The sequence below is a fragment of the Ascaphus truei genome, chromosome 3, assembly GCF_040206685.1.
Source record: "Ascaphus truei isolate aAscTru1 chromosome 3, aAscTru1.hap1, whole genome shotgun sequence".
NCBI lineage: Eukaryota > Metazoa > Chordata > Amphibia > Anura > Ascaphidae > Ascaphus > Ascaphus truei.
The window spans coordinates 396948512-397020600 of NC_134485.1; the positions used below are offsets into that span (position 1 = coordinate 396948512).

Consider the following 72089-nt stretch of genomic DNA (forward strand, 5'->3'; position numbering starts at 1 on the left):
ACAGCCCAAGCAAATGTCCAAATGCACTAGTAAGTAGGTGGCATGTAGTCCTTAAAGGATGATCCAATCATATGCACCTGGACTGGCTTGCGGACTTTGTGGATGGCGCCACGTGATATGTGAAATCAAACACAAAGAAAAATCATAGTGTATACTGCTAGTTAAAATTACATATAACATAAAAAACATACACACATAGAACTCCAATGACAAACATCAACAAAAAACACAAACAGAAGCTAAATGAACAATTAAACTAATTTATTAAAAATACTGAAAACATATATAATATATGGAATATATGGAATATATATATTCCACGACCACCGTCCAGCGAGTCTAGGGGACTGTGCCAGCTTCCTTAGCTGGGAAGAGATTTCTCTCTCCCCCTTCTCTAGGGAAAGCAGTCACTTTCTGACTTTTAAAACTCCATGTATAATCAGGAGTCCAGCCTGCTCAATTAGTTTGCAGCTGCTGCTATCTTCTGTAGGGGAGATTAACTCTATATATATATATATATATTGATTATACTAAAACATAAAGAGCCGAGATAAGCACTCCGGTATATCACAAAATACAAATATAATTTATTAGAAAATCAAAATAATCATAAAAACAAGCTACACTTCTATGTAATCCACCCCAAATAAATTCATGAAAAAAAGCAGGTAATTCAAGGCAGAATACGCAATGGGGAAGGGCGGAACTGTCAATATCTGTTCCCCGGTCTTTCAATGCAAAATTTGTTCCGCAGTGTAAAATCCGTCGACAGATTGTCTCAGTTTCAATCCGTACGGATTAATCCAATTGGAATGAATACAATCTGTATGGATTTTTAGCAATCCAATTCCCGGATTCCACAATCCATTGCCAGATTGTTAAAAATCTCACCACGGATTATTAATCCGCGTTGTGGATTGTCAGTGATAAAACAATTATCTGGAAAAGATGAATCACCCTTTTTGAGACTGATCCACAGAAATTCGTGGACCAAATGAACCGGACGATCTGAGACGGATCCAAATTCGCAAAAACATTTCGCCCATCTCTAAGGGCTTATATAGAGCATGCGGCCATGCTTGCCTATCCGAACACGCGTGCACGTGCTGCATGCTTTTCATAAATATAGTTAGAGGGGCAGTATACTGGGAAGGTACAGTGTTTGTGTGTGTGTGTGTGTGTGTGTGTGTGTGTGTGTGTGTGTGTGTGTGTGTGTGTGTGTGTGTGTGTGTGTGTGTGTGTGTGTGTGTGTGTGTGTGTGTGTGTGTGTGTGTGTGTAATTTATTATTTATTTAAAAAAAAAAAACAATTGGTAAAAATAAAATATTTATTAAGTTTGTGCAGACTCACAAATACATACACAAACATATACATACACACACATGCATACATATATACACACACACATATCTCATCACCTTGAGAAAGGTCCCGTGTGGAGGACCGAAACGTTGGTTTATATGTCACACTAAATACAATTTTTTTTGGAGTGCTGCCTCTGATATTCGTTCAAACGGTATCGTATTGCTTATACACACACATATACATACATTTAGCGCCGGTCGCGGCACGAAAAGATTATTTTCTCCATCTTCCCCGCTCCCTGTCGGCTCCCCTCTCCGTGCCGTGCACGCGCGCGGTCCTCGTATAGAAGGGCTGACTCACGTCAGCCAACTAAAATTGCGCGCGCGCGCCCGGCGTAGCGCGTGCCCGGCACTATAGAACGTGCCTTATAAGAACAACGCTAGATCTAATCTCTACAGACATATGGTAATAAAAAATGTATCACGACTGGTCACATATGAAAAGTCCCCTAAACTGCCTTAATATCTATGCATCCTTCTGTATGATGGAACAAGTACTGTCTGCTGGAGATAAAGGCAAAAAGAATGACAAAAAAGTAATCGCAATATATACACACAGATCAAATAAAGTTCCCCCCCCCAAATAGAGAAAATAAAGAGAATAAAGAGAAAAAAGAACAGTCCTTCACATACCGAACAAAAGAAAAATAAGTCGTGGTTGGAGACCACATGCTGGGGGAGAAATTGCCCCATTGTTCCACACTGCGGATTAAGCTGGGGCTTTACAAATAAACAATAATTATAGTCACTAACTAGAATCCAAACCGGACAAAGGAACCTCCAGGTATAAAAAAAAAAAAACTGAACATTCTGACTGCCGCGGGTTAAAAAAAGAAATTAAATATATATTACATTCAAATGTTTGAATATAAAAAATGAATAGTTGTGCACCCAGGGGAATAAAAAAAGGTATACAAAACTAGTACAATTGTAAGCAATAAAAAAGTGCTTTGGCCAAAGGGTTAAACTAAATGACCCTTTTTTCAATATATATGTGTGTGTGTGTGTGTGTGTGTGTGTGTGTGTGTGTGTGTGTGTGTTTATGTATTTCACTGTTTTTTATTTGTCATATTGGAGCTCTGGGATCCCTATGTGTTTTGATTTTTGTATTATACAGTGCCACGCTCAGTAGCACTCCTTTTGACACACACACACACACACACACACACACACACACACACACACACACACACACACACACACACACACACACACACACACACACACACACACACACACACACACACACACACACACACACACACACACACACACACACACACACACACACATATTGTGGTAATATTTGGGGTTTATATGAGCTTACTGGATATCTGTGTATTTATAAAAAAAAGTGGTACTAAGGTATCACCTTAGTGCCTAGTATGCCAAGGTCACCTGCATGACAGTCTCTCTTGGGTCTTTTCATGCCAATGAAAAAAAAACAAATAACATTTACCAACAAATAGGCATTCCAGTTAAAACCTTATACCCAGAGTATCTTACATGCAGACAGGCAAGATAATGTATGTGCTGAGATGCTGCTGGATGTTAGACTGATTGTATTTCTTGGCAGGGAATAGGAGGTGGGGAGGTAGGAATAAAGATAAAGTGTGAGTAATCAGGCACGTCAGAATGGGAAATGAGATTCAGCCCAATGAGCTAGGATTTTCCTCAGCAGCCAGTGTGGGATCAGTGCTTGCATATTACAGTATATATAAATGTGCTGTTAGGGGACCTGGAAGAAAACAGAAGAACGGTGTCTGAATGTCAGGGCTGTCTGAGCAGTGAACGTAGGTGACATCTGTTGCTCTTCTGTGAAAAAACTATCATCTCATCGGTCATTAAGAAAATGGGTGAGACATTCATGCAGTCAAGGCTCTTTCTACTTTGTTATTCTCCCCTGGAATAAACACACAGCATTTTCATGCCCCTCATAGTCACTAATGGAAGGAGCTCATTAGAAGTGATGTCTCATCTGATTTGGCTGTTTCTCCTGTGCTTGACCAGCGTGCTGAAAAGATCAGAAAGTTTGCAGTACAACACAAGTTTGAAGGAAACCTTCCAAATCCCTAACATCACCGGCTTCTTCTGGAATAATTACAGCCTGACAGACTGGCAGAGCTTTGTGGGCAGGAGGAGATATGGAGCAGAATCCCAAAACCCGATGGTGAAAGCCCTGCTGATTGTGGCGTACTCCTTTATTATAGTCTTCTCGCTTTTTGGGAATGTCTTGGTCTGTCACGTCGTCATCAAAAACAAACGGATGCATTCTGCCACCAGCCTGTTCATAGTCAACCTGGCAGTGGCTGACATTCTCATCACCCTGCTCAACACTCCATTCACATTGGTAAGGACATGACTGGAATCTCACTGCATAGCTGGGTGCACTGATTTCTTTACCAAATGTTTTACCAGGAAAAATACATTGAGAGTTACCTGTAAGCAGAGCACAGTTATATGGCAGAGAACTAAACATAGGCTGCCAACTTTATAGCCACAGTGGCACTTAGCAACTTATAAGGAAGTCGCAATAAAGTGGAAGCACTTTTCCCCTATTATTTGAATGGTTGTTTCATCATTTAAAGTCGGTGTATTGGCTTTTAGGTCTCAAAATGTAACTGTGAAAAAGCCTTATAATAAATGTTACAAAGTGTAACTGCAAAAGCCTTATCATAAATGTTACTATGTATTATAGTAATTTAGTATTTAGAACTTTAAGCAGTTGTTCTCTAATCTCTCCTCGGGGGTCACTTTCATTGGCACACAGGTAAATGTGCATATGAATAAAATACTCATGGGTTACCCCAAAAATGCAGTTTGCCCACGGGCACCCAGCGGACAGGTCTGAGAATCCCTGCATTAGGGGATACTTAAAGTTTCTAAGTGAGGATATAATGGTGCAGCATTTCACCATTTACAGTGGATAAGAGTTGAGTTTAAAACAGGGATTTATTTAGCACACCACGGTTTAATAGGAGCTGCAAAAATATTCTACTATCAAAATGTAAAGGAAACAGAAAACGGCAGGATTTCACATTGAAATATGTCATCAGTTTAGGGCGAAGGTGCGGCTCAGTGTGTAAAGACACTGACTGGCACTGAGTTTGGGCAGGGGAGCCTGGTTCAATTCCTGTGTCGGCTCCTTGTGACCTTAGGCAAGTCACTTTATCTCCCTGTGCCTCAGGAACTTAAAAAACAGAGATTGTAAGCTCCACGGGGCAGGGACCTGTGCCTGCAAAATGTCTCTGTAAAGCGCTGCGTAAAAACTTGCAGCACTATACAAGAACATGCTAAAAAAAAAAAATCCGTTTGAAAATACAGAGTAAAAGTAATATGTGCAAAAGGGTTTGAAGTAAAGGTTTATATTGGCAGCTAGACGAGGCTTTGCTGCCGAAATAGTCATCAGAATGCTGGACTTGTTTCCCCAGAATGAAAATGCAAGTTCATAGAGGGAATTTAAAACCGAATTATACAGGCTCTTTAAACAATGGCATATGTAGATATTGGGAAATCACGTTCACAATTAAACGTGCTCCTTATAGATATGCAACGAATATATACAATTTCCCCGTGCAAAAAAAATAAATGCATTAATATCTTTTCTTCTGGATCATTATGTATATCTTTATTTATATACCGCCCACAGTCTACTCAGCACTGTACAAAAGAGACAATACAATACAGGGAATTATTACAATAAGTGCAACAAACAAAATCAGTCAATAGGAAAGGAAATCCCTGCAGTTTACAATCTGAGCAGCATATTAGGAGATTTACAGAGATTATGGCTGTATATTTACTGGCTGCTGTTAAGGGATCCCCCCCCCCCCCCACCCTTCAATGTAGCTGGTTATTTGCCAGAGGAGCCTGCAATGCATAGTAAAGCAGTGGTTTGCCAGTTCTGGCAGGGAGAGGGTTAATATAAGACTTATAGACCTGAAGAAGAGAGTTAAGCTCTGGGAAGCAAGTCTTATAAATATATTCTGTTAGTCAAAACTAGAAATATGGTCCACCTTTATTATGGAAATACTCAGCTTTGCATAAATATTAAGACTGAGCTTGACACAACTTGAGTTTTCTTTCAGTGAAATATACTTATTAAGTATGAATACTGCACAATTCTATTCCAATTCTATAGCCGCAGGCTAGTTTCTTTTACAATGATCTTTACAGCTCCAAAATATCAAACTCATGCTGTACCATGTAATTCTGCATAACTTTATTACATTTTTGATGTATTTATAGAAAACCCTTCAGTGCTGAAACAGCAAAGCAGCATCACAATTATTAAAACGTTGCTTGAAGAGTGAATGCTGTATAGTTGCAAATGCAAAGTTACTGTTTTATTTAGCAATATTGTGTCATAAGACATAGCGTGTTACAGCTCATTGACTTGAAGGGATTGTAAGGTGTCTTCCTTCCAGTGCCGGAAGGTGCCTTATGGCAGAAGAGTGTTTAGTAAATAGGTTTTATAATCTACTCAAAAAATACAACCCTGTACAAAACAACATGTGATTCCTTGTCTGTGATGTTTCGGCTATCACTAGGTTCCTATCTGAACTGTATTGGGAATTGATACAAAACATAGGAAATGGGCATTGTGATAAGTTCACGCAATATCTGAGTCAATGTCCCATACCGTCAGTGTTATACTTTGCATCAACATTAAGCGATTTATAGTGTTGTCTTAGGAGCAGTTTGGGAAGCTGTGGCTCGTCACAATTGTGTTGTGGGTTGTATCTATGTTTGGATAACTGCTGCTACAGTATGTTCCTTTCTCTGTGTCATTTAAACCCACCTCTTCACCGAAATGTTAATTGTCAGATGTAAGGCTTCAAATAACGTTTCATGCAAATCGGTGCAAAAGGAAAGTCTCACACTGTTCTATGAAGCAAATTGCATCATATTGATACATATCCTCACTGTCCTTAATGTTCTGTATTTGAAAGACCACCTGTTGAACCACCCTGGTTGTTCTGCATATGCTAAAACTTGTTCTGTAGTTAAAATTCCTCTGAGCAGAGTCTTTCAAGCTTAACTGTTGAGTGTGGCATATGTTGACGACCCTAGCAGGGAGCAGAGACACATTGTACAGTATATGCACAGTCTGTTATAATGAACCTCCCCAGCAAGTGTTACACAGCAAAAACAGCCTTCCCTGAGTCCTTGAAAGGATTTGACTGTGCAGCATTGCTACTTTTTATTTCCACAAATCTGAAGGAATTGTTGTTATTGTATGTAATGCACCCTTTGTATTTCCTCTTGGACAGGGGATATACGTCAATTAATGCTGTGCTATTGAATATCTTGACTATGAAGAACATCATCCAGTAAAAATCTGTTCTCTCCCAAGACTCCTCGGGCTCTCCATTTATACATGACTTTCAATCCATTAACCCTTATTCTGTACTTTGGCAACCCCAATCTTTTATCCCTGGTAACAACCTCCCAATTCATATTGTCATGGAAGACCAGAACTTAACCAAGGGACCAAGATACCAGACAGGACAAAGCAGTTCAATAAATAATTTTTATTCCAGCCAGAGCCAGCAAGCGCAATATTAAGACAATCTCACCAAAAAAAAGGGTCATGGGGGCGGGGAGGTGGTTAATCCTAGCTGGGTAGGTGCTGAGCTTATCCAGGGCTTGCTTCTGTTCTCCGATGAGCTAGGGACAGTCCAGACCTCTCGGGTACAATTTAGGGCAGAACATTTTCAAAAGTCCAACTGAAAAGTCCCACTCTTCACTTCTCCGGCACAGCTACAGTCTCATAGCAAAAAGCACTTTTGAATTTTCCACTGGCCAGGCTCTCTGCCTCATTTTCGGATGTCTCCGGCACAGCCTCGGAGCACAACGCTTGGTTCATCTGCGTTGCAGGATCAGATGGAACTGGGGAGCGCTGATCGGGTTCCCCCTTTCTTGTTTCCCCGCTACCATACTGTAGGTAAGCATGGTAGAGGGCCTGGTAACCAATGTCAGTGCAGATGTTGCTCAGGGACCAATCAGGAGGCGAGGGCTCATCTGCATTGGCCAATCAGGGCTACGGGCAGGCTTAGAGAGTTAAAGGGCTCGTGGAGGGAAATATAAATGGCAAAATGGGATTAGTTGCTACCAGAGGGACTCGGCAACGGCTTCTCCTAGTCGATAGGATATCTCCCGCTGGGTTTCCACCACTCTGGCTGGGGAGACAACCATTTGTTCTGCTTTTGAGGTGGATGGGCCCCTAGCCCGATCTCCGCCCCTAGACACTTTCTCGTTTGTCCCCTGCCCCTCTCCACCCCTCCAGTCCCAGCAGCAGACATTTACTCTGCACAAAGGGTTTCTCAGCCCTGCATGTCCAGAGCACAAAACACATTTTTATACTTGCAATACCTTTTTACACACAGAAAATAAAGAGTACACTTTTACATGGGATGCAAGGGGATACCGGGAATGTAGCTCAGGGGTCTGGTGACAAGTTGAGCCCCAGGGAAGGATGAGCAGGGGCCAGGGACTGGATTTAGCCTTTATTTTACTGGTACCTGGGCACCTTTCCATTACACCGCCCCTCTAAGCCAGGAGCTCTGGGGCAAGACCCATCCTGGGTTGAGCCCCAAGATTGAGGCCAAGGGGGCTCCTGAGTCCTACTCAGCCCAAGATACCTGGTAGAATTGTAGAAAGTCCAAGTTCTTTTTGTTTGGGGTATCAGGCTCGGGACGATACCAGGTCCAGGTGGGATCCCTGATCTTTTGGTATTGCTGATTGCCTGGGTGAGCCACTGTCTGATCCGAGTATGGCGGTGCAGGGGATCAGCCCTTGTTGCCAGGAAGGGGATCCTGGGGAGTTGGACTCCGGTGTAACTGCAGCTCCGTGTCCATCAATCCAGAAACCCGCTGACTGTTGATGACCATGGGTCACAGGTGATGTTGGCAGGGGTACTTGTGGTGCAAGCCATCTGGACACACCCCATTGATCATGGTGCCTCACTGGGTCTTGGTGCCTGAGAATGGCTGAATCACCAGGGTGGTGGCCGAAGAGCCGGTCATCACTTAGGAGACAGGATGCCACGGTGGGGAGTGGGGTTAGCTGGCCACAGGAGCAGTGGGACAGTCCCACCTCAGGGGCCCAGTGTGATTGCAGCCATAGCACAGCATCTCATGGAGGAAGTCGGTTGGCCGGGATCGGGAACTGAGGGGCATTGTGGCCCAAGCAGGAGTGGATGCTCGTAGAGCTGGGGCTGCGGCTGGTAGAAGAACCAGTGCTCTTGAGGGTGGGGCAGCCAGGACAATTGGTGGGTCTGGCCAGCGGAGCTGGAGTTGGGCCACCATGAAGTCAGCGACCATCTTGGCAACCAGCCGGAAGGTGGTGGGCTTTTGGTATTTAACCCACTCATGGACTATAGGAGGCATTTTAGCAAGACCTGCTCTTTTATTATTAGATACAGTAAGCCCTGTAAAGCACTAACTTCACATCCAGATACCCATCACTGCAGCCGGGCAGCATAAACTGCATGGAAGTCATGGGGTGCCTTGTCCATGGCAGGAAACTGCACCTGGTAAGTCTCTGGGGTGATCGAATACCTGCACAGCAGGAGTACCTTATATACCTAACATAGTCCCCAGTGTACTCTCGGTCCAGTTCACCATGGGAAACCGCTGCCTTGCTGGGGAGCCAGAAACTTTACCCAATTCTCCTGTGGTAGTTGGTGCATAAAACACTGGTGCTCAAAGGACCGCAGGAATCTGCTGATGTCATCCTTCTCCTTATAAAAGCGGGCAAATCTGTTGTAGGAGAGCTGTGAAGATGACTGACCTCAGAACTGCAGCTGGATGTGGGGGATGAAGGTTGGGCGTGAGCAGTCACCCAGGTGGTCAGAAACTGCATTACTGCCCCCTGGAGCTCCAGTGCAGCCACATCCCCAGGGCGGCCAATGCAGTGGTGATCCGGCTGGCAAGATCAGATGTTGATCTCCCAGCATCAGCTCTCTCTTCTTTCTAGGAGCTGGTAGCAGATGATTCTGATTGCCTTGCTGGATGGATGGAAACAAAAAAACAGCGCACAACGCAAATAGTGAAGTATGCAAAGACAAGTGTATATTAAAATAGGGAAAAATATTCTGCGTACATCAAGTAAAAAGTAATGAGCATTGAGTGTATAAAACACACAGGTTACCAGTCGGCGACTGCTGGTGTGGGAGTCAGATGCTTGCTTCTCTCAGCGGGCGCCTTGAACAGCAGCTGCGATGCAGGCCTTTCCTAGGAACTCCTCTTCAAACGGTCAGCGTCTTCATAGGGGATTTCCCTTCTGATCAGCTGGGCTCCGCACTCGATAATAACACTCAGAGGGTCCCCAGATAAGTCAGCAAGGACTGGAGCAGTTAGTACAGCTCCCCGGCTGTAACAGCCACACACGGAGGTGAATCTGATGGCTGCGAGTGAACCTCCAGCGTGCCACGCTGCCGCTCCGTTACGGGACGCTTCTCTGCTCCCGGGATCACAAGCCTAGGTTTGGATCACGCATGCGCAGAAGCCTGCATGGAGGGAACCTCTCGCTTGTCCCCTCTCTCAGGGCCGCTGCTAGACAAAGTCGGTGACTTGTCCTTATTGCTTCAGGACTCAGTCTCTAAAGTCTGCTCTTCACAGAGGTCCCGGAGTTGGTCCTTGGTCCAGGCTTTGTAGTAAGACACCATGATCTGGCTTGGGTCACTCGTCCACTAGCTGGCTTCTTTGGGAGGGAGGTGGCTCTGACTGTGAATGGAATCCATGGAATTTTTTGTTTTGAAGTCTTGAGGTTCAAGACCCACTCAGTCCAGAATACCTACGAGTATTCTAACCCAGAGCCTGGCAATCCCACTGCTGTGCCACTACGAATGTCTGTCATGGAAGACCTCAACTTAACCAAGACACCAGATAGGACAAAGCAGTTCAATGAAAGCCAACATGCACAACACAAAAACACAATCAGAGCTATACTCGATAAAAATGGGGCATACTGGGGTGGAATACTTGCTACAGTAGCTAGATGCTGAACGCCACATCAAAGATTTACCCAAGTCTTGCTTCCACTCTCCAATGAGGTAGGGACTGTCCAGACCTCTCTGGTACAAATTGCGGCAGAGCACTTTCAAAATACCCACTGCTCTCCGCTTCTCCGGTACAGCTACAGTCCTGTGGCACAAAGCACCTTTTTTAATTTTCCACTGCAAGGCTCTCAGCCTCGTTTTCGGGTTTCTCTGGAAAAGCCTCTGAGCACTTTGCTTAGTTCACCTCCACGACAGAATCAGAATGAACTGTGGAGCGCAGTGTGGGTTCTTCTTTTCCTAGCTTCCCGGCTATCATAGAAAAGCATGGTAGAGGGGCTGTTGACCAATCACAGTATGGATGGTGCTCACAGACAAATCAGGAGGCGAGGGCTTACCTGCATTGGCCAATCAGGGCTGGGGCGGGATTTCAGAGTTGACGGGCTTGTGGAGGAGGCTTGTGGAGGAAAATACAAACGGTCAATGGGAGCAGCGCATACCAGAGGGACTCGGAAATGGCTTCCCCTGGTCGACAGGGTATCTCCCGCTGGGATGGTGCCGCTCCTGCTGGGGAGACAACCATTTGTACCGCTTTTCATGCGGATGCCTCCCTGGCCCGATCTCTGTTCCTAGACACTTTCTCCTTTGCCCCCTGCATCTCTCCTCCTCCAGTCCCAGCAGCAGCCATTTTCTCTGGACATGTGGGCTGCACCGAGGCTTTCTCAGCCCTGCATGTCCAGAGACTCTGGCTCTGCTTTATTGTTACACAAACACATTTTTATACTTTCAATACATTTTTGCGCTCAGGAATAAAGAGTACACTTTTATATGGTATGCAGGTGGCTACCAGGCATGTTAAGGCAGGGTAGCTCATTTGGCCAGATGAGCCCCAGGGAAGGAGGGGCAGGGACAAAGGGCTGGGCTTAACCTTAAATTTACTGGTCCCTGGGCCCCTTTCCATCACACATATTATAAAGCTGCAGCCCTATCACCTACAGGAGTTGTATTAAATTGATAGTACAGAGACATGTACCAAATGTTCCTCATTTTTTTTTTTTAACAAATAAGGCAGCGTACTGCTTGTAAGAATTGTTTTATAACTTAGGATATAATTAAAATATATATTTTTAAATACTGCCCTGCTCTAAACAGAGAAAAATGAAGGCCACGGAGTATACAGCAGGATCTGGATTTGCTTAGCGTCTTATGCCCAACACTGTGAAGAAAAACTTCCATTGATCCCAACGTCACAAGGATTATAGTTATAATAAACCCTAATACAAATTCACTGTGGTGACCATTTGGGGGGTAAGTCTATACCAACTTAGGCTACGCTTATAGTGACGGCGACGTCAGGTTACGGTCTCTGGAAAAATCAAATTGAGATGACTTCCAGCGCACGCGACTGCGGCAATGCATTTGTTTTGACGCGACGTCGCGTCGCCGGCACTATAAGCGCAGCCTAAAGAGGCAGTTCAAGGCGTTTTCGGCAGAAAAGCTTTTGATGTCAAAGGGGATTTTCAGCCAAATAGCTGCCTCGGTTGATAAAGGTAAAGCTCATTATTAATTGACATTAATTTTTCAGTAACACAACATTTCTAGATATTTCCAGAGTAAGGCGCTCTAATGCTTTCAGTACTAATAAATGTTACAGTACACTGCCAAGCAACACGGAGACCTTTGCTGTCAAGTTTTACAGCTGGAGATGTTAGCCACCAAAAAGCAACATTTTAATATGTTTAACTCTGGTAAAAACAGGAAAGACCAGTTATATAAAGTACATTAATCCCAAAAAATTATTTGAGCATATTATTATTTCTGCGGGGTAAAAACCTTCAAACAGTGTGGCCAAAACTCATGCGCGATCATATATGGAGAAAAAATAAAACACTTCATAGGGTATTTTTAAAGATTGTTTGTCAAAAAATGTATTAGAGCTCTGCTTATAATAAACTGCATGATTTGTAAGTAGAGCTCTATGAAGTTTTTGACAAATAAACTCTTGAAAGGTACCATGTACGGCAGGGGAGTGCAAACTATTTTCCCTGCGCCCCCCTGCCGGCAGTTCCCCTCTCTCCGCTCCCCTCTCTCCGCTCCCCCCTTCTTACCTTGGCTCCGGCATTGGCGTCATGAAGTCACATTGCCATGGCTAAGTGACATCACATGTCCTCGCGACGTCATTTGACGCCGCGTTGCCATGGCGACGCGTCTAAGAGTGAGGTTTACAGGGGCCTTCGTCAATTTTTCAAAGTGCCTCTTTGAAGAACGCATACTGGTCTGTGTTAGGGGCGTAGATATTAACCAGAGTGACCTGTATGAGGTTAAGGAGGTCTATGACAATTACAAACCGACCCTCTCTGTTTGCTTTAATCGTGTCAGGTTGGAAATTAAGGTTTTTGTGAAGTAGTATTGCTACTCTGCCTTTTTTGTATTCTGATGAGGCCTGGTATACACACAGGAAATGTTTGTGTGCTAGCCATTTTTGGTCCTTAGGCAACATGTTGGTTTCCTATAGCATGGCCACACCAACATCAAGTCTCATCGCCTCCGCAAGGACCAGTCTGCGTTTTTGGGGGGTGTTCAAGCTCCAGACATTCTGAGACATTATTTTTAGCCCCATTTAACAAATTGGTTCAAATGTGGATGCATTTTTTAAATTCTCTGAGATATGAGAGATTTTGCAAAGGGTGGCAAGGGTAGGAGGGGGTTGGAAGGGAGGTGTGACAGGGTGAACTCACTATTCCTGGCAGACCTATGTATAAGTCTGGAGTACAGCAGTGACCTGGTTAATCCCAGCTTCAGAAAAGGCTTGGTAAATTAACCAGGTCCCAGCTGCTTCATTAAGGGGCTTTAAGAACCCAGAGCTCCCACTTCTTCGGGGTTCCCGTCTGAATCAGAGAAGCATATCCTGAAACTCTGGAGAGAGAACAGCTTGCCAAAAAGGTCTGTTACATTGAGACACTTATCCTTATTCTGTGTTTCTATTCTGGACTTGAACCGCCCTTTCTGGGAAAAGGGCAAAGCCCTGCTCAGGACTTGCAAAATTCTGTACACATGGAATGTGTGGCAGACTCCTCAGGCAGCCAAGGGGTTTAATGAATTGCAGTCTCTGTAGCAGCTTTTGGGGTTTGTGCACTGTAATAGGAGTTAGCTCTAATTTTGCTGCATGTTAAACAAACCAGGCTTCTAAAAGCCAACAGTTTTAAATATTGATTATATAGACATTTAAGTGTCTATTTACCTTTCAGTCTGCTCTATAACCTCCTCCCTCTCCCTGATTTAGGCGGCAATTCTTTTCTACGAGATTATTAGGACTGTAAGAGTGCTTTTTAGGGCAAGGGTTAGGCTGGCATATTAGGGTAGAGTTAGGCTTAACAAGTGTTTTATTTATTATGCTGCCGGTTAGATAAGGCTGAACACGTCCTTTATTTATCTGGCTGTTGGTGAAATAAGACAGAACAAGTGCCTTATTTACCTGTCTCTCCTCTACCTATATAAATATAATGTTGTAATGTATTGACGGCACCTCTGGCTATCAGGGGGTGGAAATTCCTTTCCTCACAATATGATCGACTAATCAGCTTTGATTTCATTGCAGGCTCGTTTTGTGAACAGCACGTGGATGTTTGGTAAGGTCATGTGTCACGTCAGCCGCTTTGCACAATATTGCTCTCTTCACGTCTCTGCTTTGACCCTAACAGCGATAGCAGTGGACAGACACCAGGTAAGCGTTCATTATACATGTAGGAACATCTCATTCTGTATGCTCACAGAATGAAAGTGAATATATTGTGTCCTGAGTTACAAATCAATAACAAAGAGTGTGAAATACTGTCGTATTCAGATAACCACACACCTTTAATCTCTCTTCCTCAACTGGTCCCAGATCTTCTCTTTTTCCCTTTCCAATTTTTGCTTCTTTTTTTTTTTTTGTTCTCTCTTGAATTTGTCTCTCTACAGCAACTATTCAATATCCACTGAAGACATTTTCTCTTGGTCAGAGAATAACTGTGGCACAAAGCTTCCCTGAAAAGAAGGAACCTGCTTCACTTCAAATTGAATAGGTTCCTGTATTTTCTTAACCCCCTATTCAATGTAGGGAGAATCAGGTTAAAATACTGATAACAATGCATTGACTTCTCACCACTTGAAATGAACAAGACATTATAGAGACACAGATAAGGACCATTTGGTCCATATACTCTGCAAAATGTCTATCCAGTTCATTACATATACAGTATTTATTTCTATCTTGTCCTTGTAACCTTCAGGCTCTCTTCCCTCCTACCCATACTCCACCCCCAACATACTGACCCACATTAACACACATGGTGCAATAACCACACATTTTGGAGCTGGAAATAAAACAGACACAACTTTTATTAAACCGTAAATATACATGTAGCAGGGATCCCCCTTCTTAATTCCTGGTGTAGAGAACAACTCCCTAGTAAGGAGAAGCAACAGTATTGTGTCGGCCATGTTATGACTGGCATGGCCCTTCAGATGGTGTAATGTGTATTGCGGTGGCCATTTTGGGGTTGGCGTGGCCGGAAGAGACAGGAAGGGACCGGATTTCCTCCGCGGTACAGAGGTGATCTTGTCAGAGTATCTGGAGCTTGGGAGGAGTAAAATAGTGTTTGGGCAGCCTGTCAAGCTCCCGGACTATGCCCAAAGCCTGCCCCTAGGCCCCAGATAGTTCCCCTCACAGTAGAGACGTGTGCAGGGTTGGCTCTATGACTTGGTAGCTCCCGGTAACTAAGGAGCCCAGCGGAGCAGATCGGCATGCAAAGGGAGGCTTCCACAGCGGCCTGTGTTACTGTAACGATGCGCTCAGCACAAACAAGGCGTGACCGCGAGGCCTAGGTGCGGATTGATAAAATACCAACCCACAGCCTTGTGGGCGCGTCTGGAGTGTAGATAGGTCGAGGTAGCCGGGTCGGGGTAGGAGAGGTCTGGATGGTCAGTGATACTTGCCGAAGTCTGGATTGGAGAGGTACGGATCGTTGCAGGTACTTTAGCCAAGGTCGGAATTGGAGAGGTGCAGATCGTCGTGGGAAAGCCGAGGTCAGGAGCAGAGAGGTACGGATCATCGTTGCTAAGCCGGGGTCAGGAGCGGAGAAGTGCGGAATCCAAAAAGCAAGCGAGGTCAGGCAAAACAGGACAAGATTAGGCAAAGGTCAGACAGGAGGCTAGGACTGTAGTGAACACAGCGCACAAACAAGAGATTATGCTCAGCCAATGTGCCAGAGGGCATGCTGAGCATATGAAGCAAGGCAGTCCAATGAACATGCAGCATACTCACAAGTATGCCTGGCTGTGGTTGGCTGGAGCGTATAAACACAGGCGTACCACTTAGGTAGAGGAGCGAGGAAGCTTCTGCAAGCGTGCGTGAATGCTGCGCATAGCGGGTGCGTGCTGCGTGACGGTGACATCACTGCGCAAGCGTAATCTGGAAGAGGGACCAGCGGGGACGGCATTTAATGCCGAGTGTGATCCGTGCGCGCTCCTAGATGGACTCTGGCATTCGCCAGCCCACAAGATGTGCTGCAGGAGGCAAACGAAGCAGGACACCCAATCGTGAGTCTGGGTAGGCTGGGATCACGTCGGATGGGGTGGAGGGGGGCAAGATTCACGGATCCTCATAGTTAAGAGCCAGCGTCCGGACTTACGGCATAAGGGGCTTGTTGTTGGAGAGCCCGCCCCATGGGTCCCTGTTGCTATTCTTGTTTTCATTTGGAAGTGTGTCTCCGGGATCGCCTTTTCCAACACCCCCTAGAATGATACTGTACATTAAACAGATGCAACCCTAGGGCAGAAAGGTAAACCCCATCTCACCTATATAAACCCACATTTCAAGATGCAAATTCTGCATGCACAAACCCTCGACCTCCCAAATTGGCAATTCCTTCTGCTCAGCTCAATTGCTCCGGAATCTCAAGCACCTCGCCATACCATTCTGAAAACATTTTCAGACTAAATCAGTTTTAGTCCCTTAAACTGAACCTGCAACTGCGCAAGATCAACTGCGTGAATTAACTCCAACAATGGAACTGACTAAACTTTGTTGCCCCCCCAAATGAACTAAAATTGCACACAGAGGCTACTTATACCTCATAAAAATGAACAGCTCTGGCAACAACTGCCCCACATCATGCATCTCTTGCCCCACCAAATCAATTCTATTTGATCCATCTTCAAACCCAGATTTTTCTCACAAGGGTACACCTCAGCCCACTTTTCATTCCTGTGAACATATGATTCACACACTATCCATATATCCACCGTCAAGTGACCTAAAATAAACATAACATTATTAACAATGGCTCTCAACAATTATGAAATCGCATACAGTAACACTGGAAACAGTTGGATCCCCAATGTCTCATGGAATGGTGTACTGGTGTTAGACCGAACAGGACTAGAACCCATAACCACTGCTTTTCTGAACAGCAGCTATGGCAGTATGAGTTAAACCAGCTGCCTGCTAGCACTGCTGTCGCTGGCTAGCACCACTGTCGCTGTCTATTATCATATGTCCAAGAGATGTCTATTGTTCAGCCTTCTGAATTAGGCAGCAGGTGCTGCTGGCTACTCTAGGGGATTACCTCTCCCAGAGCTGGAAAAGCACCTAGAGGAAAGTGATGGTAACACAGTATAGAAGTATATATGTATATACAATTGGAGACACTCCACATCCACCTCTGTTCTTCGGATTTAAATTAAATCCGTCAACAAATTGTTAATCTGTTTCATGGATTTGTAGAATCTGCAATCCATGGAATGGATTTGCACTGTTAGAGAAAAAAATAATATCTGCCTTCTTGTGACTGATCCACGGATTAAAGGAATTGGCCAATCCATGGCGGATTTAAATTCTGGTGAAAATTTTGGCCATCTCTACCAATCCCACCTAATCTAACCTCCTGGATTTTTTCCATTGCAACACCAGGCATTGCTCTAACCGATTTTAGGCCCCAGGTTTCACTCCACTTTTCCTTACCACAAAGAGAATCCAAAACCTGTACCGGAACCCTGTCCCCAACAACTTAGCTCATTTCCTATTGGGATAATGGTATAGCCAGGCCACCATCCTTGCGATGCTCACCTGCATCATAATTTTTACTGCAGCATCTATTGCTGATTTACCACCTTCAAATTTACTTGGTTGCCGAATGGGAACCCCTGCAGACAATTGTGTCGAAACTGACAGCTGTTAGGGACCTTGTACCGCCCCTTATTAAATCACTAACACTGCCCTTTCTTATTAACAGTCAATGACCCAGCCGATCGTGCACTGCTGAACTTCCCCTGAAAGGGAGACGTCCTTTTGAGGGATCATTAGCTCTAGTCAAAGATATTTAAAACCAGAGACATAACATAAAACACAGACAAAGCTCAGTGCACATCCAGAAAAACTTATATACGGTACAGTGCCTAAATATACATGTATAAATAACTAATAAATAAATTGGTCTTTTAGTTTAACATTTTGGCCAAATTGTTGTAAGCCCTTGAGCCAAACTTCACGGCAGACCACGTTCAAGGGTCCCTACACTAATATAAATTCTTAATAACCTGTGCATTGCCAGGAAGAATGATTTATAATAAATCTGTCAATATGAGTTGCAAAAGTTCTAAGTCTGATTGAAGCTTTTATTAACCTGTACATACCAGGAAAAGCACTCTGTAATAGATTTGTCACAATCACACTGCATGCAGGCAAGTTCCCCTGATAGTTGGAGATGCCATGGAGTGAGCTTTTAACCATTTAAATGTGGGAGGGAGTGAGCTTCAATTGGATAGGAGGTTGCCACCCTCCAAAACAGCCAAGACTAGCTGCACAAGAATTATAAAACATACAGAACACCTACAAGCTCAAATTGAACCCCCAACGTTCAAGGGTCCCTACACTAATATAAATTCTTAATAACCTGTGCATTGCCAGGAAGAATGATTTATAATAAATCTGTCAATATGAGTTGCAAAAGTTCTAAGTAGCACTCCTCTGTGAAACTTATATGCTTATATATATGTTGTGGGTATTTTGGGGGTTCAATTTGAGCTTGTAGGTGTTCTGTATGTTTTATAATTCTTGTGCAGCTAGTCTTGGCTGTTTTGGAGGGTGGCAACCTCCTATCCAATTGAAGCTCACTCCCTCCCACATTTAAAAGCTCACTCCCTCCCTCCCTCCATGGCATCTCCAACTATCAGGGGAACTTGCCTGCATGCAGTGTGATTGTGACAAATCTATTACAGAGTGCTTTTCCTGGTAATGTACAGGTTAATAAAAGCTTCAATCAGACTTAGAACTTTTGCAACTCATATTGACAGATTTATTATAAATCATTCTTCCTGGCAATGCACAGGTTATTAAGAATTTATATTAGTGTAGGGACCCTTGAACGTGGTCTGCCGTGAAGTTTGGCTCAAGGGCTTACAACAATTTGGCCAAAATGTTAAACTAAAAGACCAATTTATTTATTAGTTATTTATACATGTATATTTAGGCACTGTACCGTATATAAGTTTTTCTGGATGTGCACTGAGCTTTGTCTGTGTTTTATGTTATGTCTCTGGTTTTAAATATAGATTGCCATGCTCAGTAGCACTCCTCTGTGAAACTTATATGCTTATATATATGTTGTGGGTATTTTGGGGGTTCAATTTGAGCTTGTAGGTGTTCTGTATGTTTTATAATTCTTGTGCAGCTAGTCTTGGCTGTTTTGGAGGGTGGCAACCTCCTATCCAATTGAAGCTCACTCCCTCCCACATTTAAATGGTTAAAAGCTCACTCCATGGCATCTCCAACTATCAGGGGAACTTGCCTGCATGCAGTGTGATTGTGACAAATCTATTACAGAGTGCTTTTCCTGGTAATGTACAGGTTAATAAAAGCTTCAATCAGACTTAGAACTTTTGCAACTTATATTGACAGATTTATTATAAATCATTCTTCCTGGCAATGCACAGGTTATTAAGAATTTATATTAGTGTAGGGACCCTTGAAACGTGGTCTGCCGTGAAGTTTGGCTCAAGGGCTTACAACAATTTGGCCAAAATGTTAAACTAAAAGGCCATTTTATTTATTAGTTACTTATACATGTATATTTAGGCACTGTACCGTATATAAGTTTTTCTGGATGTGCACTGAGCTTTGTCTGTGTTTTATGTTGTCTCTGGTTTTAAATATATATTGCCATGCTCAGTAGCACTCCTCTGTGAAACTTATATGCTTATATATATGTTGTGGGTATTTTGGGGGTTCAATTTGAGCTTGTAGGTGTTCTGTATGTTTTATAATTCTTGTGCAGCTAGTCTTGGCTGTTTTGGAGGGTGGCAACCTCCTATCCAATTGAAGCTCACTCCCTCCCACATTTAAATGGTTAAAAGCTCACTCCATGGCATCTCCAACTATCAGGGGAACTTGCCTGCATGCAGTGTGATTGTGACAAATCTAATACAGAGTGCTTTTCCTGGTAATGTACAGGTTAATAAAAGCTTCAATCAGACTTAGAACTTTTGCAACTCATATTGACAGATTTATTATAAATCATTCTTCCTGGCAATGCACAGGTTATTAAGAATTTATATTAGTGTAGGGACCCTTGAACGTGGTCTGCTGTGAAGTTTGGCTCAAGGGCTTACAACAATTTGGCCAAAATGTTAAACTAAAAGACCAATTTATTTATTAGTTATTTATACATGTATATTTAGGCACTGTACCGTATATAAGTTTTTCTGGATGTGCACTGAGCTTTGTCTGTGTTTTATGTTATGTCTCTGGTTTTAAATATAGATTGCCATGCTCAGTAGCACTCCTCTGTGAAACTTATATGCTTATATATATGTTGTGGGTATTTTGGGGGTTCAATTTGAGCTTGTAGGTGTTCTGTATGTTTTATAGCTCTAGTCAAAGATGCCTGTCTTTGGTATCCCAACTGACATTTTTTCAAACCAACATTTTCTAGCTAAAAGCCTTGTCGTACTACTACAATGTCATACCACCACACATCCTATGAGTGAACCGTACTGTATCCAAGTAGTTGAAAAGCTCTGAGTAGTGCTGCAACAGCTTTTCCCCCAATCACACTTGCCAGAATGGCAAAACCTTGAAGCCAGTTTCCGAATGTTCTATGGAACAGCCTCTTTTCTATGTCTTCGGTCCTCGCCTCCCCTTCTTACCCAGCATAATCAATGCCTCATTATAATCTGGGAGGAGCGTAAAAAATCTGTACAAAATCACCTTTCCATACAGTATCTTTTCCTTGACTTCCTTGGAAAGATGCATCCCCAATGGACTAGACAAGCATGTTTAGGCATCCTTAAAACTAGCATCTGCCGGCTTACCTCCCTTTTTGCTTATGGGATCAATGCTGGTCCCAGCACTTGCCCATCCAGCTACTGGAACATTCACCCCCTTCATTACCAGAAACTTCTCTTCTGTCCTGGTAAAACTGCAGCACCTTTCTATGCTGTCGAAACTTCACCTGGGAGGATCCCTACTCCCTCGGGCTCCTGGCCACTGCTAACCGTAGACACAACTTCTGCCCTGCTACCCCTATTACACCCCTGCTGGTAAGGCCCCCTCCTGGGAACCTCGATCTTCCCTGTGAGCAGGTGCTTCCCAACCCACCATAAATGTATTTTAAAATACCTCAAAAGCACCCCCCCCCCCCCATAAATTGTGTCCCACATTACTCCTTGACCCCCCAGGAGTACCTGCAGCCATCCGCCCAACTGACTGCACATCCACATCCTCCACTCCAGCTGCTATACGCTACTCCACTGTGCTCTGTGCTGCACCCAATGTCAAGCCTCCAGCACCATCTTACTGAAAGGCTGCTCCTTCTGCTGTTTGCCACACCTCTCTGGACTCCCTGCCCAAGGAGCCCTGCACTCTGGCCCCCTGACTCCTCAGTGGGCCACCAGCAACCACCTGGCTCCCTCCACCTTGTCCTGAACTGCCCCCAGTGCCTCTAAGGGATCTCTGTATTTTCCCAGCTGCAGCAGCTTCCCCACCTGATGGACTATCACCCCTCTGCTCCTCTCTTCTTGCTGAAGTGTATGAGGTACCTTCAGAGGGCTTGGACATAACCTCCTCTTCCCATCAGGTCTCAATGCAGAACTGGTCCTGCTCTTTAGTCCCACCTCCCATAACACTGTGAAAGCAACCTCCCTGGGGCTCAGCCGCTCGGTCAGCTGGAAGTGCCTGCACCGATATCTCTGTGCAGGGGGACGCACCGCACAGCCACATGCAGATCACTGGATCTGGCCTCTCCTGATGACTGGCACTCTGGAGAGCTCATTTCACCTCTGAAGGAGTTCTTCCTCAGTTCCTTGAGGCCCCACCATGCTTCAGGTAGGCACATCCCTGCACATGGATTTTCCCAGCATGGGTGCATGTGACTGAGCTCCCAGGTCACTTCTTCCCCCATTTATGGCCTCCACAACCCTCTCCCCTCCACCACTATCCACCCCGCCCACCTCTCCCTTATCATAGTTAACCCATCAATGCCCCCTGATGGGCTATGGAAATTTGACCAACCTAACAGTGCCCGGGATCATAGCACCAACAAGGGGAGAAGGGGTGCCATGGCTAACAAAACAGGGAGAAGAGGAAGGGAGGTTGCTCAGTACTGCGGTCATGCTACCCTTCCCTTATATGTGTGCCAGGGCATCCTTTCTCTCTGTAGAATATTTATTAAACAAATGTCACCTGTAGCTGTCCGTTGCCTAGAAGCAGTCCAACTGTATAGTAAAGTGAATTCCGTTTCATCAAGTCTATGTTGTTAGGATTTGTGTGCCACCTGTTTCCAATAGAGTGTTTATGTTTCTGACTCTGGACAATGTTTTGTAAGTAACTTGTTTTTCCAACTTTAGTGTATTGACCCCAGAGGCTACAAATTCAAATCCTGGGAAGATCCAGTTATAGTAGCTCTTCTATTTCCTAACTAGATAAAATCACTACCAATGGTGAATGGTGTAATTATATTGTGATAATAAAAACCGGATGACACGTAAATCCCTTTAAATTGAAAAAAGCCATGATGTAAGAAATATTATTATTCTCATGATTATTATTATGTATTGTTTTCCCTCCAGGTAATCATGCATCCATTGAAACCTCGAATATCTACTGCCAGAGGCGTTGCCTATATTACCATCATTTGGATCATGGCTACGTGTTTTTCCCTGCCACATGCAATCTACCAAAAACTATTCACCTTTGAATACAGGTAAATAAAAATAAAGTAATCTGAACACGGGTGAGTATTCCATATCTTCCATATGCAGAACTGGTGCTTCAGAGGGATCTTTATGCCTTAATAAATCTGGTGCTCTTGTTTATTGCACTTTTTGCTTAGTAGCAACGCGGCTTTATCTCTTCAGTGTAGGAGGAGCCGGAATAGACATGGTATGGAGGCTCCTCTAGCACAGGAGGGAGCGGAGCTTGGCATTGTATTTAAGCTATTGGTCTTCAATGTACAAGCTTGTGAGATCATGACATCATTGTGTGATCCTGCAAAAAAAACAGTGGAGCCTGGTTCAAATCCTGGTGTCAGCTCCTTTTATTTATTTATTTCTATAATACTTTACCAGGAAAACATATATTGAGAGTTATCTCTCATTTTTAAGTATGTCTTGGGTACAAAATAATAAGTTGAGAACATTATAAGTTACAATTACAACCATATTTAATGTAAGAAACAGTGGTAGTCTTGAAAAAACTTTGACGGTGGTTTTGAGAGACTCGGTAAATTGTTCCAGTAGTGGGGAGTTCGGTCAGAGTAGGAAGAGAAAACAGATTCTTTATTGAACCTTGGAACCATAAGGAGGTTTCTGGTGGTGGATCTTAGGCGATGAGTGCTATGTACAGTAGGGGTGAGAAGCCTGCTCAGATAATTGGATAACCTGTCCACCAAGTATGTGAAGGTAAGACAGGATAAATATACAGTATGTTGTGTCTGAATAGAAAACCTAGTCCAATTACCATATTGCAATGGTGGGTGTTGTAGTTACATAGTAAGAAAAAACACTATATTGAGTTGTAAGGAATGTCAAGATTGCTGAGATGAATTTGGGATGCTGCACCATACACTATATCCCAATAGTCAATAATTGGCATTAGCATCTGCTGTGCAATGCACGTTCTGACCAATGAGCGTAGGCAGGATTTATTTATATAACGTACACCCAATTTGCAATATATTTTTGATGTAATTTTGTCAATATGCAAATCAAATTTTAAATGGGACTAAAGCCACATACAAAAATACGTAAAGCTAGTAACTTAAGCAAGATTAGTTTTAGAGCTGGTTCTGACCAGTAGTTCTGTCATGTCAAGCTTTAGAAATGTAGTCATAATCCCAAGTAACATAGTTTCTATTTTGTCAGTGTTTAAAAAAAAATTTTTTTTTTTTTAATGATCCAGTTTTTAACGTTTGGAAGATCAGATTGCACTAGATTTTCAAAGTCAGAGAGGCTAGAGCTGCGTGAATATGTAGGATGGTATCATCTGCATACATGTACATAGAAGTTATCTTACAAACTGTGGACAGATCATTTATAAAGATAGAAAAAAGTAAGGGCCCCAAAACAGAGCCTTGGGGAACCCCATAGGTAGGATCCAAGTTGTTAGAATGAGAGCCTGAGATGGACAAAAAGGCGTTCATCTTATGGCCAGAGTCAGAGAAATGTTCGCCGACAGGACTGTGTCTTGTTCTGCCGCGTGATGCTGTGGCGATGCAGATTCACTCCCTTGTTTAGCCCCTGTCCAGTCTCACCTATGTAGTAGCAGCCCCCTGGGCATTTCATGCACATGATGAGGTACACGACATTGCTGGAGGAACAGGTGTATCTTCCTCTGATTTTGTACTCCAGATTCCTGTGTGGTATTTGTATTGTGCCCGCTGTGTGGACATTGCGCAGGTTTTGCATCTTGCGTCCTGGCATGGACTTGTCCGGCATTCAGTTGTACTGTTGAATACTTTACTCCTCACCATCATTTTCTTGAGATTATGAGGTTGTCTGTATGATAATAAGGGTGTTTAAGGGAATACCTGTTGCAGTCTTGTATCTTCCTGGAGAATGGTCTGTAGTTCCCAGGCGATCTTGTATAGGGCTTCTAGGTGTGGGTTATACATGACAACCAACAGTACACTATTGCTTGTCTCTTTCTGTCTGTATTCAAGGAGATCACTTCTTGGTATTCTGGTGGCTTTGTTGATTTGCTGGTCTACAATTCTGTGGTTATATCCACGGTTTATGAAGTCCAATCTCAAGGCTGTAATCTGCTGGCGTCTGTCTGCTGTGTCAGAGCATATCCGGTTGTATCATATGGCTTGATAGTTGCATGATTAGTGTGTCTGGGGTGGAAGCTGTTGTCCCTCAAATAGCTGGCTCTGTCTGTAGGTTTGCGGTATACAGAAGTCTGTAGTTGGTTGTTCTTTATAGTAATGTTGGTGTATAGGAAATATACTTCGTACAGGGAATGGGTGAGTTTGAGGTTAATTGTCGGGTGGAATGTATTGAAGTTCTCATGGAACTGTAGGAGGTCCTGTTCACCAGAGGTCCAAATCAGGAGGATGTCATTGATATTCCGAAGGTATATAAGGGGTTTGAAGAGACAGGTGGAAAGAAAGTCACTGTCCAGTTTTCCGCAGACCAGATTGGCAAACTGTTGCCCCATCCGAGTGCCCATAGTGGTCCCGGTTGTCTGGAGGTATGTGTCATTTCCAAATGTGAAGTTGTTATGGGTCAGAATAAATTTGATGCATTTAGTCACTGTCTCTGTGAGTGGCTCCTGTGGTCCCAGAAAGTATCTGCAGGCTGAAATCACATCTTTGTGGGGGATATTTGTGTAAAATAATTCTACATCCATGGTTGCTAGTAGTGTTCCTGTTGGGAAGGGGCCAATGGCATTGGCAATGTTGACACAGTTTGACAGTTACAGTACAAGCAGTTACAGGCAGTTACAGTGTATTACTGACACTTGGAAGAAGGGGAGAACAGTTGAGGTAGTGTCCACGGAGCAGTGCTCTCCTGGACTAGGACTAGGTTTGTCCCTTAGGTCCCAGCTAGGTCCTAAGTCCCCTTCTAGATTGTGGCTGCTATATGGAAGACCTGAGACAGGGACACTACCCTTTAGCTTATAGTGTCAGGTGTAGCACCAGTGAAGAGATGCCATGTGGTGAGCTGCAGCCTGCGGTTTGGGCTCAGAACACAGGCAACTCTAGACATTAAGGGACACCCTCCAGTTGGATCTCCCTCAAGAGGTGAACAGCTATGTGTACCAGAGAGAGAGGATTCAGCAGATGTTGTGGGATCAGACGGATCCTTTTTGCTCATTCAGCGGTACCTGGGTACAGGAGTGCCCAGGGAGGTTAAGTGCCCCAACAGTCGACAAGGGTAGTGCTACTCCCTACATGTGCGTGGGACTGACTCTCATTTGGGGAGGACACCAGAGATATTGGTGCCACGCACCCTAGGTACTTTGGAGGACAGTCACTCTGTGTTGTTATTATTGTATTTTGTGTGTTATATTGTATGGTACCGTGTATCTTTATTTTATTGTTAGTAAACCAATTGTTATATACTGGTGTGTATTATTTCACTGTAAGTGGTCCTGAAAGGGGTTATCCTGCTGCGCTGGGATCCCTCTCTGGTGGAGGCACTGCACCGAGGAGAACGAGAGCTCAACCTAGGCTCCCACCTGTAGAGGCTCAGGCTATATATATTATATTATTAGTAGAGTCACCTACCTTCCCTCCGGTGCAGGGGACTGATCAGCTGTTTAGCTGGTACAGCTCCGCGTGATCTGGAAGAGTGGTGGCAGCCATCTTGGCATTCCGGACTACATTTCCCTTGGGTGTGTCACATGGGCCGCTTTAACCAATCAGGAGCAAGTGGCCATTAGAGGGACACCTGATATCCTACGCGGGGCAGGAAACAAGCAGCAGTCTAGCAGGAGCCTTCAGGGATGACGGACACATCCAGGGAGCCAGTAAGCCCCTGGACTAGGCAAGAACTCTTCCCCAAGGCCACAGATGAGCCTCGATCCCTCCAAAGAAGTGGAGTGTCATAGGGCAGGCCCCAAATAGGGACATTCACATTAGAACCCCAGCTGTACAACCGCGCTGGTGGACAGACATCCACGCGGCGGACTGCGGCCTGGGACCAGGCTGCACGTGGCAGCAGAGAGTTGTACCCCTCCGGCTGCAGACTTCACCGTGGATCATGTCTGGATAAGGGGTGAGGGAATTTATGTCAGAGGGCTCGCGGCGCCGGACCTGATCCAGCATCCTCATATCATTATTCCCTGGTCAGGCCTATGACCAGGAAGGTACCCAGTGTGCACCACCACTCCACAGGGGGTAGTGCTACCTCACATTTGGGTGTGAATTGTTCTGTTTATGTGCCCAGGGCACCCTCAGTACTTTGGGGAAGACACAACGGGGTATTGTGGTATTGCATCAGTGTGTTATTGTATTGTGTTCTTACATACTGTGGGGTTAAAGTAAAACTGAGTTATTTATATATATATATATATATATATATATATATATATATATATATATATATATATATATTGGTATTGTTATTACTGTTTGTATTGGTTCCTCATCCCGCCACCGCTGGGATCCCTCATATTGGAGGCGCTGCACTAGGAGAGAGAGCTCACCCCAGGCTCCCAGAAGCGGAGGCTCGGGCCTCCTGTGAGCGTACAGGTATTAGCAGCATACGTAGTCGCCCGTGGTTTCCCTTAGGCATAGGGAAAGGGGGCTACATATATTATAAGATATTTGTGGATCTGGTAAAGTTAAAGTAAAATTAGTAACTTTTAATATGTTCTAGTTGTTCGTGTTATAACAAAAATGACACCTACCCGTGTCACAAATAAGTAATGCTAAAGTTGTTAAAGCAGCTTGTATAATTTCCAACCATCTACCCTTTACTTTTATATTTATTTTCACTATTCTCTTTAAAGCAGCGGTCCCCCACGGATGATCCCAAAGTATTCATGTTCAAGTGGGTCAAAAGAAATGTGTATTCTCTGCTTGCAAACTTTTGTATAAGGATGTATTTCTTCTACTTGAGTGATCCTGGTTTCAATGCATTAAGGGTTACAATGTCATTATTGATCAAATTATTTTTGAAAATCAATTTGTGCAGTCAGACAAACAAACAAACAAACAAACAAACAAACAGTAACCTGGAAAATAATATCAGTGGTGGGACTTTTGTATATGTACAACTATTCATTGTTGAATACCTTTACAATAACTTCAGCCCCCACTGCAAATAAAGGAAGTCAAATTCACAATTACTATGCTTTTACTAAATGTGACCGCAGTCTTTTTTACATTATAATATCATTTTGGTAACATAAGCACAAGGGGATTTAGGTCCATATTTACTAAGAGATGCTATTCCATAAGATACCTTATGGACCAATAAAGTTCAGCAGGTGCCTTATTGAATAGCAATGCTCGATGCAGTAGAGACATTGGTCATAATGAGCTGTCCAAGTTAAAACTTTGTGCTAAAAAACATGGTTCTCTTCATCACTAAGAGAAAAATACAAAATATGTACATTTCCGATTCTTGAGATCGTGTGTCTATCTACTGTTCATTAAGAACTAAAATGATACATAGTAATATTTTCATAACAAGGACTCATTGTACCTACAGAATGTTATGCAGATTGCTAAGAGAAATAGCAATACTGTTATTGCACTTAAATTATCACCTCATCCAATCTAAAATGATTTTAATTTGGGACACACTACACAATTTCAAACATTTACAACGCTAATATTAAAAGCGGCTTTGGTATTTTTCTCTAATTCCCCACTCATTTGGGAAAACTGGTAAACACAGAGTTGCTTTGGGGATAACATGTTAACATCCACTCTATTTCTAGAACGTACAAAAAAAAAGAGTCCAATTAAAGACCACCATCATGACTTCTCTGTCATAACATGGCATATAAGCTACAGGTGCGCCGACGAGTATTCTAAAACTTGCCTTATACGTGCCTTGAAAAATCTGTGGCTATCACCAACAAGATCCAGGTACATGCTGGGTACATCCTGGGTACATCCTGCAACATTTCAGTGACATTTCTGCAGAGACTAATGGCCCATCAGATTAACACAGCAGGTGTCCCTGGCAGTCCCATTCAGTTTGACCCCCGCTGTTAATCCGATGGGCCATTAGTCTTTCTGCAGAAATGTCACTGAAATGTTGCAGGATGTACCCAGGATGTACCCAGCATGTACCTGGGTCTTGTTGGTGATTGCCCCAGATTTGTTTTAGAATACTCGTCGGCACTACAGTATGCTTTGGGTGACCGCAGTGTTACTTAGTCACAAGACATTTGGGAAATAAAGACAATTAGGACATGACCAGTCAAGACATGTAGCCCAGATTTACTAATACTGTAATCGCTAATCCATAAAACACTTTGCATGATGGAAGACAAATTACGACCCCATTTCAGTGCATGCGCCATAATGGTCCATATTTAATAAATGGTGTTACTCCATAAGATACTTTTCATACCGCAAGATACCTTATACTCGCTTGCTTAGATGAATAGCACATAAAAGGCCATATTTACAAAGCCATGCAGGAGAGTGTCGTATAAAGTAACACTGCTTTGTAGATGTGACCTGACCTGTAGTGTTACCGACGTGCTGTTCCTTTTATGTGGTTTTATTTTAGAAACTCAGCTAAGTACATCTCCATGGCAATGGTCAATTGTTGCCCATGAAATGATTGCCTTGCATAGAGCAACAGGTCACAGCGGCGGATTTATTCATGAATATGTGCAATTGGCTTGAAGTTCTTTTTATAAGTGAGTCAGTGTAGCTTATTACAGATTGTCATATCGCAAATAATCATTAAAAATCATGTGGTGGTTTAAATACATTAAGAAATCATGTGGTGGTTTAAATACATTAAGAAATCAGGTGGTGGTTTAAATACATTAAGAAATCATGTGGTGGTTTAGCATAGAAACATTTCTATTCTGAAAGCATCTATAAAAACTCCCAAGAAAAAAATGAAAAACGTTGGATATTCTAATAATTAAAACTTGTTTCGTGCTGGGAGCAGAATAGATATTGTTGGTTTTGATATGAAAAAAAAAATGCAGCACTGGCTTCATTTCTTGCAATCTTTTACTTGCAGCGAGGAGAATATTCGAAGTTTGTGCATCCCAGACTTCCCAGAACCATCGGATCTCTTCTGGAAGTACCTAGATTTGGCAACATTCATCTTGCTCTATGTGCTGCCTCTGCTGATCATCTCTGTGGCATACACAACAGTGGCTAAGAAGCTGTGGCTGCGAAACGCCATAGGCGATGTGACGACAGAGCAATATTTTGCACTGCGCCGGAAGAAGAAGAAGACCATTAAGATGCTGATGCTAGTGGTGATCCTCTTTGCTGTGTGCTGGTTTCCTTTAAACTGTTATGTCGTCCTCCTATCCAGTCAAACCATTCGCTCTAACAATGCCATTTATTTTGCTTTTCACTGGTTTGCTATGAGCAGCACGTGCTATAACCCGTTTATATACTGCTGGCTCAATGACAATTTTAGATCCGAACTGAAATCCTTGCTAAACATGTGCAAGAAGCAGACAAGGCCAAGAGAGCACATGCTCCCTTCCAACGCTCCCTCCTACAGAGTGGCCTGGCCAGAAAACAGGAGCTTCAAGAGGTCTCTCGTATCCCACACCCTCCCATCAACCTCTAATATCCAATCAGGGAAGACTGACATCTCTGCAGTGGAGCCTATTGTGTCTGTTGGCTAAGTAGCAGATGTGGACTATATGTGTGCATCAAAAAGCTATCTTGCTCGTGTGAAATTACAATTAAAACATGAAGCAAGGCAAGAAAGCAGTATCAGTTTACAGTGAAGAAAAAAAACTGTTGCAGTGTTAGAGTACGCAGCTTGAAGGTAAAAAAATCTGGGGGGGGGGGGGGTGTCTCCCTTCAGAATTGCCTGTAAATAAAATACAGTATATGTATTACCCAAAAGATGACGAAGAAATAATAATATTGTGATATTTAGCAACACAGTAAAGAGTGCTGAACAAATATTCAAAATTCAATATTTTGCCCTTAAAACATTTTTTGTCATGTGCAAAAAGAAAAAAAAGAAATGCATAATATCCATTAAACACTAAAATAATTCCATCCTGAATTACATCTCTCTCTCTCTCTCTCTCTCTCTCTCTCTCTCTCTCTCTCTCTCTCTCTCTCTCTCTCTCTCTCTCTCTCTCTCTCTCTCTCTCTCTCTCTCTCTCTCTCTCTCTCTCTCTCTCTCTCTCTCTCTCTCTCTCTCTCTCTCTCTCTCTCTCTCTCTCTCTCTCTCTCTCTCTCTCTCTCTCTCTCTCTCTCTCTCTCTCGATAGATATAGATACTGTACACACACACACACACACACACACACTTACGTGATAAGACGTTGACAATTGTTACAGTTCTATGGGGTGCAACAATAATGTATTGACAGAACCATAACATAGTAATAACATATTAAATATAACATATATAACTGTTTGTTTAGAAAACGCATTTCCTTTTACCTGACAGGTTTTCTGAAATGAGGTTCAGAGGGAATTGCCTCAGTGTTTCATAAAGTCAGTATTTCCTGAAATTATACACAGTGTTACTATTTATAAGCCACTTTGACGGCAAGATATCTCAATCTCTAACATAATATTAGAAATAAGCTTGTTCTTAATGGACACAAATAATATTGCACTGCCCCAACATCCACAGCTTCCTCCATTCATGTTTAAATCCACATTTAGTATCTTCTTTTCTCTGCAACTTTGACAACTGGACAACTGTTTCCTATAACTGAACAAGTCATATGGAAACTGACAAACAGAACCGTTTTCCGCTGTGGTATATTGTTGAAGATATTAAGTGCCCCTCTTATCAAGAACAGTTTCTGTTTTACAGTGTTGTCCACTTCAAGCTATTGATCTGCCAATTTATCGTAGATTTACAGACCAGTGATAGTTCTTAAGACGCAAAATAATATCTACCTTTAACCTTTGGGATGCTATGCAGTGGTCAGATCAGTTACTTACAGTAGGAGCCCTGGCATGTGTTCCTCACATGGCCAGCGGACCGGAGCAGCCCTGATGTCAATATTGGTTAGGATCATTGGACTATGTCTAGATCACATAGACCCTACTAACCAGGGATTCAGGCCGGGCAGCGGTATGAAGGAATGCATTCGGTGTCCAACTGAACCAAAGTGAGATTTATTGAACAGGCTATCAACAGAAAACATTAGCCGAGTGAGTGCAGTCTCGGGTATGGTTGTGCAGGGGCACAGTCCTTAGGTTGTTAGGAATTTATTTTTGGGTGGCAGAGGAATGGACAAGGATGTCCCTCTTCAGTAGCGAAGGCAGGTGGAATTCTGTCCAATTCCATCTTCCTGTGTTAGTGGGAGCCCCGTGGTCCTGAGACCTAACAATCCCTATGGGGGCACTGCTGTTTCTATCACCTGGTTAACTTTACTGATTGGTTAGGAACAATCTACAACAAGCACTACAATTATTAATCTAGTCTAAACCAATCTCCTACCATGTACTAAAAATATATCTTGGAATGTTTATTATCCAGTCACTGAAAGTTTCTAAGTTCGATATGTTATGTTTTCTGGTAGGACACCAACATGTCTGAATTTAGACAATATAAAAGTTGATGTTTGAAGAATACATAACAGTAGAAAAGCTGTTTTTTTATGGACAGATGGCAGATGTTATTACAACCGTTATCATGCAGTAAAAGTGCCTGATTAGTTTGCAAACTCCCCAAATCCCTCAATTTGGCGCGTTACCACTCCATTTGTTTGCACAACTAATCACATGCAAACAATAGCAAATTGCATGATAAAGCGTTCAAACTTGTGCCAATGGCCACTCATGATTGCGCGATAACAGGTGCACTGACATCTGTCTATGTTGCATATTAGAATTCCGTTATAAATTGGAAAAGTATAGTTGTGCGGTACCAGAGATACAGATGTAGCAAGACTAAAGGTTTTCAGCACCGGGTTTAGCTGTGGTCACATGACCGCGGCTGCCCCAGTGCCGGGGGTCTAATACTGGAAGGATGGTCCCCCCACGGTGTGACCTCAGTAGACACTATCACAAGCCCCGTGGAATTTTGCTTTTTTAGCCACAGTTTATGGAGAAACTAAGTCTTGCTACATCTGTGTAGCCATTGCAAAAGTAGATAATTTAAAGTGCACCGAGAAATAGAGCGTAGAGGAAAAAGATTATTTAAATAATACTTACTACATGAACAAAGATAGGGGTGAGGAAACAGGTGCTTCAAAGGTTAATTGCATCCATATAATATTATAAACACTCCGCTGTAGGACTCCATATAGAATGTAGGAGTTATCAGCATCCCATAACAAGGAATTGGGCAACTAGTACCTAGTGCTCCCAATGGCCCAAACACAACAATAAAGGTACAATATATGTCCCCACACTGACCAATAAATCATGAATAAGAAAGCAGGGCTGAGGTAACTCACTCAGTGGGTATCCATATGTCCTGTCCATCCATGGAGTCCATATCGCAGGTCAAGCGGCGTGCAGAATCTGCCACAGCAAGGGTAAGCAAACAAAAATAGGAACAAGGCAGAGCACTGCCAAATATTATTAGGAGGAGGCTCACATATATAAAAATAGAAAAGTTGATCGGATCATATTAGACCCTCGATACACAAGCAACGCACCTACGCGTTTTAGGCCATACGCCCTTTTTCAAGGTGTCTTGATAAACCTGGCTACTTTTTTCTGTCTAATTCTGCTGGAGCTAAATTTCAATGTGAAAGATGTATTATTGCTAAACAAGTGCTACGTATTGGAACCCACTGTCCTGCTTTTATTTCATATACTGTATGTATTGTAATTGTGTATCTTGTCAATTATGGACATAATCTATCACAATAATCCATGCCATTTTTAAATCTATAATAAATTATGTTTTTCGGCATTAAAAGTAAATACTTGCTTCCTGTATTGGTCTTGGTTTGTATAACTAAATATTGGGTTCTAATTGCTTAGAAGCAACATCAATTACTGCTTGGTAATGTCAAGGACGGCATCTTCAGTAACCCTCATTGTATATACTGTACAAAACATAAGTGAAGACCATTGATTATACATCAGCAGAAAGCAGTTTTTTTTCAACACAGTAGCAAGCTATGGTATACAGTATATACTCAAAGAAAAGCTAGAGCACTATTTTGTATGTTTTGAGGATGCTACCTAACCTTGATGATAATGTCTAGAAACAGTGGCTATGAAGTGAAGAATACGCAGGGCATATCCATTAACTGTCAAACTTATTTTCTGGGTAAAATTCATGACAGCTAAGCAAGATAGACAAGCAGTGTTTTTTTTTAATGGGTTCCCAGATTTGGCCATGAACTGAGCTCAAATGAAAAACAGCGTTACTGCAGCAAAATAGGCAAAACAATGAAAAATACTGTACCATATACAAGATCACGGATTTAGGATAACAAGGAACTCTGTATCCTGTCTGTTAGCTTCACAGTTTTTACTTCCAGGACTTACATAATATAAAGCAGCAGCACGGCTGCAAGGTCCTTTAGATGAACGCAATTCAACAGGAAAGTAGGCAGTTCAGTCGCCTTAAACTCTTAGGCCTGGATAGATCACATTCTAGTAAAAGTGTGTTAATTGTATTCCGGTAACCCCCCCCCTGCACGCCTATCCTATGTAGCAGATTATACTGCATAATCTTGGCCGCCAATAGAAATCGTTGGGTCAAGGACCAATATAAAAAGCGTTTCCCCCCCCCTGTCGCATGGGGGGGGGGGGGGGCTAATGGGTGGAGGTGAAGAGAAAGCCTGGGCCGGGGAGGAGGGGAAGAAAAAGCAGGTCTGAGCTGAATGGGGCAGGAGGTGATAGCGGGCATAAGGGAGTAATGGTATTGGGGAGAGGGATGAGGATTTAATGGGCATGGGATGGGGGGTATAAGGAGGTAATGGGGCTATAAGGGGGTAATTCATCTGGAGGAGGTTCAAAGGGGTATTCTGGCCTATTGGCCAGAGGGAGTATAAAAGGGTAATGAGACAGGTGGGTATAAGGAGTTAATGGGCCTTGGGGGGGATTACAAGGCCCTGTAGAAGATATAAGGGGTAATGTGCTTGAGGGATATATATGGAGGCCCTGGAGTGGGTAAAAGAGGTTAATGGACTGTGGCCATATACCCCCTGGGTGCATTACCGCCTTATAAGGGTGTAATGGGCCTAGCTGGGATATTAGGGGGTGATGGCCTGGGAAAGGCATATGGGGGTAATGGACCTGGGAGGGGCTAAGGGGGTAGTGAGCCTGGGGATGTATGTATGTCTTTATTTATATAGCTCCATTAGTGTACATAGCGCTTCACATTAGTAATACACGTGACAATCATATAAATAACAAATAATACAAATAAAAGGTCATGGGAATAAGTGCTTCAGAGATAAAAGTAACATTTCGGAAGAGGAGTCCCTGCTCCGAGGAGATTACAATCTAATTGGTGGGGAGAACGAGACAGTAGGAGGGCATTCAGGTAAGTGCGTCTGCAGGGGGCCAAGCTTTATGTATCGTGTATTGTATTAGCCACAGTGTTACTGGGATGTATAAGGGGCTAGTGGGCCTGGGGGAGGAACAATGACCGGTGCATAGGAGGGCCCTACTAGCATGGCAGAGGCCTGCAGGAGGGCCTGGAGAAGGGACGGACAGATGGGCAGTGGCCAGTAAAAAAAAAGGGGGGGGGGTCCTGCAGGCCTGCCAGAGACTTGCAGGAGAGCTAAGGTAAAGTACTGTAGGGACAGATCGGCAGCAGCCAGCAAAGGGGAGGACACTTCTTGCACACAGATGGTCCTGCAGATGGATGACCTGGCTGTCCCCCCCTGTCGGCGGTCCTGTTTACAATTAATATAATGTACATATAAAAATGTATTTTACATTTATTATTGTAAACTCCAAAGGAATTGCACTACATACAAAACCTCCACCCTTAGCATATAGCCAATAAAGAATATCACTTGTGAGCACATTGACATGTCCTAGACAGGTCTGCACCCCTGCCTTTCAGGTTCGACGTCCTATTGGCCCACTAGATGCAGGAGCTTTAAACTTTGTCAAGATACGGGCACCCACTGTGGAGATCTGTATCTCGGGAAGCATGGGATCCCTGAAGCTGAATTTGATGAGATACCACTCCGGAGACCACATGCATTAAATAATACAAAAACAACACATTAATTGTTCCTTTAAAGGCCACATAGTCCTTGAGCACCAATGAGCTGATGCTAGCGTATCAATCTCCAGACTTGACAAACGTTACAATCAGGCGAACTATAAGTAACGTGCAAAATTATGCTGTCATTAATTAAAATATGTAAAGTATCTATAAAACGAAGTAATTTATGCAGCACATAATGAGAAATAAATTTGCTAACCTTCATAATCTTCATGAATTAATTTAATGTTCGTTAACTCTTTAATTAATGACTTGCATGCAATCAGCTTGCAATATATAGTTAAATAAAATATAGTACTGAGTTTCATTAAGTTTAAAAGCACCACATTAAAAATTATTCTCTAGATACAGTAGCAATGGATTTTGCATCCTAATATGAATTTAATAGCATTGGTTATTTGCATCTAGTACATATAGAGTGTGAGGAAGTTTGAGTGTATTCATAAAGATTATGGAATTTATTGGTTTGGTGCCACATAATTTAATTTAATGTGTATTAATTCTGAATATCTACATGTTAATATTACAAAACAACTTGCATGTAATATGTGATCTGTCTGCTTCTACCATTTTCCTAGTTTTATCAAAGCAGTGTTTCTTATTTTGGGGGTGTAACGGTGTTTCCCTGGGCCCCTCTCATACTGACCCCTATGTGAGAAAACTGTCCCCAGTTACATGTCATGTCGTGTGGTGCACCTGCTGGCTTACAGGACACCTGAGTCTCCCGCTTCATGGTATTGGGGAATTCACCAGGACTGGCTCGTGAGGTAATGCTCAGTTCGTACTCACAGTTGGTACAGCGCCTCCATCTCTTCCAGGTCCCCACGACAGCAGGGAGGAGACTCTGGAAGAGAACCCCTGGGTTCAGCTTCTCCCTGAATGACTCCAGGCTCAGGCGAGAAGGTTCTTTTATTCAAGGCACTCTTTATTAACATCCTCCATGGCAGACTGCCCATCATAGCGGCCAGTCTTTAGCCGCACATGTTCAAGGTTGCCCACCTCAAGGAAGTTCCTGACTCTCTAATAGAGAAAGGGAATAGTCTGTATCCTCTCCCCTAAAGGAGGGCCACAATCTGTGCCAGAGCCCTGGCACAGTGTGGGGTCAGCTTGTCAGCCTCTGCAACACTTGACAGACTGACACTTGAACTGCACAGACTCCACAGCTCTTACACCAGACCCACTAACTTTAGGAAGTGATGCGTATTATATAGCTCCAGAAGGCACCACCCCTATGTCACTGTATGTGGACACAGAGCATGCTGTCACTTCCTTTGCTACATATTACACCTCACAGGGGATTGAAGGCAAAACCTTACTCCTGGCAAACCTGCCCTCTTAACATGGTTTACTGCACAGGAGGAGAGAGGCATGTAACCCCAAAATTACACAGGGCTACAGGGGCATTATACTTATGTAACCCATGTTCCCCCCCCCCCGGTTGCAGATCGGGTCCCTAGGGTGTACTGAGGGCTGGCTACATGTATGTGAGTGGTGCATACCTGCTGGTAACAGGAGGGCCTGAGTGTCCGGCGATGGTAATATGGGACAACAGGGACAGGCTTCTGGGGTTAATGCCTTCATCTTCTAGCAACGGTACAGCGCCTCCATCTCTGGTAAGCCCTATCAGGGTAGGGTGAAATCCTTCCAGAGAGCCCTGGTCTCAGGGCGAGAGATTTCAGTCTCACACAGTCTTTGTAAAACTAGCAGCAGCTCTTTATTTCACAGCAGCACACAGCAGCAGCAATCAGGTACAGTGGTCTCCTCCTCCTCCAGACTGTGCACCCTCAGGATGAGCTCTGGATCTCTCTGTATCCCTGCCACCACCCCAAGTCACAGGCACTCAGGGTGGGGCTAGCTCTTCCCTCACCCCCTAGGCAGGGTGAGGGGCATTGGTCCACCTATTGCTAACTAGGCCCTACTGCTCAGGAACCTAGCTAACTCCCTCTGACTGTCCAGTCAGGCACTCCAACACTAACTTCTGCCCTCTGGCAGGAGCAGGCAACTAAATTTAGTCAGCCCCACCCCTCATAATGTCAGCAGGCCCCTCCACTGTGTCTCTTGCCTTCCACACAGAGTCAGGGGCCTACCTCCACCAATCAAGGCAGGGCTTGAAGCGGGGGAAACCCATGATAACTACTGGTGGCCTACCGTTAGCAGGACTTACACCAGTAGGAGAAAGATATATAGCCCAAAATCTTACCAGGGCTACACTCTCCCTCAGGGGGAATCCAATGGTCCCCACTTGGACCTAAATTTAGCAGCACCATCCTGCAGGTGAACAACCTAGGAAACAAACACATTGCATGTTATGTTAGGCATCAGACCATACACCAGATGGCGTAAAATGGCGTAAAATAACAGCACACGGTTACTCCTAACGTGGAGAACCAACTAATAATAGTGTCTCGGGTCAGGCTTCCGTACTTCCCGCTCATTATGATCTGTTACTGTTATATAGTATGGCTGTACCGACCCAGACTCCGGCCGATACACCACACTGTGCATGTATATACATCTCCCCACACTCCAGGCCCGGACTACATCACTTATTTTGTCTTCATTGTGATAGCCTGCCTTTCCGAACCTCGTTCGCAAGTACTCCATCACTGCCTCCCTGAACCAGCTATGTCTCTGCCTCTGCGTCTACCTCTTGTAGTATTGGTGTAGATGGTGGGGTTCATCTTACGGACCACTTTACTTACAGGCCCTGCCTCCGCAGTACTCTGGGACCCTCGGGCCCTCCCTCTAGACACAGGAGAAAATGTTACAGGGTTAGACACACGAATCACATTGGCATAGGGTCCCCCCCCATCAGATCCCTCGTCACTCAATTCCCAATCCCTTCAATCTTTGGAATATTTGGGGTTCTTGCTTAATTTATCCCCGCTAGGTCCCGGTATCATGACTCATGACGGGGCAGTGGCCGGGGCAATGGCGCTAGGGGTTGGGACTGGGGCATCGTAAATGTCCGTGTCAATGTCCAGCAAGCAGGTAATGCTGCGACCAATAGGCACCTTCCTGCTTGCCCTCTCCGGCGTGCTTCGTGCTCCTCGGTGAACGCCGTGGCATTCAAGTGTAGCAAGTGCATCTGCCATGGCTGCTCCTCTGGCCGCAAATATGGCCGCCGGGCCTCCGTGCCAGCCGGAACTGGAAGTGACGTCATCGTTGGCGCCCACGGAATCTCCATCCGCTCCGTGGTCTCGCACCGGAAGTGCGTCGAGGACCGGAAGGGGGGGTGGTGGCGCATCTGTTCCGCGGACGGGCAGGTAGGCCGCAAGCCTCTCTCTCTCTTCCTCTGCAGGTTCCGTCTTCACCTGGCGGGAGTAAGGGGGTGGGGGTGTCTCCTTACCGCTCCACTGCCGCCTGATGATCTCTGGTTCCTCCGGAGCCGTCTCGGATCCCGTCTCCGCCGCACTGGGAGTCACCACGACCGTGGGACTGCTACGGGCCTCAGGCCGCACCAGCGCTCGCCGTCGGGAGGTGTCCGGACTCGTCTGCTCCCTCTCTCCAGTAAGTGGACCGCCATCTTTCTTACAGCTGGGGTGGTTCGCCGGTAGGCGCATCGCCACCGATGAAACGCCATCTTCTTCCTCTGAAGACGACTTGCTCGGATCCTCCGCTAAGGAGTCACCTGGGTCTTTCGCCGCACCGCTAGTGGGTAGTGGTATGAAACGGGCCCGCTCCGGTACCTCCACAACGGTCGCACTCTTCTCCGCCGGAACGTCTCTCGGCTCTGTAGTTGGCTGGGCCTTTGTTCCCACCTCAGCGGTGATGCAGGGAACTAGGGCAGCCTCGTCCACCGCCTCCGCCACCTCCGTTAGGGTTCCTGGCGAGGCACTTTGTGGCGTCTTTAGCATAGGCCATGGCTCGGTAGGCCACAGGTAGAACGTGCCACATTGAGGGCATCGTGCTTTTGTGCTTGGGGCCGGTCCGGGTGACCTGCAGTGTATGCACAGGCACCGAAGGTACTCTCGGCCGTCGAGATCCACTACCAGGAAGCCTCCTGGGAACTGGAAGGTGGTCATATTTAGTTCTGACATTGTTTGCTCAGGGGTGGAACAGTTCAGCTGGTTAGCTCCTTGCTCTTTGAATGCCAGACAAAAGTGAAGTTCCTCGCTCTCACTTCCTGTCCCTCCTTTCTCTGGGGAGGACGCTTCTGATTGGTTCTTGCAGTGCCCCCTCCCTCTGGTGGAAACAAGAGGAGGGGCACTCTTTCTCTCAGTGTGACATGGCCTTGTCTGTCAGCCAGTCACAGCACAGGTGGGTGGGCTTTCGGCTTTCGCGCCGCTCTGCTCCTTTTGCAGGGGATCTGGGTTTGGCGCCAAACCCCTGCACATCTCCCGCCACATTTCTCTCACAGTCTCTTTGCACGCTTCACGTGCGCGATCCAGGATTGGCGGGAGTCGCCATTTTGGGACGGCTGCTAGCTGCTGGGTTGTGGATGGCGCTGCTGTCGCCATTTTTAACTCTTTCTTGCTCCGCGGAGCAGATGTAGTGACGGTCGCCATCTTTAATGAGCCCTTCAAATGTATGTGTTCACTATTCTCAGTGTCTAGTGCATAACTCGTTCCTAGACACTGACTGCTCTCACTGACACTCTCTGATGCTCTCTGCATACTCTCCGAATGCTTTGCCCACTGATATGATGTGGCATACCCCAGGCTAGGCAGAACTCTTTCTTAGTACACTGCACCCGCTGACGGTTCCTGCAAGTACTCTGTGGTGTGTTTTATGTGGGTGCTGGCTAGTGTACTGGGCATCTCCCTTAGTATGGGCGTCTCCTACTTTTGGCCACTCATAGTGCGGGCTCTGGGCCATGGTCCCTGGACAAGTTAACAGGCTAACCCCCCCAGTTGCCTCACACTATCTGCCTTAAGGGACTAGGACAGCTATAGCTCCACACCCATCTTACAACACCCTCCTAGGGCACCCAGGGCGTACTGTGCGAGAGTCCACGTTCCCCTGACTACCCCTGATATGAATCTGCGCCCTACTTTCTCCAGCACTTGCATGGAAGGTGTACCTAACACTTCCAGCTCTGCTTTGCTGAAAGCCTGTCCTGTTTCTGGATCTCAGCAGCTCGCCTCCAAATGTAACCCATGTTCCTCCCCCCCAGTCGCAGATCGGGCCCCTAGGGTGTACTGAGGGCTGGCTACATGTATGTGAGTGGTGCATACCTGCTGGTAACAGGAGGGCCTGAGTGTCCGGCGATGGTAATATGGGACAACAGGGACAGGCTTCTGGGGTTAATGCCTTCATCTTCTAGCAACGGTACAGCGCCTCCATCTCTGGTAAGCCCTATCAGGGTAGGGTGAAATCCTTCCAGAGAGCCCTGGTCTCAGGGCGAGAGATTTCAGTCTCACACAGTCTTTGTAAAACTAGCAGCAGCTCTTTATTTCACAGCAGCACACAGCAGCAGCAATCAGGTACAGTGGTCTCCTCCTCCTCCAGACTGCGCACCCTCAGGATGAGCTGTGGATCTCTCTGTATCCCTGCCACCACCCCAAGCCACAGGCACTCAAGGTGGGGCTAGCTCTTCCCTCACCCCCTGGCATCATTGCCTTTAAATTACGTCATCAAAATTAATTTTTTCCCCCCCAAATCACATGGTTTTCATGGCCCAATCAGGGCCTATAAAAGCCTATGTCGTGTCATTTTGAAGGCAGACGCCGTGGAGGAAGGACGTCCTACAGAAGAAAGAAGGCCAGGGCGTGGCCGAAGAAGAGAAGAAGACCCCAGAAGAGAGCGGAAGAAGATACAAGAAGATACAAGAAAGAAGAATATAGATGAAGATGGATTACAAATAGAAGACCCCTGGATTGTTATGGTTTATTATTTTATGGTTTATTATTTTATAGTTTATTATTTTATGGGTTCCTGTGCGTGGATTGGTTCGAGAGTAAGCTGTTCAATGGGAGTCAGTGAGTGGGTCAAGTAATGGTAAGTCAACAAAATAATTTTTTTTTTAACTTGTACATGTTTTTGTGTTTTTTTACATGTGATAATTTTTTATTTTTTAAGATAATTTCTTGCCACTGTATGTATGTATGTATGTATGTATGTATGTATGTCTAGATCGATATATACATACAGGGTAAGAAATGCATTGGTAGGAAATGCTTGTTTTGCAGTATTTAAAATGATTTTGGCTATGCATAAATGTGTGTGTAATGTTTTTTGGAATTATATAGATGTAATTTTCGGTGTTGTATGCTATACTTTAGGTCAGGGTGAGGCTTGCTTTTCTATATTGTATTCTTTTGGGTATTATATTTTGTCTGATGGTAACTTGTTCTGTTTAACGATTGAAATAGTTAATTGTGTAATTGTTATGGATGGTATTTTAATTGTTTTGGGATTTGATTAATGAATGCTAATTGATTTATGGTGACTTGCTTGGTTTAAATAGTATACTTGTTTGGATTTAATGGTATTTTGTTTGGAATATTTTATTGTTAACGTTGATTTGCAGAGTGTACATGGTGCATAGATTGTATGCATCATGTATACAATGTAAATTCAAAGTTTTGATTGGCATTTGATGCTTTAGATTGGAAGATGAGATAAATAAAAACCAAGTCTACCACAGTGGTCCATTGTGATTCGACCTTGGTCCTTGAAGATGCTGAAGACGTTATCAAATGTACAGTAGGCGCTTCATAATAAAAACTTTTTTCTAAATTCCTACACTATTATTGCACTATTGCGGACGGGACTGGGTACCATGTGTACACCGTACATGTATAAAAAATCTTTGACAAAGGGCATCTGCCCGAAACGCGTCAGAGTCACCCCTTTACCCCCCTTGTTTGGATGTCTCACTTGTCTAACCCTCAACAAGTTGGTTTTTACTCATTTTGGGTGTGCCGTATCCCAGGTTTTTTTCCTGCCTACTGTGCTCCACACACCCCTCCTGTGAGGATTCCACCATTGCCAATACCTCTACGTGGGATGCACGCCTGTGGAGCCTATACCTCATCAAATCGTGAGTTACCTATGGAGTTTCTATCCTGTGCTATCTATATTACTGCTGTCACTATACTCTAAGTAGTTTCTCATTGAGTGTGGTGGTTAAAAGGTTTGATTTGCCCTATGGGCTGTTTATTTCCCCATTACACCATAAATCCCACTCTGAGATTTATGCCTCATTAAGGCTACTACTATTATATGAGTTAGCTCGTGGCATATGCAGTTTATTGTTACTGATGGGCTTACAGCACTGAGAATGCTTTAAGAACCTGCACAAGGATTTGATCTTATACTCCAATGAATGTATTACAAGGCTCACAATAAGGAACATTAAGAAGAAAGAATGTTTCATCTCTAAACCTGTTCAAGGTTCTGTCGCACTGATATTGGGACTACATAGTTCATTTGCCTATACTGTATAAAAAAAAACTGACTGTAGTTATGCATTTTTAAAATTTTCTGCAATTAATGCTGCAGCAGATAACATGGCGACAGTAGCCGAAATATATGAATATTTTATTTCGAACTACGATTTTTAACATTTTTCACCTAACGTTCGTGGTTGGAAGCATTCAATAAGAAAAACCTTAAGTAGCGATCAGTCTTTTTTTCGCATTGATACCAGAGGGTATTCGGGTGTGGTCCCTGATTTTTACAGTATGTTTGATCATGGCAACTTCCAAAGGAGAAAGGTCAGGTTTAATCCATATAAGTCTCGTCAATCCCAATGCAGCACTGTAACAGCGTCGGCAACAGCGCCAGCACCGGCACCGACACCAGCAACGGCTTACAATAACGGTCCGACCATCAGTGAAAACCTGGTGAACGGCAATCCTTGCTACCTGTCCCCGCCGGAATATCTGTAAAATTTACAGCCTGAGCCTGATTTCACGTACAGGTACCAGCAAGCTTGCGTGTATCAAAAAGATTTCCAGCTTCATCAGCTGTCAATTACAGGTGCAGCAGGACAGCTATCAACTGTCAATTATAATGCAGACTACGGGAGTGACAGTGGCTCATCTCCACCCATTTGGCAAAGTTTATAATGAAGGTAAATACAATGTACTGTACAGTATTAAGTTTAAAGCTGCAGTTCAAGCTGCCGTGTAACAAAAAATATTCTTAAAAAAAAAAAAAAAAAAAACATTACAGTAGTGTATGTGCATCAATACAATATGCACAGAGACAAGTGATTAGCTACAGTAAGCTGCAGATCGGTCTGTTCTCCTGTAATCAATTGCTCTGCTCAGGGTGATTTAATTCAATTCTTGTACAATTATTGAAAATGTAGTCCTGCAATATGATTGACTGAGCAGTTACTACAGTAGATACAATTGGTGGACAGCTAGGGAGAGGGCGGAGCACAAGAGTCAGAGCCTATCAGAAGTTTGTTCTCATCATACAGACGCACATGTACTGTAGGATATTGCGTGCACTGTTGCTTTAATTCCCAATGATGCGACTTGATGCATGCGCAATACAATAATAGCATTTTTTCTCCAGAAAAGAAACTTTGACATAAAGCTGAAAAAGGCAAAAGGAGGGATTTTGATGGACCTCTAATATCGCTTTTTTTTAAAACGTTGCTTGCGAATTGTTAATCTGATTTAAAAATCCAATTAGGCAAAACATTTAGAGTGACAGTGCAATTTTTATCGATTAAGATAGAATAATTGTGAGCTTTATAGAAAACCTTATACAGTATGCTTGCATGTGTAATTAACTCTGCTAAGAAACCCCCAAAATACAAGTGTTTATCTTTTATTCTATATGTATTATTTATTATTCAATACTTTCAAAACACATATGCGTATCATCCCATTTAGGCGCATGCGTGTGGGTCTCATTGGAACCTTGTCGAAACAGATATGCGTGTCATCACATTTAGGCGCATGCGTGTATGTTTCATTGGAACCTTGTTGAAACACATATGCGTGTCATCCCATTTAGGAGCATGCGTGTGTGTCTCATTGGAACCTTGTTGAAACACATACAGTATGGGGTATTGGCGTAAATGACTTCACATTCAATGTGAATTTCAAGTCTGAAAAAAATAGACCCCCTTTTTTTGTTTTGTTTCTAAGCATGGGCTTGCATAACAATTTTTGCTATTCTTAGACTCTATCACTAGCTTTTTAATTCTACACTACAGTCATGTATACTGTACTTTATGAGCTGGGTGGCATACTGTAATTTTTATTTGGGGGTGTGGGTTTCAAAACATTCTGATAACCTGTTCAAAAGATTTCTTTAAACTAATAATCCTGCATACACACCTCTCCCCGCCTCCCTTCAAACACACACACACAAACACACACACACACACACACACACACACACACACACACACACACACACACACACACACACACACACACACACACACACACACACACACACACACACACACACACACACACAGTTCAAATGATTCTCATGAATTTAAAGAAGGAACAATTTTATTTGTGCAGGATAATCATGGAAAATGAATAACACAAAAATACAGTATGTCGCCTCTTCTTCCAAATTTACAAGCTTGACTTTATCTTCTTCGTAATGGCTGCATTGCAGTCTGTAGTTCTTTTGTCATTGAGAGAGTGGGAGGGGTAGTGTAAATTACTGACTGTTACTACCGTATACACACAGTACAATACTTTTACTCATGTGTCCCCCCCTTCCTGTAGTGCTGCAGCTCTTAAGTTGAAACTTGAGTTTCTCAATGGTATTGCAGACCGTGCAAAAATGCAATTTTCTGAACCCGATAAAAACCTTTTGATCCTAATAGAGGTATATTAGTATTTTATCTGATAGTGTTAGGACTTGCGAACTGGGTCTGGCTTGTCGTGGCTCGCAGGCTTACAATGCTTTGGCCAAAGGGTAAAACTAAATAACCCTTTTTCAAGAGAATATATAAGTATTTTACTGTGTATTTTTGTCATATTGGATGTCACATTGGGCTTCTCTATCGTTTATTAGATTTTTAAGACAACAACTCGCGATCACCCACTTGAGTTTCGACGGTATTGCAGACCGTGCAAAAATGCAATTTTCTGAACCTGATAAAAACCCGAGTCAACACACTTAAGGTGGTACGGTTGGAAGAAATCGCGCGCCATCACATGGGTATTCCGAGTTATAAACCTCGCGATTTGCTAAAATGATGGCCGCTGCATCTGCAGTTCTTCCATAAAGGGAAATATTTAGGGGGGTTTGGGGAATCTCACTAAGCATTTGGACATTATGTGCCAGAAGAAAGATGATTTCTACTAATTGAATTCCACAGGTATTCACAGATCTGTCCACCTGTCGATCTACGAACAGGAAACTCCTATATTTAAGGGTGATGCTAATTCCCAATAGATCCTTTATATGATTGCTGACTCTGTGTCAAAATGTTTTTAATTTTCCCACAATCCCACAATACAGCCATTTAGTAAACCCCTGAGCCGAATCTTCGGTGATTGATCACAGGAGAACGAATCGATCGACAACTTAGCTAATTAATTACCATTGTGTGGATTGTATTGTATTGATGCACATATTAAAGGAAAAAAATAAAATAATGGCAACTTGGACTGCTGCTTTAAGGACCATGCCGCGGGCTTGCCAGTACCAGAATGGTGTATATCAGGATTATTTTCTTGGTGTTGCCCAACTCAGAGAAAGGTACAGATAACTGGCCAATTACAAAATTGTCAGAAACCTGTCACCAGGAATGATTAGTGACCACATCTAGCACATTAGGGCTACACAATCATATTACAAGATAAACAGTGGTCAAAATATAAATGTACACTATTCTTGATATAGAAGAAGTATATTACTTAACATGGGCTGAAATGGAAATAGATTAATTGGACTTTCTAATTAAAAAGATATGAGGGTAAGAGCATGAGCGGCACAGGAGACCAGATGCAATAAGCTCCATTAAATTAGCACAAAATAACGTGAGGTAACCTTAAAATAGTAACTGTAAGAAATCCAATTCAGTAATAATTATATTGTAATGTGTGAATCCAGTTATCGAGACAAAATGTCAAAGTATGCAGTGTATTTTGTCTGACGGTTCTCTCATATATATATTACCTATGTTGAATATTCCTAATTGGTATATATATATTGGCAGTGTTCGACAAACCTATACATTTGCTCGCCCCGGGCGAGTGGATTTAACCCCCGGGCGAGTAAATATTGGCCCAAGCAGCACACGTTTGGTACTAGGTGGCGAGTAGATTTTTTTGTGTGGCGAGTAGATTTTTTGGTGATTTGTCAACCACTGTATATTGGGATATAGTCCGTTAACCCTAGCACCGCCTGCTCTTACCAGGACTAAGGCCTCGGAAATGGTAGCATGGATCTCTGGTTTCCCTGTGTTATTCTGACTGCTTGTCTAGATTTCCTGACCGGCCGGTCATACAGGTGGGAGGCATTTTTATGGCTTTACAATCTGTTGGTATAGTGTTCCTATATTATTCATTATACCTCATGTTTTGATTTTTATTAGCAGGGATTATATTGTAACATGCCAGAATATTTTCACTCTTGAGGGCTACGAGACTGCTTTATTTTGTATCGTTGGTGATATGTGACTTAATAAACTTGTTTTATATTTTTTGTATACCTGAGTGCTTTACGTGGGATTTTTCTTTTCTTCTTTGTTTACATACATTTTCATCCCCAGCACCGTCAGTAGCCCACTATTATAGGGTTTTATTCTCCTACTGACTTAGGTCTGTTTATTTATTTAGGTCAGTAGCAGGCTTTCTTTGTGATAGATAGATGGATAGATGGATAGATAGATGGATAGATAGATAACGTACTTTAATGTAAACTGTTTATTGTATTTCAAATAACCGAGATTATAATTGCATCTGTGTGGCTCATGATGTACATTGTTCACATCACTGGGGGCTGGTTGAGACTACGTGATTACTGCCCAAAGCGCTCATGTGGACACAATCCTGGGAGACTAGTGGCTCTTTGATGATTCTTGTCTTCCAGCACTGGAATGGTTAAATTATTGAATGTACCATGCTTAAGAGAAAATGTATTGAAATTAAAGTGCTTATGACCCAGCAAAGGAAGTGATAAGAAATGGGCCACTGACTGCATTTTAAGTGCCTTAAATAGGTCTGCGGCATATAAGTTTTACAGATTCAATACCTCCCAAACAGGTTGTGAGGAAGACACAGGAATGCAAATACTATAAAAATATTCAGCATATTGTTTGTATACAGGTATTTTGTTTTTCAATTTCTTCTAAGAACTCAATTCCATGGAATCAAAACCTTTTACTATAGTGGAAATGAAAGGCATTTCGTAACCCTAAAAATAAAAAAAGTTACAGTACTGTACATCATAAACAAGACATATAACAGTGACTGCACCTAGCTTATATTTTTTTTATTAAAAATTGCTATCAACAATGTACAGTATCTGTTTAAATATTTATGTGTTTATGTATGTATTTACTTCTCCTTCATCACCTCCATTCCTTCCCTTAAAAAATGCATTTGGCATTCACATTTTGATTCACTTTCTATTTTCCATTACAATGATATCATTGTGACGGGAGCTTTGTGACAGGCTATGAATAATACACCACCAAAGATATAACTGGGTTGAACTGAATGAGACTTGGATATGATAAAATATAATTTATTCCTTGAAAAAGGTGAACACACGAGATATACAAATAACAGACAAAATATGGACACTTACTTAAAGGTTAGGACAAGAAAAGCCATCAGGATACAGGATGGGCCATTTCTTCCATAATTCAGTTTCAGATGAAGACATCACAGCAATACGTGAAGATCATGAAGACATTTGAGTAAGGGTTGACACTGGGTTAAATACCATTTCAAACCCCTCTCTCAACCCTAGATGCCGAGTTGGCTAGAAAAAATCTCTTTGAAGCAGATTTTGGCTTCCATTGTAAGTGTGAAGTATCACACTTAAAAACGCTCAGTTCCTTGGTTCCTGCCCCCAGTATAAACAATTAGGGCAGTTACCTTTTGATCACTGGCCTATGCTAATTCTTGCAGGATGCCCTTCCTGCCTTATTTAACATAGCAGATGGAGTCTGCATTTTTCAGAGCAGATCTAAAATTCCCATATTCACTGTAAATAACTTCATAACTTCAGTTCAGTGCTACTTACTGGCACGCGAGACATATTAATACATTCCGTCACGCATGACGCTCCCAATGAGACCGTGTAATACTAAAATTAAGAGAGATATTAATATCTGTCTCTTAGTACCAGCTAGACATCAGGTGTCTGTAATCCTTATGTGCGAATCAGTCCCACGAATACACATATGTAGCTTTTAGCACGTTCAGCCGAGGACATCTCATAATATTCTTATATTTAATAAGGTCACTCATTCTGTAGCCCCACTCCTAAATCAGGGGCGTTTGGCCAGTCTACCAAATGGAGTTTCTGGCAGGATACTATGGTTTGTAAGTGTGAGTTATAACACTCCCAAACCACTCCAGCTTCCTGCAAACATTTGGTCGCATTCCTTAGTAGGCAGGCATCTTTGAGGGTTACTTAAACAAAGAACTAGAATCACTATTCAACTATTAACCCTTGCCCTCCCGGATGGATCCTAGTGTTTGTGTGGTGCAGTCACTGGAACAGAAACAATACATTTTTACAGGGGAATAAACATTTGGATGGCTGAAGCAAGGCAAAACCACATTACTGGACCCCAGTCCAGTTAACCCCTTGCTTCCCAGGTGAGAGTAGAGGGTGGCCAAATGGGGTGTAACCCCTTTAATCCCGGGCCAAATCCCCTCTCTCTTGACACCTCCCCTCAATGGGTGCTTGGTGCCCCAGCTTCCTCCCCTGGCACTGGGACACCACTGGCGCCCTTGAAGCACTCAATAAGTCCTGAGGGGTTGGCCTGGCAAAATTGTCCTCCGGCATTGTCCAGTACATTGTCCTGGCCACAGTGGATAGTGAAGTCCAGATCCTGCTGAGCAGGGCTCCACCGTGACCGCCGGGCATTCTCCTTTGCCTCCCTCTGCCCCCCACCCCGTGCCTGGTGAACCAAGTCCATGGTGAAGGGGCCTGTCTGCAGACAAGGCTGCATACTGCCCAGAGACTGGCATGTCTCCGCACCAGCGAGAGACCAGCTATCAAGCACAGACCGTCGCTTTCTTGTCAACCAAGTCTGTGAAAGAGTTATGTCACTATCCTGTAGGGACCCTACCTGCCCTGGCCTTGTGCCCACCTGCAGCTGCTCTGCTATACCCTTGACTCTCCTCCCTGGCTGGCTATCTACCCACAGCCCCTCCTCTTGGAACCCTGGGGAATCTGTCAGGGGGGTCACTCCTGGCCAATCAGAACAAGGGACCTCCTGCCTACCTAGCCCATCCCTAGCTTCTGCCAGCTGCCTGACACCCCAATGACCTTCTATCTTCCCCTGCTCCACAGTGTCTCCCTGCCTAGCCTCCCCTAGGCCCAACACCTCAGCCCCTGCTGATGACTTCTGCTGCTTACCTCCCTGCAGCCCACCTGCACTCCTCTCCCCCCTGGGAAATCCTAACCCAGACCCTGGAACTACATGAGTGCACCTACCTCCCTGACCTTGTCTCCCCCTTACCAGGGATGAGCTCAGGGGCACCTCTCCAGATGCAACCGCCTTAGCTCTTGGCTGGCAGGTATCCCTGGGGTGGCACAAGCTGGCCAATGCCCATGATACCCCCAGCCCATTGCAAGGCTGCAACAGGGGGTTGCTGATCTGAGAAACCCCCTGAGGCTCTGCCAGGGTAATGAGGAACTCTAGCTGCCATACCTGCTGCTTTCCCTCCCCGGCTACCACTAGCCCTTCTTCTCTCACTGAGATCTGATGCTGGCTACCTACCTGCAGCCTCCTGTCACTCCGCTTCTCCCTAGCTAATCCTAACCTGGATCCTAGGGACACCTGAGAAAGGCCATCTCCCTGACACTGCCTCCCCATTACTGGGGATGAGCTCAGGGTTGCTGGTGCAGATGCACCCACCTTAGCTCCTGGCTGGCGGGTACTCTTGGGGTGGTCTAACTTTGCCACAACCCCTGATACCTCCAGCCCATAGCAAGGCTGCAACAGTGGGGCTTTTAACTGAGAGTCCCCTTGCTGCTCTGCCAGGGTAATGGGGAAGCCTGGCTGCCCTACAAGCTGCCCTTCCTTCCCCTCCCTTGGTACCCCTATCTCCTGCCACCCCCCAGTCACTCCTATAGTAAAACAACGTGGTACAGTCATAGGGAAAAATAAGTCAGGGTCAGTCTGCGACTTGGTTTGGCTTACCTCGCTGGTCCCCGCAGAGAACGCCGCCTTTGTTGGTCTCGATTACAGGGGGACTGGAGTGGCCACCACCGGCATCATCTGGGCCGGGCAGCAACGGGCCGCTGCTGCGACAGCGCCCAGGTTGGGTACAGGTACAACGGTGTAGGACAAGGGTCCCAGGTCTTTGTGGAGTAACACGGCTCCCACCAAACCAGGTAAAATAACCCCCTCCCGCAATCCCTGTCCCTCCCCCCACTCAGAAAGGGCTCCGGCACTTTGCCGGAATCGCAGCTATTCCACAGCCGTCGCCGCCATGGGCGAGCCCCGGGTAGCTGATGGATGGCCGCCGCTCTCCACCGCTGTTGCCGATGCAGCCCGGCCAAGTTCTCCAGGACTCATCCCGTGAAGGGTTGTTGCCCTGGCTGGGCGGGAGCCATCAGAGGATGCCGCTAACTGGGTCATCTTTTCCGCAGCTCGTGAGCGCTGGCCCTGAGGGGCTTCTTCGCCAGGTGGATGGCCGCCGCTCTCCGCCGCTGTTGCCGATGCAGCCCAGCCAGGTTCTCTAGGGGATGTCCCATGAAGGGTTGTCGCCCTGGCTGTGCGGGAGCCATCAGAAGATGCCGCTAACTGGGTCATCTTTTCCGCAGCTCGTGAGCGCTGGCCCTAAGGGGCTTCTTCGCCCGACCGCGCACGGTCCGGGCACCGGGCATTATTGTGGCCCGTTTGTTGGTAGTGCCGCAGCGCCTGCTGGAGCTTCTCCGCCACCGGTGGACTAACCCCAGCAAGGGGCAACGGAGTCCAGAGCGGAGTTGCTCGAGTGCCGGGCTCATTCCGGAGCTTCTCCGCCGCCGGTGGACTATCCCCAGCAAGGGGCAACGGAGTCCAGAGCGGAGTTGCTTGAGCGCCGGGCTCTGGGAGGGGGTAAGCGGGTCGGTGCGGTACCGACGCCATGAACTGGGTCCACTTCGCTGGAAACCATGTCTTGCCCAACGCACACACCAGTGCTAGCTCTTTCAGGGAAAATGGACGGGTCGCCGCAACGGCCATTACCTCTCCTGGTGCAAGACTTCCGTGGTCTCCAAGACCACCCGCTCCCTCCACAAGTCTCTGCCGTCCCGGAGCTGGGTCCATTCCCTGCTCTCCGGGTGGTTTGATGGTTACAGCAGCTGCAGCGGTGGATCTTTGCTCAGCCTGCTGGGTTTCATGCTCACCGATCGCTGCCTCTCTCTCAGCCTTGCCGGCTGCTGGTCCCCGCGCCGACTTGATGCACTCCTCCGGTCTCGGTGCCCGACTCCAGTCACACAGATGGCCGGCACTTTGGTTCTGGAGGCACTGCTTCTCACAAGTAGGGGAACAGTGAGGAGGTGCCATATCTTGTGTTATATGTTGTACACTGTGTGTTCAATATCTTTAGTCCCAGGAACTCGCAATTACCATCGAGTTCCCAGTATATTACAGTATCCCTCAGTACACTGTAATACAGGTCCATTTCAATCCCGCCGCTGCCACCAATTTTATTAATAGCCTGTGACGGGAGCTTTGTGACAGGCTATGAATAATACACCACCAAAGATATAACTGGTTTGAACTGAACGAGACATAGATATGATAAAATATAATTTATTCCTTGAAAAAGGTGAACACACGAGATATACAAATAACAGACAAAATATGGACACTTACTTAAAGGTTAGGACAAGAAAAGCCATCAGGTTACAGGATGGGCTATTTCTTCCATAATTCAGTTTCAGATGAAGACATCACAGCAATACATGAAGATCATGAAGACATTTGAGTAAGGGCTGACACTGGGTTAAATACCATTTCAAACCCCTCTCTCAACCCTAGATGCCGAGTTGGCTAGAAAAAATCTCTTTGAAGCAGATTTTGGCTTCCATTGTAAGTGTGAAGTATCATACTTAAAAACGCTCCGTTCCTTGGTTCCTGCCCCCAGTATAAATAATTAGGGCAGTTACCTTTTGATCACTGGCCTATGCTAATTCTTGCAGGATGCCCTTCCTGCCTTATTTAACATAGCAGATGGAGTCTGCATTTTTCAGAGCAGATCTAAAATTCCCATATACACTGTAAATAACTTCATAACTTCAGGTCAGTGCTACTTACTGGCACGCGAGACATATTAATACATTCCGTCACGCATGACGCTCCCAATGAGACTAAATACTACCAAGTAATACTAAAATTAAGAGAGATATTAATATCTGTCTCTTCGTACCGGCTAGACATCAGGTGTCTGTAATCCTTATGTGCGAATCAGTCCCACGAATACACATATGTAGCTTTTAGCACGTTCAGCCGAGGACATCTCATAATATTCTTATATTTAATAAGGTCACTTATTCTGTAGCCCCACTCCTAAATCAGGGGCGTTTGGCCCGTCTACCAAATGGAGTGTCTGGCAGGATACTATAATTTGTAAGTGTGAGTTATAACACTCCCAAACCACTCCAGCTTCCTGCAAACATTTGGTCGCATTCCTTAGTAGGCAGGCATCTTTGAGTGTAACTTAAACAAAGAGCTAGAATCACTATTCAACTATTAACCCTTGCCCTCCCGGATGGATCCCAGTGTTTGTGTGGTGCAGTCACTGGAACAGAAACAATACATTTTTACAGGGGAATAAACAGTTGGATGGCTGAAGCAAGGCAAAACCACATTACTGGACCCCAGTCCAGTTAACCCCTTGCTTCCCAGGTGAGAGTAGAGGGTGGCCAAATGGGGTGTAACCCCTTTAATCCCGGGCCAAATCCCCTCTCTCTTGACAATCATTACTATTTGTTGAATTATTTATTTACACAGTATATACATTTGCTTTATTTAGTTAGTAGATACATATAGACATTGCATGATTTTGTACCAGAAAGGGCGTGGGGGAGGGTATAATTATATACATATATATATATATATATATATATATATATATATATATATATATATATATATATATATAATATATATATACAAAAACACAGAAAAAACAGGCGCACTCATAGCGTAAAATTGTATAACAATAAATTTATGGAATAAGGGATAAAAATACACACTCACAAACAGAGCTGAATAAAATGCATTTTTGAGTACATCTCAGCCCGTTCAGACGCAGGAACCCAAAGAGGAGGACTTCGGTGTGATGTCCGCGGTGTGTCTTGCCACAATAGCCCCTCTATGTCCCAGCAGGGACCAAAAGCCACGAGGGACACCGCCTTCCCCTTGCTCCGGCGCTACACAGAGCATACACTGAATCAAATCTCGCGTGAGCTCGATGACGTCAGCGAGGTTTCAGCCGGAGAGAGTTCACAGTGTAAACAGGAACTTGAATGTCTGAATGGCTGGTAGCAAAATGCTAGCAACGCAGCAAAAGTGCAATATATGCAGATGAGTGTCAGTATAAAATATACAAACTGGACAGTAGGCTCCACAGCAATCTCTACGCGTTTCGTCTCGAACGAGACTTCATCAGGAGTAATAGCATAGGCATTAAACACAGTTATATAGTACATAAGACCAATCAGAGCATAGAAGACAGAGGATTAGTAATGAGATACACATGATGAGTAATAGGGTTGGATTAACCCCCATATATTGCACTTTTGCTGCGTTGCTAGCATTTTGCTACCAGCCATTCAGACATTCAAGTTCCTGTTTACACTTTGAACTCTCTCCGGCTGCAACCTCGCTGACGTCATCGAGCTCACGCGAGATTTGATTCAGTGTATGCTCTGTGTAGCGCCGGAGCAAGGGGAAGGCGGTGTCCCTCGTGGCTTTCGGTCCCTGCTGGGACATAGAGGGGCTATTGTGCCAAGACACACCGCGGACATCACACCGAAGTCCTCCTCTTTGGGTTCCTGCGTCTGAACGGGCTGAGTTGTACTCAAAAATGCATTTTATTCAGCTCTGTTTGTGAGTGTGTATTTTTATCCCTTATTCCATAAATTTATTGTTATACAATTTTACGCTATGAGTGCGCCTGTTTTTTCTGTGTTTTTGTAGATATCCTCAAGGAAGTGGTGTTCCCTTCATTCGGGCTGCAGTGACTCTTTTGGATAGCAATTGGAATATCTTGGGATTTGTATATATTTTTTATATATATTTTTCTGGACATTTTCTTTTTTTATGTATTTTTTATGCATTTTATTAGTTTAATACATTCATTTTTATTCTATCCACTGTGCTTAGCATAGGTTTTTTATTCTTATCTGTTTTATTTTTACTTTTATTTTTACAATCACCTTTTATTTTTATAGAGATATTATATAGTGATAGGTTGGCGCTAATATTTTTTCTTTTGTTGTGATATATATATATATATGAAACAAAAATAAAGGACAGTGCTAATGAGATACTGTTAAAGCTGAGTATAATAACTCATTTACCAATGATAACTTAAATAAAAACCTTAGTCAAACTAAAAATCAAACAAGAACTAAATAGCTAGAAGATAATAAGATCATGAAATAATTAAATAACATGAAAGTCAAAGCAATAATAATAAAAACCACAATTGATCCGTAGGAGATGCAGACTGCTTTCTCCACGGGGACAAACTACTCCCAATATGAATCTAGGAAAAGGAAAAAAAGAGAAGGCGCACTCTCCTAGTGAAATATTGCTTGAACATTTTTAATTAAAAAAGAGGTTAAAATCCGCACCATTCCAGTCATTTGGTGCCTTACACTTATCAACTCTATATATACAGCTGAACCCCATTATAACACGGTGCTCGGGGTCCACATAATGAGACTGCATTATAACCGGGATCGCGGAAAAGAAAATTGGCCTCCGCGATCAGGACTTACCCGGAGTAGGATGCAGGGGATCCGACACCACGGGTCAGCCATTGCGGGGGGAGGGGGTGTCTGTTTGTGTGTGTCCCTGTCCATGTCCGTGTGTCCATTTCCGTTACAATAAAGCTTTGAATAGATGTTTGCTTTTTTTTTTGAAACATCTATTCAAATCATTATTGGTATTGGACACACACGGAGACAGACAGACACAGACGCACACACCTACACGTGATGTCATTCACACGGCACTGCTTGAGGAGGTGGGTCACGTCCTCAGCATGGTGGTGCAGGCGGCCGGGGGAAACAAAGGTAGCTGATGTTTGGGAGCCAAGCTCAGACCGCGTTATAAGTGGATTTGCGTTGTAGCGGATCGCGCTATAACGGGGTTGAGCTGTAGTTGGTATGGAAATCCTTTTAGGAAGTGTGGGATAGGACTCATTTAAATATACTTTGCATAGTCATTACCATATCGCCTGGGGGTACCTCCAGATGGCCTCCTTTTTCAGCAAAGGCATGTCTCCCCAAAAAAAAAATTTCCAAACGTTTTAATTAGGCATAGTTATCTTTATATACAGTGACTTACAGTTTCAACTTTAGCCTAATACAGTTGAATTTTCCTTGTTCAGGTGTGGGGGGGGGGGGGGGCGTCCCTAGGGCCACGTCATGATCCATGGGGTATGGAAAAAGAGAGAGAAGAGTAGAGCTGTGGGGGGGGAAGGAGAGGGGTAAGAGGGGGGAGGGGGCAGGAGTCATTCCTCCCTCCCCCCGTCTGGCCGGGCCCTGTCACCCACAACTCCAGGCTCTTCTGCTCTTCCGAACCTCTGGGGGTTGTATCGTAATTTGATTTAATGGGTTAACCAGGGTTCCCAGGTTTTATAGAAACCTTCAGTTGAACGCTTTAAGAAGGCCGTGAGTCTTTCCATTCTCATAACTTCGTTGATTCTTTTTGTCACTAATTGTTTAGTGGGGGGCGCTATTTTCTTCCACGAGTATGCGACCAAGCATCTTACTGCTGTTAGAAAAAAGGAGATTAATTTCCATACTGGGCGATCGATTTCCTCTATCGGTCTGCCCAGTAGGAAGGTCAATGGATCCATAGGAATTGTGAGGCCTGTGACCTCTTTTATTAAATCTTGTATTATAAGCCAGTATTTTTGAATCTCCGGACATAGCCACCAGATACGGGCCATGTCCCCTCTATGTCCACAGCCACTCCAGCATAGATTCGAAGCCAGAGGGTAGATTTGTTTTAATCGCACTGGGGTAAGATACCAGTGATACATTATTTTGTAGATATTTTCTTTCAATGTAGTACATATGGATGTTCCTGAGGCTGCGTCCCATATTTCATCCCAGTCCTCTCTGTCTATAACTATGTTCAATTCCGCTTCCCATTTGAGCATATAATCGTGTGCGGTAGGGTTCGCCGGATTCTCCAAGCCGGCGTATATTTGTGTTATAAGACCTTTTTGATGTGCTTCTTCTTGTCAGAGCTTCTCAAATTTTGTGACAGGAGGGCATTTCAACGTAGGGGACATTTTTTGTAGAAAGTGTCGAATTTGGAGAAATTTGAATGTATCTAGGTGAGGTACTTTTAATTTGGTGCGTAATTCTTGTACACTCAGGAACTGTCCATCGCTCAGTAAGTCCGCGATCGCTCTGATCCCCAATGATTTAAATAGGTCAAATTGTTTAGTTTCGCACCCTGGGGGAAATTTAGGGTTGTTGAATATTGGGGTGAGTTGTGAACTGGGGGAAGAGAGCTTGAATTTAGTTTTGGCTTTCATCCTTATTTCCCATGTATGTTTCATCGCTCCCAGCTCAAATTTGGGTGCCATATCAGTGCCCCTGTCACCGCACCAGAGATAAGCTGGTAGAGAAGGCGTTCTGGAGTATTGAGATTCAATTGCTAGCCAACATAGCTGGTCTGGGTCCGAGTTCCACATGACCGCTTGTCTTAATTGGGCTGCTTGGTAGTATTTAACTATGTCTGGGACACCCAACCCTCCTCTAGTCCTGGGCACCATAAGAACTGACCTAGCTACACTGGGTCTCTTCCCGTGCCAAATAAATTGAAAGATTTTATTTTGAATAGTTTTTGGTTCAGAACCAGGGATATGGATCGGGAGCGTCTGGAAAAAGTATAATAATCTGGGGAGTATATTCATTTTAACTGAGATCATCCTCCCGATCCATGAGATCTGGTAACTTCCCATTTATCCGGATCTTTTTTAATTTTCTTAAAGAGGTTTGGATAGTTATTTTGGTAGAGGGAGCAGTAGTTCCTTGATACATGTACTCCCAAGTATTTGATGTATGAAGGGCTCCATTTATAATTAAAGTTTAGTTTCAATGTCCGCATCTCTGGTTCTGATAAATTTAGGTTGAGGGCTTCTGATTTGTCACTGTTAAGGGAGATCTGGGGTTGCGTCAGTGTTAAAATGATATCGTCAGCAAATAGTGAGACTTTGTAGTTTTTTCCGCCAATTGGTACCCCCTGTATATTTATGTTGTCTCGGATTTTAGACGCTAGAGGTTCAATTGTTAGGGCGAAAAGGAGGGGAGATAATGGGAATCCCTGTCTCGTTCCATTTTTTATTTCGAATTTCTTTGCGGTTCCGCCCGGGAGTTTCACCACCGCAGATGGACTGCAGTATAGCGCTCGGACTCCCTCTAGGTACGCATCTTTGAAGCCGAATTTCTGCATTGTTTTGTCAAGAAATAGCCAATTGATTCTATCGAACACCTTCTCTGCATCTAAACTTAACAGAACCGTGAGGTGGGCATGATCAACAATATTTATAATTTTGCGAGTGTTGTCTGAGGCTTGCCTGCCTGAGACAAACCCCACCTGGTCGTTGTGGATTAATCTCGGCAAAATAGGGTTCAATCTATTTGCCAGGATTTTGCTGTATAGCTTGAGATCGTTATTTAGTAGGGAGATTGGCCGATAGCTCCCACAGAGCAGTGGGTCCTTACCCTCTTTGTGGATAATGGCGAGGTTAGCCTGGGTCATTGATGGGGGGATTGGGTTACATGAATGAGTTGAATAGGCAAAGTAGGTGTTTAGATAAGATCTGGGAAAACCTTTTATAATAAACATTGGAGAAGCCTTCGGGGCCAGGGGCTTTCGAGATTTTTAGTGTTTTTATTGCGTCCATCAGCTCTTTATGGGTGATCTTTGCGTTAAGCATCAGATTTTCCTCCTCTGTCAATGTCGGTAAAAGGCAATTGGATAGGTAATTACTCATGGGTTCAGTGGTGGATATCCCCGCATTCCCGCCCTGAGCCTTGAGATTATAAAGTTTAGTGTAAAATGCGGTAAATTCCTCCGCAATTTTCTGTTCATTATAGATTATTTCTCCCGCTCTGTTCTTGATTGCCGTGATCTGTGAGCGTTTCTGTATACCTCTTAGTTTGCTAGCCAAAAGTCTGTTGGCCTTGTTGCCCTTGTCGTAGTATTTCTGGCTAGTCCATGTGAGGTCTTTTTCTACTTCTTCCATTTGGGACTGTTTTAGCTCATTTCTGGCTGCGGTCAAGGTTTTGTAAATCTTTTTCGAGGGGTTGGATTTGTGCTGTTGTTCCAGCTTTGTAATTTTATTTGTCAGATCCGTTATTAGTTTCACCTTGGCCTTCTTTCTGTGAGATGCAATTGATATAAAAGTTCCCCTGATTGCTGTCTTATGGGCTTCCCACAGGACCGCCGGAGATTAGACTGTGCCTAAGTTGAGAGCGAAATACTCCCTAAGAGCCGTTTTTATTTCCTTTTCTACTTCCGGGTGGTTCAGTAGGGAGTCATTCAGCTTCCAAGTGTAGGATGTCAATTTTTGAAATGGGGTTGAAACAGTTAATGTGATGGGGGCATGATCTAACCAAGTAATGGGGCCTAAGTCCGAATGCGTAGTGGCTTCGAGAATAGTTTTGGTAGCAAAAAAATAGTCTATACGAGACTCATATCATATCATAGGAACATTCCTGACTTTTATAACTCCAGCAGTGGTAAGCATGGAGGTTGGCACCCAGCGAACATATTATTGGAACTCATGTTGAGCACCAAAACATTAAGACGTTTGTCAACCTTTGTACTATTGAACCTTGAGGCCGTACCTCCTATGTCTGTTGGTCAGGCTTATGTGCCTTGAACATAGGGGAGGGGGGGGGGAGGGAAGGGAGAGGGGGGATGGAGGGGGGGAGGGAGGTACGGGGGAGGGGGGAGGGGGAGGGGGGAAGGGGAGGCAACTCATATTATAGAAATATTCCTGTCTTTCATAACACCAACAGTGATAAGCATGGAGGTTAGCACATTGCGAACATATTATTGGAAACTGTTAAAACACTGTTAATACACTTTGCATAAATAGTATAAGAAGCCTTGTTGAGCTTGGACACATTTCTTCCTAAGCCTGTTGGTCAGCTTTGTTCCCCCCGCAGGGGGAGGGTTTTGTAGGGCACACCAAGATGTCTGCTAGCATCTGTAATATTGAGTCTCGTAGGAGTATCTCCTATGTCTTCTGGTCAGACTTATAGGCCTTGAGCCTGGGGGGAAAGGGGAGGGGGGAGGGGGGAACTCATATTGTAGAAATATTCCTGACTTTCATAACACCAACAGTGATAAGCATGGAGGTCAGCACATTGCAAACATATTATTGGAAACAGTTAAAACACAATTTTTTTTGGGGGGGGGTCAGACTTATAGGCCTTAAGAAAGGGGAGGGGGGGGAAAGAGGAGAGGGGGGGAGAAGAAGGGGGAGGGGGAGAGAGGAGGGGGGAAAGGGGGGAGAGGAGGGGGGGAAAGGGGGGAGAGGAGGGGGGGAAAGGGGGGAGAGGAGGGGGGTAGGAGGGGGGGGGAAGGAGGGAGGGGGGAAAGGGGAGAGAACTTACAGTAAAGAAACATTCAGTACTTTCATTGCACCAACAGTGGTAAACATAGAAACAACTTTTAGAACTGCTAAACTAGGGTATGGGGATGGCTTAACGCAAGTTCAGTTCGGAAACCCGATCAGGTGTCCATGAACCGTATGTTTAGCCTGCAGGGTAGTGAGAGAGTGTTATTGCTGTTGCTGCGGATATTGAACTCATTCGATCTCCAAATATCTCCTGCCTCGCACAGGGCTTTAACTTTTCTTTAACTATCGTGGGGGGGGGGGGAGGGGGAGAGTACCCGCGGGAGGAGAGTGGGGGGCAACCCCACACATGCAACAGGGCCGGGGGACCAAAGTCTGGCACCCGGGCCTTAAAGCAATGATAGAAGGCTACTTACAGTTAGCAGACCTTAATTCTGATGCCGGGAGACAGTGCCCCCCCCTCCCACCCACAAAACCCCCTCCAGCCCCCCAAGCCCGACCGGCCACTGGAACTTCTCAGCCGCCGTCAGGTCAAAAGCGGGAACAAAGGCAGCGGCAGCTGTAGTTTTCCTCCGCAGCGGCCGGCCGATAGTCGGACCGGACCGCGGTGTTGAGGTTGCACATCTGGATGGATCCGGTGGGTTCTGGTCGCAGTTGGTTCTTGATCCGTTGTGTCCTGCAGTCGTCGCTTGGTTGTTGGTAAGAGAGCTGACGTAGATGGTGAATCTGCGGCACAGCTTATCTGTTCCTGGCTTGCCTTGGCACTGCTACTCTCCTCACAGGACGGATGCTGCTAGACTCCTCCTCATCTTGCTGCTACGGTTCTTGTGTCTGTTCTGATGTCCAGGCAGGCGCTGGGGTCAGTCTCAGGGCCCTCACGTAAGGGACCATATCCTCTGGGCGGCGGATAGTTAAAAATTTGCCACCGTTACTTGCCGTGAGCTTGAATGGAAAGCCCCAGCGATACTTCACTTCCTTCTCCCGTAGGAATGAGGTCAAAGGCTTCATTTCCCTTCTTCGGCCAACCGTGATCCTTGACAAATCATTAAAGATTTGGATTGTTTCATTCTGGAAGGGCAGCGATTCTTTTACTCGGCAGGCCGCAATGATCTTTTTCTTTGTGGTATAACTGTGTAATCTTACGATTACATCGCGCCTCCGGTTGGGGCCTTCTGATCTTGGGGCTAACGCCCGGTGGGCCCTATCCATCTCAAGGTCCGTGTCCTTCATGGGGCCGCAGAGTGAGGTGAATAATTCGGCTAGGTAAGGATGGAGCTGGCCAGGTAGGATCGCCTCGGGGACATTTCGTATGTGCAGATTTTGGCGCCTGTCCCGATTCTCCTGGTCCTCCTGCCCGTCTTTGAGGAGGGGGATTTCCTCTCCCAACCGGATGATTTCCTCTTCGGCCGCTGATTGCCTTGCGAGGGACCCCTCCAGCCCACTTTCTAGGGTCGTTGTCCTTTCCGTGAGGCCAGACACCTCCTGCTTAAACTCAGCCACTGCAGTTTTAAGTTCCGCTTGGAGGGATGATTGGAGTTTGGCATGCATAGTTGAAAAAAGACTCTCCAGATAGGATCTAGTGATCGGCTCCTCCATCTCCATTTCAGGGATTTCCTGAGCTCTCGCTCCTTTATTTAGGGCTGCTTGAGGTTCCTGCGATCCTCGTGCTCCGCCGCCATCTTGGATTATTGGCGCGGGTCCTGGGCTCCTCTGCGCTGGGGAGAAAAACCGTGAAACCGTCTTTTTTTGGGCTGTTTTGACATTCTCCCATCTCTCCTCTTGCTGGGGGTTAGTTTATGGTCCATGAATTTCGCCCCAATTTTTTAAGGGAGACTTTAGTGAATTTATATATAACTAGAGATAATACTACATTGAACGTTTCTTCTCTGGATTCTAAAACATATGTCAAGATTGTATCCAAAGGCTGCTTCTGCATTTTTTATATTGACCAATGCGCAGGTGTATTTTGATGTGTGTGTGTGTGGGGGGGGGGGGGGGGGGGATGTGGTCAAAAATCCAGGAAAGGAATTTGGACCAGTTTGCCCATCTCTAATCAGCAGATGCTACAGGCTGCTTGCATAACAATATATAACTAATATAATACACTCAAGACTGTAACTAATATAATGCACTCAAGACTGTAACAATAGAATCAAAATCTTATTTTACTGAAGTCAGTGTTTGTGTTATTACTACACCTTTTTCCTGACACAACGGAGTTGGGGAGCACAGACTGCTCCATATAGAGAAAATGTACTGCAACAAATAATAACCCTTAAATAAAAGTACAAACACTGCTTCTGAACAGGTGTGGCATCTAAATACAACATAGACCTAAGACTCGAATCTTTTGAATTCTTTGCTATTTGAAGATATATCTGTCTGGGAATCAAAAGATTTTTAACTCCAGCACTTGCAGATGCAACAATACAATGTTTCGTTTGAGAGGGTACTGTATCAAAGCCTTTCCTTTCACTAAACAAAAAGATAAAAAGAAGTTAATGGCCCCAAAAAATAAAAAATAAAGAGTTTTTGATATCCACAGATAAAACAAAAAAACAAAGGCTTTCTGTTATTTAAAAAGTGAGGGAAATATAGAACATACAGAAAACAATGAACATACTGTACAGTAAGAAATGGAATGATGGAGGAAATAGGATACATTTAATAAATATTCAAAACCATTATAAAAAATATAAAACGTTATGGTGTGAAAGGAATTATAATATAACCGGGGGAAAATGAAGGACATATGAAATAGTGTAGGCAATGGAATGAAAATAACATATCATGTAGGAAATTGAATGTATATATGGATATAATGCATAAAACAGAATGAACATGGAAATATAATGCAGAAAATGGAAAGAACTTTAGATATAATGTAGAAAATGAAATGAATATAATTCAGGAAATGAAAAGAATATAATGCAGGAAATGAAATGAATATAAGGTATAATGTAGTAAATGGAATTAATGTAATGTACAGTAAGGAATGGAATGTCCTTGATGATATAATGTACAGTAAGGAATGGAATGTCCTTGATGATATAATGTATAGTAAGGAATGGAATGTCCTTGATGATATAATGTACAGTAAGAAATGGAATGTCCTTAATGTTATAAGGTAGCAAATGGAATGAACATAAGAAAGAATATGATGTTGAAAATGGAATGAACATAATGATGTAGCTGATAACATTGAATGGAAAGGGTTCATGATCGGCGCTCTCACAAATTCCACGTGCCAACAATCAAAGTGATAGAGAGGAGTGCAATCAACGTCTAACTGGGTACGAAATCACAAATGGTGTAACAATTTACGTGAGTCTTATTACTATTCAGTGGAATATAGCGTGAAAAATATCTCAAATATATGTGAATAAATACATGTAAAATACAGGCCAACTCTTTTGCTCAAACCCTGTGGTGTGTACTGTCTCCAATAGTTCCCTCTGTTGAATATACTTTCTCCAAATCCAAGGGGAGCATAAGGAGTCACCAAAATATAAAGAGAACACAAAATAGTGCAATAACGTTTGGAACAATTGAATGTGTTGTTGAGTGAGTCTTGGCTCTTCTGAATTTTCTACTCAGTGTGCTAAATAAATATTTGCATATCCAGACTGTGGCTTTTTTCCCATCTTTGCAAATTGGGGTAGCCTCATGTGCAGATAATATTTAGCACATTCTTTACAGGCATGTAAAAAGCATAAGGAGCCTTAGCACCCACACCGCAGGCAAGCTGTGGTCTCACCGGCTCAGTTGTAAGCGGCGCCTCCGCTCTCACTGGCGTCTCACATGCTTGTTGAAATGTTATTTCTGATTTTTCCCTGGTATGGGCTGGGGCACGTCCTGCTCCTGGGGGTTGGACTCAACGCGTTTCACTGGTCTCAGCTTCGTCAGGAGTCAAACATTGAATGGTATGTTCCAGCGCCAGAAGGTGTCTAATGGAGCAGCACTGCTTCATAAATATGGCCATAGTGTATGTCCTGTCTTATGTTAAACACATTTTCTACATTGTATTCAATGTTTCTTCCATTTCCTCTATTTTATCGCCTATGCTATATCCTTTTGTTTATTCCTTTTTTCTATATTATATTTTAACCTTTTGCTATGTTATGTTCATTATATTTCCTACAACCAGAAGAAAAAAAGCTCCAATGCTACAGTACATCCAATTTGACAAATTATTTAGTTAAATACTATCTATATGTTTTCCTTCTCATAAGTAAGGGTCATATAGTTACATTCTTTGGCCAAAGCATTACAACCCTGCAGCAATGTTACAGTAATCCTTTTTGTGGGTCCTACGCTAGCTGTATAAATGTGCTCTTCACCTCTCTAATGGAGGAAGAAATATCTCAATGGACTGGTCATTCACATGTTTATATTAGGACCTGCTATTAAAAGTGTGATGGGTTAGCTCAAAACCAAGGAGGAGGGGGTATTTAAATATATAATAATTTCTCAGATTGGAAGTAGCATTAAGGCTTTTTTGTCTTTTGTTGTATGTATGCAGTCACTATCCCAGTCGGACACCTTTTGACACAAATATATATAGTTTAGTGGGTTTGGGTTTTGAGCTTGCTGGGACTGTGTGTGTCATTACATTTCCTATATTAGTGGGTGAGGGATATTATCCCAATAATCAGGGCTCAGCTGTCCTAGGATCGTATATGCGTACTCAGAGTAATAATAGTATGTAACCAAGGTACTAGAGCATGTATAAGTGCTATAGGAGACTCATTTGAATGATATAAACATTGGAGTGTACTAGTTACGCTGGACGGCTATATATACCATAAAGGTCCTGTATAGACCCCCAGCAAAACAAAAGTACATACATATCAAACGATCAATGTGAGGAACTCCCTTGAAGCACGGCTCTGTCCTTGATTAGTGGGTGCGTCATGCCAGATGTAATTGAAGAGAGAATAGTCCCCTGGGGTCCAGTGGCGGAGCATAACCGTGCAAACAGTGGGGGCTGCAAACCAGTTTCGGATATATAAAAAAAGTGACGTCATCGCCGGGGGCGGGGGATTCGCTATGTAACGGGATTGCATGCAGACGCGAATCCACTTTTTGACAAATGGACGCAGGTCCCGAAACGCGTCAAAGTTACCATGTACTCCTTTTGACCACTTAATAAACATTTTTTATATATCCGAAACTGGTTTGCAGCCCCCACTGTTTGCACGGTTGTGCTCCGCCACTGGACCCCATGGGACTATTCTCATTTCCAATATTATATTCTTATAATATGTTCATGAAAACATTTCTCTTTAGTAACTGGTGCTATCCCTCATGGCCCACGCAAGTGGAGGTGCTGTAAGATTTCTTTTGATTACTGGGGCTCTGGCCTCATATACTGATTCTGTTTCTATTACATTTAGTATATATCTGCAGTAGGTTCATATTAATATTGAATAATTGTAATATTAATTAACATTATTGTCAATTATTTGCACGGTGGGTAATAGCAGGAATACCACTTTCCAACTTTTTTTTTCTTTCTTATTTATATATGTAAAGCATGTGACAATGTATAATTCGATATTCATAGCTAAGCTGGCAATCGTTTGGTGCTCCTGTTATAAATCTGTAAAAAAACATGATTGTGTGCCTAACATAATGGCCTCCTTTCAGTTTCAATCAATCCTTCAGTCAGTGTAACTCAGCAGGTACTATGTATCCTTATCTTGCTACGGAAATATTATCTATTGTTACAGTTTACAGCTCAAACAGCTGGGAATATTGACAACAAATGATCACAAACAGGAAAGTGTTGCAAATATCTTGCAATGCTGGTTAGGTAGGTTAAAACTTGCTATAGAAATCAAAGGATGCTTTAAAACTCATTAAAATGGCAGTTAAGAGGGAGGTGCATGCGCAAAGCCAGAGTGGATGGAAGCTTAGGTTTCTAGCTCTGCTCGCACTGGCATAATTATTAATAAAAAGCGGCACATCAAGCGACCCCACAAACAGCATTTCGGCACGATCATCAATCGGAATACCCAGGGATAACGACAAAGGCGAAATTCAAGCAAAAGGATCCCTCGGTCACCACTTATTTAATAAAAAAAAAACAGCAGCGGGAAATGACCCCTTACCCCTTACACCAGAGATGCAGACAGATGCTGAAGCGGACAGACCGGCACCGAGAGCGGATGACCAAGAACTGGTCACCTCAGGGAATTCTGCACAGAAATGAAGCAGTTCTTCCGCAGAGAACTGTGGAATCTGAGGAGGGATCTGGATGGGCTGGGGGAGAGGACCGGGACCTTGGAAACCAAGATGGGCGCCAACACGAGGGCCGTTCAACAGACAAATAAGGTGGTTGCCCAGCTGCAGGACAAAATCCGCGACATCACAGACAAACAAGAGGATGCGGAGAATCACGACAGACGTAACAATGTCCGCATTCGGGGGGTCCCAGAGGCTGTGAACGACCCTGAGGAATATGTACAGAAGTGGCTGGAACACCTCCTGCCAGACAAATCAGCCCAGGACTTACATCTAGACAGGTGCCACAGGGCCCTACGATCGAAGCCACAGGCAGGAGACCCCCCCACGCGACATAATTGTCCGCTTCCACTATTACAAAATAAAGGACTCTGTCTGTCGGATAGCCAGGGAATCCAGAACCATGGAGTTTGAGAGGTGTCAAACTCCAGATCTATCAGGATCTCTCCCCAGCTATCCTTTGAAGAAGACGCAACCTGGGACCTGTGACAAAAATCTTACAGGACAGGGGGGTCAGATATAGGTGGCTGTTTCCGTTCGCCCTCCTAGTAGTCAAAAACAGAGTGGCAAATACCCTGCGGAGGGTGGAAGACGGCGATGGCTTCCTCAAAAAGCTGGGACTACAACAAAAAAAACCCAGCCCTGGTCCCTCTCAGCCTCCTCACCTGGAATCAGAAGCAGGTACGGCACTGACGACGTCCTGGAGCAGAGTGGGAGCCGAGACTGAGGAAACCACGTGAGGATCCGAGTTCTCCGCAGCTCAATGGGACCAATTGAGCAATTAAAGGGACCGTACCCCATTCCCCTCTTCATGATAAAATGGCCGGCCATAGAAGTACCTGCATTGCCCCCCCCCTGGTGGTCTTCTCAGGGAACTGCAGCAGCGTGACGTCAGCAACCATCTTCTGGGACCAGCGGTGAGGCTGCGAGTGGGAAAGCAGGCTGAAGGCGCGAAGAGCGAGGAGGAGGCACCATGGACCTGCGCACAGCTCGGCATCACAACAGAGGCACCCCGACAGCCAGGCACTTCTGCCCCTCGGAGGACTTCCGGGTCACGGGGCACTTCCGGAGGGCGGACTGCAGCCAGAGCCAAAGCCACCAAGACTGACACAGGACTGAGGGAGCGGTGCACGGGGTCTGTGGGGGGGTGGGGGGGAAGATGATCAAAGGCAAGCGGGAAAGGGCAGGGAGCAGGCGAGGAGTTCTTTATACCCCGCGCATCCTCTACGGGTGTCGGGAGGAGGGAGGGCAATCCCTTAGTTAAGCACCAGGGTCAACAGGAAGAGGGATCCCACAAGCAGCCCCCCGTAAGTGTAACTACAGACAAGCTATACTAGCTTAGGTGCTCCCGTACACCCCCAGCTCCAGACCAAATAGGCCAGGGCAGCGTTCACAGATACTTAAAGCAGATAGTGCCCCCGGGAGTCGGCAGAAGATGGGTATTGTACCCCGGACGAGTGTTGTGGCAATTAACAGAAGGGGGAGAGATTAGTCTCGGCGGAGACTCTGAAACGGCCAGAAAGACTCACAAGTTTTCAAAGGGGGGGGGGATAGGGGTACCACTTGCTTAAGAGGGTCCGGTTCATGTTAGGTTAACCAAAATGGTTCAAGTTATAGTAGATCGTTACAGTTGAATGTTATGTTTTTGCTATAGGGTCACGATGACATCACAGCAGTCGGCTGGCGGCGTGTCGTGGTGCTCGGGGATGCCCTCGAGGGGGTCCTGCAATACTGGACATCTCCCCGGCCGGGCCGTGGGCCCTCACCCCGCACGGCACCCCTAGACGTGGTAGGGGGAGGAACATGTGTCCCCTGTACAGACGCAAACAAGAAGCACCATTTGTGGGGGTGGCGGGCCTCCGGTTGGAGGGGGGTCTCCGGGCACCGGGACGCGTCCGCAGGGCCGACGCTAAGTTAAGTCAAGTTGAGATAAGTTTGACAATACACCCAGTTTATTCAAGTTATAATAAAGACTGATATTGTGTGCCTCAAAACACCGCATTTCATGTTCATGGATCACTGCCGGTGCGAACCACCCCTGGTTGTTCGCCAGCGCCTCAGGAGGTATCTCATGGAAGTAGTGCATGGGAGCCATTTAGCCCTATGGAGGACAGGCCTGCAAACGCTGGAACACCCCTTATTCGGGTACCAGATGGCTGTCCGAATAGTAGGGCAAGAGAGCCGACTCTGGATCAGCCCAGACACGACTATTCTCTTTTTCTTTTTTTTTTGCCCTTTTTCACATTGGAAGAACTTACCCAGGTCATCACGGACCTCAAGCCCTCAAAGGCCCTGGGGCCTGATGGGTTTTCGGGGCAGTACTACAAGAAGTTCACCAAGAACTTAGCCCCGTGGCTGCTCCGAATGTATAATGCTGTTTTAGCAGGAGCCCCGTTCCCGAAGCAGATGTTCCAGGTGTCGATCTCAGTAATTTATAAACCAGGGAAGGATCCGCAGGACTGCAAAAGCTATAGACCAATCTCCCTAATCAACACAGATGTTAAAATCTACGCCAAACGATTGGCCAATAGATTAAGTCATATCCTGCCCAGACTCATTCATCCAGATCAAGTCGGTTTTATTATGGGTAGACAAGCTGCGGACAACACCCGACGAACCATTGATCTGCTAGAAATAGCCAATAATCAGAAATTAAACGTTAAGATGTTGAGTCTGGATGCGGATAAAGCGTTTGACAGGATTGACTGGCCCTACCTAAAACAGACGCTTGGAGCATTTGGCTTTGGTGAAAAGGTGAGTGGGGCGATAATGTCGCTCTACTCTGGCCCCGCTGCCAGGGTCCTCCATCAGGGTTTCCCTTCAAATCTATTCCAAATTAAAAGCGGCACACGACAGGGGTGCCCATTATCTCCCCTGTTATTTGCCCTATGTATGGAGCCCCTGGCAGCGCAGATCCGCAACAACCCAGATATATCAGGGATTACTGTACATTCACAATCCCACAAGGTTGCCCAGTATGCAGACGATATACCACTGTTGATCTCAAGACCTCTAACCTCCCTACCGAACCTATTTGACCTGTTGGATAAATTTAATAGAATATCAGGATTCAAAATAAACCAAACCAAATCCGAGGCCCTGAATATTAGCCTCCCAAAAGAAACCGAAAAACTACTGAGTCTGAACTTTAATTTTAATTGGCAACCAAAACATATTAAATATCTAGGCGTTCAAATCACCAATGATTACAGAGGCATCTATGAAGCTAATTACCCCAAGCTAATTAAGAAACTGAAAGAGGACTTGAAAAAATGGATGCCCCACAAGATCTCCTGGATAGGTAGGATACATAGTCTAAAGATGAATCTCCTCCCCCGTATCCTATACTTGTTCCAGACTCTGCCTGTGCCACTTAGACTGAAGGAAATACTCTCACTTCAGTCTGATATCTCCGAGTTTATATGGGGAGGGAAAAAAACGAGAGTAAATAAGACAATTATGAAAAAAACCACACGAACAGGGGGCCTAGCGGTACCTTGCCTGGTATCTTATTATAAAGTGGCGCAATTGTGTCAATTCACACAATGGCAGACCAACCCAGCATTGAAAAGATGGGTGGATCTAGAAAAGAGGGCTTGTGCCCCATTGGAGATAGACAATTTGCTGTGGCTACCCAAAACAGCCGTTAAATGGGCTGAACGGCCGCTCTCATCGGTGGCCAACTCACTGTCGGTTTGGGAGACTGCTAAATTTAAGCATGCCTTGACCTCTAAACACTCATTGATGTCCCCATTATGGGGCAACCCTGACTTTGCACCAGGACTAGCAGTAAGCGCTGCAGGGCACTGGAAAAAATACGGATATCATAGGCTAAGAGATCTGGAGGGTATACCGATCAAGGTTAAATTATTCGAACAAATCCGATCCGAGAAAAATAGGGGAGGAATTGGAAGAGGACGATTGGATGGCCATATTAGAGGCCACAGCCAAGAGCTCCATATGCACTACTTTGAAGGAGAATGCATATAAAGTATTGATGAGGTGGTACCTCACCCCACTAAAATGATCAAGGTTTGTCACTGGATACTCCCCGCTGTGCCCTAAACAGTGTGGAGAATCGGCGAACCTGTTACACATGCTGTGGTCTTGCCCTCGGATCTCACACCTATGGGAAGAAATTAGACATTGGATCCAGAGGATTTTGACCTCACAATTCCCCCGGACCCGTGGCTGTTTCTATTGAATAGACCATGGACGGGCCTTTCAAAAACAGGTAATAAACTAGTTGCACATTTTGCAACAGCAACAAGGTGCGAGATCGCAGCTATGTGGAAACAACCAGAGATCCCAAATATCCCCAAGATTCGGAATCGATTATGGTACATATGCCAGATGGAAAAACTGACGAGTTTGGTCAATGACACTGGCAACAAATGTCTAAAAGTCTGGACGCCTTGGCTGGCACAGACAGATATCCCGGGGGTAGAGGTAGCCACAATTTGGCAATGATAATCCTAAATGCATTCTCGTTCGAAGAGAGCGAATTGGACTGCGAGACCTAGCTGAAGGTACATATTATGAGCATTTAGTGTGGTCCGAGTGGATAGAAAACACAGTGAACACAGCGGCCTAGTCAGCCACTCGCGTTAAGGTGGTAGACGAGAGTGCCCGCGCCCCCCCCTCCCTCCCAACCCCCCCCCCCCACCCCCTTCGCCCCCTGAATTTTATTTTCTTGTTCCCCCAAGTTTAAACTGCCTAAACATACCGGCTGGTATTAAGGAAGATATATTCCTCTAGGATTACTATATTTGCCAGTGGGAGAGACTAAAAGTATCGTATATGACTGTAATACATTGAATGTCCATGTTACTTGTATCACGATGCTATTTGTACTGAAAAATTCAATAAACTTGAAGTTACAAAAAAAAAAAATGGCAGTAAGAGTTCCATAAAAACAAACAAGCAAACAGTCACTATTATCTAATACTACAGAACTGATTTATTTGAAAAAAAAAACGTATAAGATGTTGCATGTTTTGCTGCTTTAAACTTGTACACATTTATTTTCTCTCATTCTCTGTCTGCTAATGTGCCAGGACTGCTGCTGCTACTGTAGTAATAGTATGGCTCAAACATTTTGTAGACAATGAACCTCCCTCAGTGAAGAGATTTAAAACGGGAACAAGAAGTTCACGTCAGTTTAAGTCCCCAAAAAATGGCTCAAGGATAGTGTAATAAAAAATATATAATACAAGATAATACAAAAATGACCTGAGAAATCAGGACACAACCCTTTGTCAAG

At 44.4% G+C, this 72089-nt stretch overlaps 1 protein-coding gene across 1 annotated transcript; it reads left to right on the forward strand.

Annotated features, from left to right (window-relative positions):
* Window positions 1-2675: 2675 nt before the first annotated feature.
* Window positions 2676-30660, forward strand: GPR83 (G protein-coupled receptor 83). The gene is made up of 4 exons (XM_075592501.1): window positions 2676-3714; window positions 13964-14089; window positions 22471-22604; window positions 29563-30660. Exons 1-4 carry the CDS (start codon window positions 3292-3294, stop codon window positions 30185-30187), a joined length of 1308 nt encoding a protein of 435 aa, XP_075448616.1. The 5' UTR covers window positions 2676-3291; the 3' UTR covers window positions 30188-30660.
* The last annotated feature ends 41429 nt before the right edge of the window (window positions 30661-72089 follow it).

Coding starts and splice junctions, on each gene's coding strand:
- GPR83 (XM_075592501.1), top strand. CDS start 3,292: ATGCCCCTCATAGTCACTAATGGAAGGAGCTCATTAGAAGTGATGTCT. Junction 14,090..22,470: donor TAGCAGTGGACAGACACCAG/GTAAGCGTTCAT, acceptor TTTTCCCTCCAG/GTAATCATGCATCCATTGAA. Junction 22,605..29,562: donor CTATTCACCTTTGAATACAG/GTAAATAAAAAT, acceptor TTTTACTTGCAG/CGAGGAGAATATTCGAAGTT.